The sequence below is a fragment of the Puma concolor genome, chromosome C2, assembly GCF_028749965.1.
Source record: "Puma concolor isolate L17-30 chromosome C2, mPumCon1.1.hap2, whole genome shotgun sequence".
NCBI lineage: Eukaryota > Metazoa > Chordata > Mammalia > Carnivora > Felidae > Puma > Puma concolor.
Window position 1 is genome coordinate 94,970,589 of NC_141675.1, and position 72,089 is coordinate 95,042,677.

A 72,089-nucleotide genomic window follows, 5' to 3' on the forward strand; every position below is an offset into this window, starting at 1 on the left:
GTAAGAGACATGAAAGGTGGGAAACCAGAATGCAAATCTAAGGTTTCCAAAGAGCCCCTCTCTAGCTGTTGAACCCCAGGTAGGGACTCCTGATCATGCTGCAGGGGCTGTGCATGTCAGAATTACACTTTAGGGTATTATTGCTTGGAGACCCTGGAGCAAGGAGAGTAATCAATAGGAGACTAATCAGAGGAGACACGGGTTAGAGTGTGGGCCATGCTTCCAGATGAAGGTGATATGGGAACACACGTGATTGTTGGCAAAAAGAGCCCTTGGGGTGGGAAAAGCCAAAGGCACCTATTTTATTACTGCGGTAGGTACTATTGGGCGACAAATTCCAACTGCTAGAAGAGAACCTGTCTCCGTTTCATCTCTAGATGGAGGAGGAAGAACACTTAGATGGGCTGAGGCCAGCTGAACGCAGTTACATAATTAGTAAGTGGTAGAGATGGGGTTTGAATTTAGGCCTGTTTGGCTGCAAAGCCCATGTGCTGTATACCTCCTTAGAAATGCCTCTATTTACCTCTGCTGCCCTTCCTGAGGGCAGTGGTGATGACTTTCAGTTTTTAGCCAGTATACTTCACAATCCTTATAAACACCGTAGCTCTTCTTCTTAGAGTAGCCTTGGAGTAGGGAAGTTGTAGCAAATGTTAGGATATACAGTAGGAGACAAGACCCAAGAATCTAGTCTTCAGATTTTTTGAAATAAAAATCGTGTGACACGTGGTCTAACAAGAGAATTTTGTACTGCTTCATGCTGTGTGATAAGACTGGGAGACAGATAGGAGGTGAAATATATAAACTTCAGGGACTTTGGAGGTTTAGGGAACAGGAGAGAATGTTTGAAATACAAATGGTCTTGGAAAATTCTGGATGAAAGTTTCTGTTGCTTGTGGAAACCCACATAGTGAGTATACCATTTCTAACTGGTCCTACAGGGGCAACCACGTGTATATTTAGAATGGGTAGCACATTTTTGCCCTAACATTCAATGGTAGGGAACTACCTCAAACAGTTGTGATAAGACAGTTGCTTTGGACTATATAAGGGAGGGAGCTGGCAGTTGGAAGAATTAGAGAGGCCCTTGAGGGATCAATTAGGGCAAAGAGGCATAAGGGAGACAGGAAACAACTCATTGGTAAGAAAAGAAAGTCATAAAGAGAAAAAAACCAGTGAACTACACATAAAAAAAATTAAATTTCTCTTTCCTCCGTTAATATGAGACAGTCTTTGTGAATGGCGGGTGCTTGCTTGAAATTTAGTTCTTGAATGTGCAGTGTTCTCTCCCTTAGCTCTGTACCTTAAACTCAAGGCTATTTCTACCCATGGTGCAGATTCCATCCTTGTCTTACTACAGAGCCTTTATTCTCCTTGAAGGTCTGGTTCATGTATCTTCTCATTGAAGCCTTTATTGGTTTGCCCCTTCCAATTCCCGCCACAGCAGAGTGGATCAGCATTTTAGCAACAAATATTCACTGTGCATCTAAGCAAAATGGGGCTCTGTGCTAGGCACTGGTGATAAAACAGCAAACAAAACAGGCCCAGTTTCTGCTCTTGTGAAGCTTTCCCTACTTGGTGCCACTGCTGAGCCTTTGTTTTCTTAAGTCCATGCTACTAATTATTTATAATATTTATACATTGTTTTGAAATTACTTATTTATGTGTTTCTGTCCCCTATTAGACTGTGAGTCCTTGAGGGCAAGCACTATGTCTTAATTAAGTTCTTATCCTCAGTACCTACCGGAGTGCCTGGAATATCATAGTAACTAAACATGCATATGTATAATGAATGAATGCTCCTCATATTTTTCCCTTTTATACATTTACAGACTTTGAGCATGTTCTCATTCATCTTTCATCTTCCAACACTTCCATTTTCATAAAGAAGAGCCTCCCATGGGAATTATTTAGTTCCTTCTACAGACTTTTTTGAGATCTAATAACTTTCTTGAAGAAATCAACCAAAGCTGGGGCAGATTGATGGTGGTAGGTGGCATTAAGATGGGTTCATTTTACACGGCCACTGCCTGAAACTTGAGATTTACAAAATATGCATTATTGGAAATTGTTTAATTTTTCATCATAGGATTCCTTTATCTAACAGATTCTCCCAGTACATTTGAAATAGGATTCAGTTTACAGAACATTGATTTACAAATAGCTTTATCAGCAATATATCTATTGTTTGAAATATGCCACAGCAATATATGGGAGCAGGATGAATAAGTTAATTAAGACCAGGGAACATAAAACTTTAATCAATAGACATAACAAATAAAATGTACTTCAAACTAGTATTATAGCTGGGTAAGTGATAGGGAGAGGGACAGATGAAAATGGATGGGCATGTGTGGTGAGGTGGTGGGAGGAAGGGGTACACAAAGGAGAAAGAAAATACGAAGAAAGATAACAGGGAATGATAGAAGAAATCAGAGAGTAGGAGTAGAGAGGTCAGCAAGAGAGATGAGGGGCAGAGAGAGGTGTGGGACTCTCCATTGATATAGAGGCAAACAAAACTGAGGCAGAAGAAAAAGGCAGAGGGAAAGGGAGAGGCAAAAGGAGAGAGCATGGGGCTAAGGGTGTGTCCCATTTGTTAGGCAAAGCCCTACACTTCCACTGCCATCTTGGAACTAATATGGGGCTAGGTGGAATTAACTACTCACTCATTCGTTCATTTGGTGAGCCTTTATGGAACATGAACCAAATGCTGCACTGTTCTATGTGTGGGGATACAGTGGTTAACAGAAGGATAAGATCCCTACTCTCTCAGAGTTAAAATTTAGGTTTAGTGATTGATGGATATTGCTGTCTAGTTCCTCTGATTTTTCAGCTACAGCAGTAGGAAGTGGGTCTGCATTCATACTATGGTGCATTGTTACTGACCAACGGTCACACTGTAGGTCTGCTCTGGAGTTAGGCCCTTTGAAACCCTCAGTATCCATGACTCTCTTCTCTTGGGCTAGGACACTTAGCTGTAGTTGCACCATGGACCCAGTCTAGCTGTCTGCTGGGCTGGGTGGACCCAATCTAGCTGTCTTACCTGAGGCTTGAGGTGCTATTCCAAGCTCATGTGGTTATGGGAAGAACTCATTTCATTGCACCTGTACAATTCATATGGCTTGTTCTTCAAGGGCAGTAGGACAGAGAATCTTAAGGGCTCACCTGATTAGATTAGGTCAACTCAGGAGGATCTCCCTTTTAATTAACTTAAAGTTAACTGATTAGGAACTTTAATCACATTTACAAAAGTCTTTGCCATATTCTCTTTGTTGGAAGCAAGGTACAGTGATGTCTACACTCAAAGAAAGGGGATTACAAGTGGAGGCCAGGAATCATGGGGGCCGTCTAAGTAATCTGCCTACTATAGGTGGGGAGAAAATTTCTATTTGATAAATATTGCTGTGGGCTGGCATCAGTGCTTTTTCAAGTTGACAAAGGTTTGCAGCTCTTTTCCATTAGCCATCCTGATAGATTCTTTGGTGATGTCCCAATTCACTTCCCTGCCCCTTCATCATAGGGGTTCTTTCACCTGAGGTTTTCCTGACACATCTGAATGCACTTGTATTCCAGCTGTAGCTTACAATGCTACTCTGTTCCCTGACCTCTAGCTGTCCACCTGTCCAACCTCTCTTGTCTGAGGTCCCTTGCCCCGGTAGGGGGCTCTCTTGTTCAGGATCTGTGAGAATTCCTTGCTGGCTCAGGAGTAGCGGACATCGGGCTCACAGAGCACACTCATACATGCATTTTCCTCACAAATACTGAGAGTGCTGGTTGCCTCCAGCTAAGAATCTTTGTTCTCATGTTATGAGAGACCAGCCGTAACTTCAGTTATCTTTTTGATTTAACAGCCATGGGTTATTCACCACAACTGTGCCCACCAAAATGCAGAGAGAACACATTAAACTCTCTGAGGGGTTCAGTTTAGGCTCTTTTCTCTTGGCCTGATGTGAGGAGGTGGCATCACCCCACCTGAGGTAGAAATTCTTGATAACATCACTCTTGAAAAATACTCTTCCCATTTCTAACTCTCTACCTTTTTATTTCCAGTTCTTTGTTCCATCTCAGGTTTGGAAGGGATTGTGGCATCAGTGACAGGACTCCAGAACCAAGAAAGGCAGAAAGTACCTTTGAGATACTTCTGAGGTTTGTGGGAATGAGAAATGTAGGATGGCTGGTCTGTTAGTAGCAAGGAAGGTTGTTTGGAGAGCAGACAACGCAAAGCCATCATACTTCAGAACAAGCAGTGGGAAGTCAGATGTGCGGAAGGACGCAGCTTTTGTCAGGCGGGGCTACAAATTTAAGAAAGCAGTCAAGAGCCAGGGAACCATGGGCAAAGGAGGGCCAGACAGGCAGCAGATGGCACAAAGATGACCTTGATTCCTAGCCAGTATCTGTTCCAACTAGATATTGCACACATGAAGTGATGGATGAATGTTAAAAATTGGTAAGAAACGTCAATAATTGTGCCTAAGTACTTGCATTGATTTATTTATTTTTTTACAAATAACCTTTTTAATTGAACTTAAGAACAAAAGTACTCTTAATTACTATAGGAAATACACAGATAAGCTTTCAAAGAGCTTATGGGGGTAAGCTTAATATATAAATAACCATAATAAAGATCAAATATACTTGTCAAGAACTCTCCATCCTGTTTGAGTAGGTTATTTAATACTTACTCTGAGGTTAAACGTATTAATCATAATGGAAATGTTCAAACCATGCAGGAAGACCACCAACCTACTCCACACAGGTAACTACTTTTTTTTCTTAATTACTAGGCTATTTTTAAGAGAAGTTTTAGGTTTACAGAAAAATTGAGCACAAAGTACAGAGTTTCCATAAACACCTTGTAACTGCCTTTTTGAAGTTTGATTTTTAGTTGTTGTGATGCTTATTATTATAACCTCAAATTATCACTAATACTTCCTTTTCTTGATTTATTAATGCTAGATTGTATTTGTTGATTCCCTGACGTGAAGGATGAGGTATTATATCACTTATTTTTTCTCCCAGTCTCTTTTCCCCTTTTTCTCCCCAGTTTTTATTACATTAGTATTTTTTCATTTGAATTTGCATTTTATTTTGTAATGACATTTTTTCTTGCTTTGACTATAGGTTTATTACAAAAATTAAGCCCCTAAATAGCATTTGCAGGGTTATGATTATGCATAGATTTTCTATTGTCACACCGGGTTTAGTGCCTGGCCACAGAGAAGGCACTATCAACCTGTGTCACTAAATCACCGATGCTCAAAAGAGAGTATCTTAAGCGTCAGGGTCCACTGGATAATTGTTTAATTTCTTTCTAACTCTCTTCATTTTCTCTAGGTTGTATTCAGCTACCACAGCTTCTTATGTCTTATGTCCCCCCTCTCTCTCTTTTTATCTCTTTTTAATTTGTTGGAACAGCTTCTAGCGTATTTTTTTTTCACATGGGGCATGTGAATTTTTGATTCCTAAATGTTAAAAAAAAAATGCCTTTATTTTGCCCCCACATGTGTTGATGGTTTGAATATGTATGGGATTCTGGGATTAAAAGTAATTTTTCTTATAGCTTTGAAGATATTATTTGATTGTGTTCTAGTAATCAGGCTTGTTGATGAGAAGGAATGTGATACTTTAACACACTCAGTGAGTTATTCTTTTTAAAGTGCCCAGAAAAGGGCCTGGCATGTAATATGTGTTATGTAAGTGGTTGATTAACAGAACACTGAAAATGCTGTCTGATCTTTCTTTTATAAGTGATTATTTACTCTCTGCAAACTTTTAGGATTTTTTTTTTCTTTATCCTTGGAATTCTGAAATTTCATTATTCTGTGTTGCTAATCCTACTTGGCACTTGGCAGAAATTTTTAATCTGAAGATTCTTGACTGTCTCAAGCTTTGGGAGATTTTGTTTCATTATATTTTATTTACTCACATCCGTTATCTCTGTTTTATACTTAGGGATTTTTTTTTTATTAAATGGCTGTTGTCCTCCATATCACTTTAACTTTTCCCACCATGTTTTCCCTTTCTTGATCCCTTTGTTTCATCTTTTGGATCAACATAGAGAAGTCATATCTCAGAGCATGATGATTAGATTTTTTAAGGTTCACGAGTGCTTCCTGTTATAACTGTTTCTTACCGAGTCAATTATTTGGTTTAGTCATTGTGGTGGAGCTTCATTCTCTCTAGGTTTCCCTCAAACGTCTAGTGGGTCCTGGTTACTCATTAAGAAACTTGAACAAGGGTTTGGTTAACTAGATTAATTAGGATATGTTCCTGATATAGTTACCTTTACAGTTGTGCTGGTGTCTGTAACCAGGACCTCCTCTCATGGGAGGGCAGTGAGTGGGTAGGTCATGGGCAGGCACGTTGAGGTGAAGCAGGCATGGGGTCTGTGGCTGCCACAGCAGCTGAAGCTAGAAGGGGCTTTCTCCAGAGAAAGACATTCTGGAGAGCTCTCTCTTCCTTCTCCTCCCATCCTCCTTTTCTTTTTTCTCCTTCTCCTCCTCCTCTTCCTCCTTTCCTTCAAGGTCTGATGTGGAGTACAGAAATGTGTGAAACCATTTTCCTTTTCTCTCTGCCCCAAATACCCACACATTGACTCTTTTACAGATAATTGCCCTTTTGTGTTGGGGAGTAGTTTGAAAACTTCATTCCAGCAGGCAGAGGTTCTGCCATTTGTGGTTTGTATACCTGGGAAAGGAGTTAGCACTCAGTTAATCTAAAAAGAGTTCTCCAGTTAGCTCATCTGATGCCCCCAGAGCCTATTCCTATCCTTTGTCATTTGTTGACGCCAAGTTGCTTGGTTTGTCTCCAGCTTTTCCTGGGTATAACGTCTCTTACCATCTCTTACCTCATCCCTTACCTCTGGTTATATTCTGGAATTTCTCAAACTTCCTGATACCCTCTCTGATTGCTCTCTTATGTGCTATCCCTGTTAGGATTTCATTCTTCAAACAATATCATTTTAGTTATTTCACTGGGAACTTGGGTTGGGAGAGGGGTGATATGGTATGCTCATGAAACCTTCTTGAGCTGGAGGTTTTCTCTGGAAAGTACTATAGTAATATGAAAATCACAGTGCTTGTCGTTGCCCATCACTTGACCACACCGATGGGACACAGGGCTCTTCTGACTCCTAAGGTTTGAGAGAGACCACAAATTGTGGTCAATTAGGAGGTTTCATTATTAGTAGCTCTGCCAACCCAAATATGCGTCAGGGGATAGCAAACATCATCACCACTCGCTGTTGCCAACAGCTTCCTCACCTCCTGGCAAGGGCATCCACCATCTCTTCTTCCCTTCGGGCTGTTGCCTGGGGAGGATTAGGAAACCACAAGGCTAAAGACCTTCATGCTCTAAGGTAGGTTGGCTCTTAAAGACCTGAGGAAAAACATTCTTTATCAGGCCTTTTGAAAATGTCCTCCTTTCTCATGACTTAGAGTAACACGCATCTCTGCCTCAAGTATTCAGCTAGTGGGTTATGGGCAACAGGGATGCTCTTAAGATTCTGGGAAATTTCAACACAGCAAACACTATTTCCAGTCTCTCTGAAAACCTTTTGATTACCAACTTGTGCTTGGAGCCATCCCTGAAAAAAAATCCAATTTGGTATATTTTATGGATTTTATTATAGTGCTATTTATTCTCCACCCCAGATAGCTAAAGCCAGTGTTAAATAATGCAGGCTTTGTAGCTCTGAAGCTCTGATACAGACTGGGTCTGTGTGCTCTGCTTTCAGAGAATCGGAGGGAGGGGGAGGGAAAGGCAGCTGTAGGCGCCAACTCACAGCCCCCTGCTGTGCTGCAGGGAACATGGCCCTCATGGGCGCTGGAAAAAGCTGGCCTGGGCATTGGGACACCTGGGGCTTCTGACTCAGCTCTGGGGCTGTAATTAGCCTGTGTTCCTGGGCAAGTCGCTGAATACCTCTGGACCTCAGTTTCCTCCTTCATAAAATGTTTGGAGTTTACCACCATGTCCTTCAGGCAACCTCATGCTGGATGATCTCTAAGGTTTATTTTGAACGTTCAGAGTTTTTTCCAACAACATAATATGCATTTCTGTGAGCAAAAAAGCACATGAAAACAGAATGCAGAGTTAGTCTTTTTAGGAGGCAATATTTCCCTTGTCATTGGCTTATTCTGCCTAAGAAGGAGGGAGATGACCATCCAGGGTAAATGAGGTATTGTCATTGCAGCTAAAGACTCTAGTGACTGCTGTGAGAATCTAGAATCATGCATCCCTTCAGAGAGATTCTGCAGGAGACTGTGTGTTTATAATAGGTGAGATAATGTTCAGTTCTGGGTGCCTGATTTAAAGGGTTGGCAGATAAAGAGAAGTACCTGTAGAACAATGGAAACCAGGAAGACTTGGGGGTGCTGGAGAGGTGGGGAGAGTTTATGAAGAGACCGGAGTCAGAAAAAAACACTAAAAGGTGTATGTAGCAACACACATAGTTCTTAAAAGCCTCACATTTGATGAAAAAACAAGAAACAGAATGAGATATTACACAGTTCTGTTCACATATGATGTCAGGACATATGCAAACATAATTTTAAGGGAGTTTAATAAAAAGAATAAACTAAAGGACTTGGGATGATTTAGCTTGTAAAACAAAATGTTCGAGAGAAATGTGGTGTACATTTGTAGCTATTTCAAGACTCCTGTGGAAGAGGGAAGATTTGTTCTGGGTAGCTCTTGAGGGCAGATATGGGACCATTTGTTCAGTAGTCAGGGGAGTAGGTTTTGGTTCAATACCAAGAACCTTTTGTGTGCCAGTGCAAGCTTACTAAGTAAGCCAGCTGGATCTATTTGACTTATGTGGAAGTGACCCTGTATTGGGCATATTTGGTTATACAATGTGTAGGGCCCTTTTCATGGCTCATATTTTACCTTCTAGGACATGAGAACAATATCCATTAACTCCGTGGTAAATAGAAGAGAAGTGGTTTGAAGATACACGTGGTGTTCAAGGTTGGAGAGGTAGCTAGTTAATAACCAGAACATCCCCAGGGTGGCTTTGGCTTGGTGGATTTGCCGGTGTCTGATACTAGGATAGAAGTATCTGATGGAACTATCAGAACAGCTGTTTTTCAACATTAATGTGCATACAAATCATGTGGGAAACTTGTTTTTAAAAAGGCAACATTCCCAGGTGTTGAAATATGGGAGGTTTGAGCTAGGCTTAGAAGTTGCTGTATTTGAAGCAAGTACCCAGGTGACTCATATGCAGATAAGCTTTGAGAAACTTGTGTCAGGCCAGATGCTGTTCTGTACGCAGGGTCAGGTTTTGGATGAGGGTTTGAATTCCTGACCTGTAGGCACCTTTTAACCTAGAGCTTCTGAGATTCTCTGCCAACAGTTTGTAAAGGCTGCCATCTCTTTTAATATGAGCATCTGACCAGGACACCAGAAAAATGACTGGTGAATGTCATTATACCTGAAGATAAAAATGTTGATTTAGAAACAGATGTAAATATTTAGTACAGAGTTCTTGCTTTGGCTGCTAATGATTCTTTGATAAGTTTTAGAGTTTTATTAACAAAATATACACCAGTGATCCTGAGTACTAATTGCATTTGTTCACATATGGAGCTGGTTGATTAGGTTGGCTCTAGGAATAAAATTAATTTTCTGAAATCCCACATTTTTTTTTTTTTGTTTGCTCATTAGTAGCTTTTCCCTAATCTTTGTGCCCAGGAACCCAACGACAAGTCTTGTGAACAGGAGACAATCAGGGGTGAACAGGCTTCCCAAACCTGGGTGCACATCAGGATCACCTGGAACTATTTTCAAAACAGTGGTTCTCAATGGATTTGAAATTTTGATGATTGAGTGCCAGCACCCTCAGAGATTCAGATTGAATTGAACTGTGGCATGGCCTCATTGGTAGGATTTCTAAAAAAAACTCTCCAGGTAGTGCTATCATGAAGGCAGATTTGGTTTTAAACATACTGACTTTGGAGCCTCAACCAAGAAATTTTTATTTGGTGTGTCTGGGGTGGAGTCCAGGGATATGCATTTGAAAAACTCCCCAGTTGTTTCTGATGCTTACACTTATTTGCAAATTACTGGTATAAATGAAAACCGCTTAGATTTGGAATGACACAGATTTGCTGTTAATTTCTGTTTTACTGCTTATTAGTAGGTAATTTACTACCTTTGCTAAGTCCATTAACCTTTCTAGGCTGTTTCGACACCTGTAAGAGGGGGATAACAGACACTAACTTCATAGCCCCACAGTGGAATGTAGTCGTTCCTCACCTCACTCTGGAGGCTGCTGGAGTTTGGATTCCAGCTCCTCCACTGGACACCGGTGCATCACTGAGCAGATTCTCTGATCCTGGGTTTCTCAAACTTTAATGTGCACATGTGGGGAGTGTTCAGACGCAGATCTGAGGAGCCTGGGATTCTGCATCTCTAACCACTTTCTAGGTCATATGTATGCTGCAGGCGGGGTGGACACTGCAGGACAGTGCACAGTGAAAATGGGGGTCCTTTGTTAAAAAAGTAGGTAGAGGGCCACCTGGGTGGCTCAGTTGGTTAAGCATCTGACTCTTGATTTCAGCTCAGGTCATGATCTCAAGGGTGTGAAATCAAGTCCTGTGTTGGTTTGTGTGCTGACATCGTGGAGCCTGCTTGGGATTCTCTCTCTTCTTCTCTCTCTACCCCTCCCCTGCTCATGTGTGTGTTCTCTCTATCTCAAAATAAATAAATAAAACTTTAAGAGAAATTGTAAAAAGCAGGAAGAAAGTTCTTAAAGGTACTGAAATGTAAAGTTTTTTCCTTGCTTCCGTGGGCTCACTTTCATGGTGTACGTTATTTAATGTAGTACTAAGTAAAGAAAAACTAGCGTTTTAAATTCTTAGCATGAAATTCATGATTTATCTTTAAATTATACAGTGTCACTTTTAAATGCAAATATAAAAGCATTTAACTTGTATGTGGAATCACCAAAATTACACAATTCATATTTCGTTGCTTACGAGTCCATACGCATTTCATCCTTACTGGAATTCTGCTGCACAAACCTAACTCAGCTGTTGTTATTTTACTTTGCGAGGCATTCACGATCTAGAACATTTTCTACCTTCCAGTTATTGATGAGTAAGAAAGAAAAAGGAAGAAGAAAAAGGAATTATGGTTGCCCTATCTCCTATCTTGTCTTTTCCTTCTATCTCTGTATTTTCAGCGTAACCGGCTGGCTAACACAGGGACGTGATGGGAGTAAGAGAAGATATGAAAGGGTTTCTTGGTAGTTTGTGTTTCTTAGAGTGCTATTTCTTTCTTTCTGTGTTCAAAGCAAATTCTGATATGAAAGGAAAGTCTGGTTTCTTGGTGCTGCCAGCATTCTCACTTGCTGACTCATGGACTTAACATGCTTATGTTGTACTTGCTTTGACTCTTGTTGAACTCCCTCACATCATGGGCCTACTGGAATTCAGTGCTTCTGGGCATCACAAGTGCCATTTGCAAAGGGGGTGTCAAGCAAAGGTTAGAAAAATCCATATCCCATTCAGTTCCATTTACAAAACACAAGTTGAAAGATAAAATTAAGAATCTTAACATAGCAGAGCATTAAACCAAGTATGGCCATCCTGAATGAAGGGTCCTATGTGGAGCCTGCATGGTAGCCTACTCATGAACTTTGGCTACAGGGATCTAGTCTCCATACTACTATCCTCTATGTGTTACTATAAGAGGATAGGCAAGTAGGATCTCCGTGGCTGGCAGATACGGCATATGGTAGGGCTCACCAAAGAATTCTTTGACTTTCTTGTTTCCTCACTTCTCCCTTCTGAAGAAATAGCAGTTCAGCAGACCTTCAAAAAACCTTTGGGATGATCAAATGAGGCAGAATCACTGTAGGAGATAGTGAAAATGATCATTTGCTGTCGGCATACTCCTCTTCTGGTGAAAGAATGAATGATCCTTGGCTGGGTTGGGCTTGGCTTGGTCTCCAGCTGTAGGAAGATACATGTGACTTGCCATGGCCAGTTGTGGCAGCAGGCCTAGGAAGGCTAGTCTAAGGGTTCCAGGGAAGGGAGAGGAGGCCAGTTTCCCAGTCACTGGTGGGAGGAATGCAGCACTTGCCTGTATTTGTCCCTTGTTTTCCTGCTGCTTTTGTTCTCTGAGCTAATTCCTGTTTGAAGAGCTGATATTTAATTCAACAGCCCCCCATGGAGCCTTGTGCCTGTGATAGAAGTTTCTAAAAATCTCTCAGTCAACAAAATGATAACAGCTGGTCTTTAAAACTCTGGGAGCTCTAGACCAGGGAGGTGCTGGGGGAGGGAGAACCAAGGGAACTAGGGTTTGGGGCTGGGGAATGCACTATTTGTTAAAGATAATGAGGCAAAAATGTGACAGAGGTTTTTATTACAAATAATAGACAGAAGTCTTCAAACAACAGCAGAGAGTCATTAAAAAAAGAAACAGAGTTAAATAATTGTCTAATTAGCAGGCACCAAGAAGGCAAAATTTATTCCATTAGAACTTCTTAAGGGAGAGTCAATAAATTCACAGCTGGGTGTTCACTTTCTCAGGAATGCCGAGAATGTGGATTTTCCTGGTGTCAAATTGTTCTTCCGTCCCTTTGCCAAGCTTCCTTTCTGATTAATTCAAGGTGAGTCTTGCCTCAGCTGCTTAGGCTCAGTTGCTTTACCGAACCGTGTTGTTAAGTTCTGGCCCAAATAGTGAGCCTTTAAGGAGTCAGGAACCACAGGGACCACTACTATTAACAGAGCTATCGGCTAACATTCATACAACCAAGCATGTTGACATACATGATTTCATTGAATTCTTGTAGCCATTCAGTAAGGGAGACTGAGCCTGTGTAAGTGAATGTTTGAGTATGGATGGTGTGTTAGCTTGGGCAGCCATAACAAACTACCATAGACTGTATCACTTAAACAACAGAATTTTGGGGCGCCTGGGTGGCGCAGTCGGTTGAGCGTCCGACTTCAGCCAGGTCACGATCTCGCGGTCCGTGAGTTCGAGCCCCGCGTCAGGCTCTGGGCTGATGGCTCAGAGCCTGGAGCCTGTTTCCGATTCTGTGTCTCCCTCTCTCTCTGCCCCTCCCCCGTTCATGCTCTGTCTCTCTCTGTCCCCAAAAAAATAAATAAACGTTGAAAAAAAAAATTAAAAAAAAAACAAAACAAAACAGAATTTTATGTTCTCATAGTTCTGGAGGCTAGAAGTCAGAAATCAGGGTGCCGGCATAGTGGGGGGAGGCTTGTCTTCCTGGCTTGCAGATGGCTGCTTTCTGTCTGTGTGATGGAGAAAGAGGGAGGGAGGGAGTCAAGGACAGGGGGTAAGAGAGACAGGACAGTGAGAGGGAGGGGACTCAGGGGGAGGGAGAGGGAAAGGTAGAGAGAGATATCTTTCTTTTCCTTTTCTTATAAGGCCACCAATCTTATCCGATTAGGACCCCATCCATGTGACCTCATTTAACCTTAATTACCTCCTAAAGGCCTTACTGCCAGATACAGTCACAGTGATGGTTAGGGCTTCAACATAAGGATTTGGGGGAGACATAATTCAGTCCATACCAGATGGCAGCCACCTGGTGAGAACACAAACCATCTGCAGCTACACAGCTCACGGTCTGCATTAAAATAACCTTATTGCAAGAATCTCTTGCTCAGGAATGTAATGTTACAAATAATTATTATTTGGTTAAGGAACTTCCTGAAAATCCATTTATCTGAGTAAAAGATTATTCAACTAATCTCTCATTAGAGTAGATAACCCCCTGTATCAGGACGATACATTACTTTAGCAGACTCATCAAACCACTGTTTATTTTTTAAAAAAAATGTTTATTTGTTTTGAGAGGGAGAGCACAAGCAGGGAGGGGGAGAGAGAGAGAGAGGGAGAAAGAGCATCCCAAGCAGGCTCCATGCTGTCAGTACAGAGCCCAATCCCAGGAACCATGAGATCATGACCTGAGTGGAAATCAAGAATTGGATGCTTAACTGACTGAGCCACCCAGGTTCCCACCACTGTTTACTCTGTAAGACTGTCTTGGAACCCTCTCCTTGCTGTTTCAACTAATCCTAAACTATGTCAGGAAGTTGGCCCAATGACATCAGTCCCTTGCATTGAAATACCTGCCTTAAACCAGAACCCCAAATCTCATAAATATCCTTCCTAGAAGGTAAATCTCTGTCAAGAGTGTATTCTTCCTTCCTGCAGTAAGCAATGAACTTCAACTTTGCTTTATCAACAAGTTGATTAGGTGGTTTTATCAGGAAGTCAGCAGTCAACATTTGTTTGCACCTTGGCTGCCTTCAGCACTTCCTAACTGTATGAGCTTGGTGCCCTCATCCATTTTCTTGATGTGTTCTTCCCCCAAACTAGGCTGCCTGAGAGAAGTAAAATATTATAAACTTTTGACTTACAATGGAATTATTTATATGATTTCTTCCATTTCTAAAATGTTAGCAATAGTGGCTAACAGACATGCGAAAAGATGCTCAGCATCATTCATCATTAGGGAAATACAGATCAAAACCATGATGAGATACCATCTCACACCTGTCACAATGGCTAAAATGACTGGTGCAGCCACACTGGAAACCAGTATGGAGGTTCCTAAAATAATTAAAAATAGAACTACCCTGTGACCTAGCAATTGTACTAATAGGTATTTATACAAAAGATACAAAAATGCTGATTCGAAAGGGCACATATACCCCAATGCTTATAGCATTGGCTGAATTATGGAAAGAGCCCAAATTTCCATCTGCTGATGAATGGATAAAGCATATGTAGTATATATGTATATGTAGGTGCATACACACACATATGCATACATACATACATACATACATGCACACAATGGGATATTACTTGGTGCTCAAAAAGAATGAAATGTTGCCATTTCCAACAATGTGGATGGAGCTAGAATTATTATGCTAAGTGAAATAACTCAATTAGAGAAAGAAAAGTATCATATGATTTCACTCATGTGGAATTTCAGAAACAAAGCAGATGACCATAGGGGAAGGGAAGGGAAAATAAAAACAGAGAGGGAGGCAAACCATAAGAGACTCTTAACTATAAAGAACAAACTGAGGGTTCCTAGAGGGGAGGTGGATGAGGGGATGGACTAAATGGGTGACAGGCATTAAGGAGGGCACTTGCTGGGATGAGCACTGGGTGTTATATGTAAGTATTGAATTACGAAATTCTACTTCTGAAACCAATACTACACTATATGTAACTAACATGAATTTAAATTAAAAAAATAAATAAAATGTCATCAACTGTAAAATATAAACTTAAACACATTGGGGGACAAAAAAAGGAACACTGCTATACTAAGTATACACATTGGTTTTAATATGCATACCAATTTCAGAAATGATAAAATGTAGGAAAAACTGTTTTAAAGATTAAATTTATAGTTTTCTTCTAAAGCCCTCAGAGAGCTTTGGTGGGAAGGATGGAGGGTTTTCCTGAGGTACTTTTAAACCCATCACTACAGCTGAGTAGTTTCTGATTCCCTTTTGGGGGCAGGCCAGCCCAGCTTGGGGAAAAAGGCAGTGAGCCTAAAATCATGTCCCATATGTTTGAGTTCCTCATGGATTTTGGTCATGGTCCCTATGTTTGCAGACACTTGGAATGTGTTTGCTGCAGGCTGGAACTGGCGTTTGTTTAAGGGAGGCCTGGGAGAGGGGTCCCTCCTCTCACAGAGCTGGCATTAAGCTTGGCTGTGCTGACAGAAAGTATTGATTCAGCCATCATTTCCTCTCTTACAGAGGACCTTTGCTCTGTCTCCACTCATTGGTCTCCTTTATTCCTTAGTCTTACCTCATGGCATATTCATGGTCACTGCAGATAATTTGGGCTGTTAAGGCACATCTTATATAGTACTTCCCAAAGAGACATCCACAGAGCAGGACCAGTATGTAAACGATGAGATAAGGATAGAAATTGAGAACATTTAGACATATTATAGTAATTTGACATTACTGTGAAACCCAAGCAGATGATCAGTGACATCATCTTACTGAATATCAGGGTCTAGAAACCAGTTCAGGTGTGTTACACCCATAGTGAGTTGTATTCGCTTCAAGATAACATACTGATCATGTGCAGTAGGACCACATACTGGCTTGTAGAGGGCTGAACATCAAAAACAAACAAAAACAAGAAAAAACGACCCAGAGCCACATATCCCATATGTGGCCTATAACCACAGATATATTGAGATATACTATTATAAAAACTAGTTATTTTTATCTGGAAGCTATACTTGGGATTTCAGCACCTGCCAGTATGTATGTAAGATCTTGGAACACTGACCTAGACACCAAGAGTTCCCAGCTCAGCTGGTTGAGAATGGTTTAAGTTTAAAAAAAATTTTTTAACGTTTATTTATTTTTGAGACAGAGACAGAGCATGAATGGGGAGGGTCAGAGAGAGGGAGACACAGATTCTGAAACAGGCTCCAAGCTCTGAGCTGTTAGCACAGCGGGGCTCGAACTCACGGACCGCGAGATCATGACCTGAGCCGAAGTCGGCTGCTCAACCGACTGAGCCACCCAAGCGCCCCAAGAATGGTTAAAGTTTATAATTCACTTGTCATTATTCTGCATACAAAATATGATGCTATATTAAAAACTTTCTAGATGTGGACATATATGGATTGCCTATTCCTCACCTTCATGAAAATATAATTTGAAGCAAGTTTTAAATAAACTGTAGATCTTAGACATAGATCAGCATATTCTCTCTAGCTGTGGTATTGATCAGAACATGACCTTTGACTGTGGCCTCACTGGCCTCACTACCAGAGAGAGTAAGAGGCCTTTCTGGGCTGTCAGGGTTGGTGTTTTTTTGGAGTTAACAAAATAAGCTTTTTTTTTTTTTTTTTTTTTTTTTTTGCCATAGGCTTTCCTTTAGCTGTTTTTCTTTATCAAAGCAGAGGGGTAAGATGCCCTTTTAGCAGTCATTGTTTTTACAGGTCAATTTTCTATTTTGTCCTTCTTCCACTAAAGAGAAACAAACTGTAACAATGTCTCCTTAGTTAAAATAAAGCTACACTTGATTTAAACTGAGCATTCCTATCAGAGTTCTTTCCTTTCTTTGTCTCCAGTAATCCTTTAGCATTCTTTAAGTTTCTAACAATACCTGACAAAGTCGTTTGTTATGTAATATCTATAAATTTTGCTGACAGAGTAACTTAAATAGTTTCAAGTAGACTCAAAATGCTCTTAAAATTTTTTTATAGTGTAATTTCCTTACTTGCCATATCTGTTTTTCCTTCCTTCCCTCCCTTTTATCATATTTACTTGGGAAATTTCTCCTGATCCTTCCAAGACACTCCTTAGGTTGTATAGTGTAATTAAGAACTCGGATTTATCAAGTTCCCACATTTACTAGCTGAGTGACATGTGTAAATTACTGTACTTAGCTTCCCTGTGTCTCCATTTACTTAACAATAAAAAGGAAAGATAATAGTACCTACCTAATGGGGATTATTATAAGGGTTAAGTGGGATAATTCTTCTAAACTAATAGATATTAGGGGCCCAATAAATATTAGCTATTCTTACTCTTAGGAAACCTTTCTAATGGGTAAACTTGGCATTGTTTCCTTCCCTCTAAAACTGAGCTCATTGATCCTCCTGGGCAACCACATTGCTCTATTCTTCCTTTTAATGTTCTGCCATGTGTCTGTCTCTCCCACTAGACTTTGAATTTACCCAAAGCAGATTTGTGTTTTCATCTTTGATTCTACAGTATCTTATCACATATCAATGAATATTTGTTGAACTGAATTCAAATGAGCTGCTCTCTTCCATCTTTCCAGCACGTTGGCATTTTCAAATGCAAGGCCAGTGGGAATGCTTATTTAAAGACAGATTCCTTGGTCTTCATAGAATCAAAATTTAGGATTACTGAGAATCTTCATCTTTAACAAGCATCTCAGGATTCTTAAGCTCAGTAAACCACTGACCTTCATCTTTTCAGTGTGTCCATGTTGGGCAACTTCTGTATGTCTTAGACCTGTGTCCTAGACTCTGCCCGTAGACTCTGTAGTCATATGCTTCCTCTTAGTCATCATTAATTTACATTGCCTCTGGCTAATTTCAATCCTCATCATCTGTTGGCCACAATCTTGCAGTAGCATTATTTGGCAGACAGACCCTTCGGTCCCCATGATTCTTGCTTCTAAGCATCCATCTTGTTTGTGGACAGGACTTGGGACTTCCTCTAACCAGTAGAATACAGAATCATGATAGGATGTATGTGATTACATTACATAGATGAGTCTCTCTCCTCTGCTGGCTGTGTTGGGAAACCACATGTGTCAAAGAATTGTAGGCAGCCTCAGGGGCTGAAAATGGCCTCTGGGCAACAGCCATCAAGAAACTGAAGCCCTCAACTCTATAATCACAAAGAACTGAATTCTGCCAACAACATGGGTGAGCTTGGAAGCATATTCTCCTTCGCCCATCAAGCCTCAGATAATATCATATCCCTGACAACACCTTGCTTATAGGTTAATTAGACCCTATGTAGAGGACCCATCTGAGTCTGGACTCCTGACCCAGAAAAACTGAAATAATAAATGAGTGTCCATGCAAGCTGTTAGGCTGTGGTAATTTGTTTCATGACCATAGAAAGCTACCACACATTTTAATGAGTGTTCTTAATTTCTTCTCTCTTATTTCCCTTCCATTTCCTATCCATCCCAAAGACTTTCCTTCCTACCACGTATAGAGATTCTGAATAACCAACTCATATTATTTCCTATCCCAAAATTTTTCATAAACTCCTCAATCCCTACAGAAGAAATTACAGACTCTTCAGGGACTGGACTGTACTCTCCTTGTTCTCACCTCAAATGGCCTTTCCAGTTTTGTTTCCCACCAGATATCTCTGTGTCTTGTATCCCAGAGATAATTTATATGTACCTTACACCTTCACATTTGAGGCCTTTGCTCAGATTCATCCCTCAACCTGCAAAGTCTTATCTTTTATTCTTTCCTGTCAGTGTTTTTATACTATATCCATCTTAAATCCTTCCCTCTTCCTTCCATGCAGGATGAGTTGTCCTTCTGTGGGGCTTCTGTAAACATTCCTTGTACCTCAGGCTAGCATTTGTTTCCTTCTGTCATATTTTCTAATTAGTCATTTGTGAGGCAAATTTATAAGCTCTTTGGGAACAGGGACACTGTTGCCTTCATCCCTTCTGGAGAATAGCATTCTGCATTTTCTCGGACCTCAGTGTAGACTTCCTGTGTATTCTTTGGCTGATATTTGCTTAATTTACTAATCCAAGTTCTACGAAGATATTTTCAAATATTTTAAAAGCCCAAAAGTCCTTTAAAACTGAGGAAGGGAGTAAAGAGGTATTAGGCCCAGATCTAAGAAAAGCACTGTTATGAACCTAACACTAGAATTACAGTCAATTGTGATTCTCAAAAGCTCAGATTGTTGATAGGTCCAGAAAGAACCAGGGTCTCCACTCTACCATGATGGTATACATACCACATAAATGAGTTCTCGAAGGCTTTTGAACTCCAAGTCAAAAGTGAAGCTAGACCTATGTGGTTGAGTTTCCCTTTTCTCCTGTGTTTGAGAATAAAGCATTAAGAGGGATGTTAAGGAAGTAGTCATAGCATCTAGTATCATAATAGACAAAATATCAACCTAGGTTTTCATTGGTATTATTAGGGAGTATGATGGTTAATTTTATGTGTCAAGTTGACACATAAAATTGTGCCCAGATATTTGGTTAAACACTATTGTGGTTATATCTGTGAGGATGTTTCTGGATAAAATTAATATTTCCATTGGTAGACTAAGTAAAGGAGATTGTCTTTCCCAGTGTAGCCTCATCCAATCTGTTGAAGGTCTGAATAGAACACAAGGCTGACTGAAAAGAATTTGCTCTTTCTGCCTGTCTTTGAGCTAGGACAGTGATCTGCCTTCAAATTCAGATTTGGATTGGAACTATACCATCGACTCTCCTAAGTTTCCAGCTTGCTGACGTAATTGTGTGAGCCAATTCCTTATAATAAGTCTCTTCTCTTGGGGTAGTAAGTTGTATACTAGTAACTAGTAACCTGTAACCATCTATATCTATATCATCTCCTATAGGTTCTGTTTCTCTGGAGAACCCTGTAGAGAGGGAACATGGTTTACAGGCTATAGAAACTATTATTTTGATGAATCAAATCAGTTAATCAGTTCTTTTTTAACATCTGTTAGATTCAAAGCAATGAATTGTACTAAGTACTATATAGGAGGACTGTGAATATAAAGGAGTTTTCAGCCTTACAGTAAGTTTTTAAACTTGCTCTTAAACTATCATAAGGCAGGGATTTTAAGAGCCATGAGAGAGGTTTCAGTGGAAGGGAAGGCCACTTTGGCCAGCCAGTTAGAGGATGGCTTATAATACAGGCAGCACTAACTTGGGCTCAGTTTTCTGTTAATGTTACTCAATTTTCCAACTACTGTCCCTGTCTTATTTATATGGAAACGGCCTTCAACTCCTCAGGTTAGTGTAAACATGCATAGGACATGTTAAAGTCATGAAGGCACTATTTTAAAAAAAATATTTATTTATTTTTGAGAGAGAGAGAGAGAGTGAGGGATGGGCAGAGAGAGGTAGGAACAGAGGATCTGAAGAGGCCTACGCACTGACAGCAGCGGGCCTGATGTGGGGCTCAAACTCAGGAACCATGAGATCATGACCTGAGCCAAAGTTGGATGCTCAACTGACTGAGCCACCCAGGTTGCCCCATGAAGGCACTATTCTTAATGAAGCTTTAATAGTCATTCAATCAAATAACAGCATCAAAATAAATAGAGCAAAAACTATCAAGGGGAAATAGACCAAAACACATTAGTACAAGTAGACTTTAATAACTTTTCCCCAGTCCATTGACAAATTAAGTAGACAAGTAATTAAAGATGTAGAAGATCTAGAAAACATAATTAACAAGGTAGACCTAATATAAGTACATCAATCTATAGTGTACCATTTTCTGAAAACAGAAAGTACCTTCTTAACAAGTGCTGTGGAACATTTACAGAAGTCGCCTGTGTTAGGTCCTAAAGAAGGATTCCAAAAACTTTCAAAACCACAGACAACATTCACAGAATCCAATATAATAACATGAAAGATTAATTACTAAACTAGGAAACAAGATATTTCTACCACTTGTACACCGAAGCCTCTTTCTTAAGTTGTTCTTAGGTTAAAAGTAAAATCAAGACTGGAATCAGAAAATATCTAGAAAATGAAGAATATAAAGACATTACATATCAGAACATGAGGAGTATAACTAAAACTAAGCTTACCAAAAAAGGTGTGGTTTTAAATATTCATAGTGATAAAGTGGAAAGAACAAAAAGACAAACATTAGCCATCTGTGAAACTACAGAAAGAACGAAATTAGTAAATACTCCTAAGTAAAACAGAAGGAATTAAGAAATAAATTCAGAAATTCAAAAAGTCAAAAGCAAAATGATTGACTAATAAATTTAAGAACTGTCTTATAAGTAAACCCATTAAAATAAACAATCAACTAGTTTAATAAAGATATGCAGTAAAGAAAATACCATTTGCTGACGTTTCTGTAAGTATAAGAGAAAGTCATGCACAGAGTGATGCTGCAGGCTCAGTTTCTAGGCTCTGTTTGCTGATATGGGTCCTTGTTTTGACTTGTAGCTCCTGGTAGCATCTTTCTGGATAGGCATGTGCTGGTTGCTCCTATTTCCCCTTGGGAAAGAAGACATTGGCTGCCCATGCATTACAGGGATTTGATTGTGGATCTCAGCCTCTCGAGGCATCGTGAGCCATCTCTCCTTTCCTCCCTGCCTTTTCTGCTTCTCTGTTCCTCTGATATGAGTGCCACAGAATGAGAAGGCCCTGGAATGGAGATCATGCTGCCTGAGTTCTGATCTGCTACTGTACATTTCTGCTCTTAAAGTGGGTATTCTCAGATCAAAATCTCAAGCAATTGGAACCCAGTTTCCTCTTCTGCAAAATGAAAGAGATTGGATCGATAATTTTTGAAATCGCTTACAGAGATAATGTTTTTAGGTTCAATATCTTTTGATACTCAGTGTCTTATTCTGACTTCAATGGTTACCCGTTCCTCCGTTGCCCTGCAATCTCTTCTTTCTCCAACCTAGAGTGGTGTCGGGCAACCAGCCAGAGGACACCATGCCCTCAGATTTCTTTGACTTGGGTAAAATTGTTTTTAAAAATTTTTTCAGTGAATTTTTTCCCATGAAAATTTGTATGAAAATTTTTTCATTGGTTTGTTGTGCCTGTTGACAGTGAGTTCAATAGGAACTGAGCTAAACTCTAGGTGCTTCTTTTACAAGCCATGAAATGTATTATCATTTCCCTTTATTGAATCCTGCTTCATTCTGCCCATTTTCATGTGAGTTCAGGGTGCCACAATTGACCAGAATGGCCAACCATTCCAGATTGTTTTTCTTCCATACGTAAAGGGGAAGGTATTATATATTATGTATTTGGGACCTTTTCAGAGTTAGTCCACAGACAGTAGAGCTACTATCAAAAACTTAGAAACAAAAACACAACCTTCTATTCCCGTGAAAAGGTTGGAGGAGGGGCAAGTTCTGCAGACACTGACCTACAAAGGAAGGAGGTCTCGAAAAACAAATAACCCAGTGAAGAAATGGGCAGAAAACATGAATAGACACTTCTCTAAAGAAGACATCCGGATGGCCAACAGGCACATGAAAAGATGCTCAACGTCGCTCCTCATCAGGGAAATACAAATCAAAACCACACTCAGATATCACCTCACGCCAGTCAGCGTGGCCAAAATGAACAAAATCAGGAGACTATAGATGTGGAGAAACGGGAACCCTCTTGCACTGTTGGTGGGAATGCAAACTGGTGCAGCCACTCTGGAAAACAGTGTGCAGGTTCCTCAAAAAATTAAAAATAGACCTACCCTATGACCCAGCAATAGCACTGCTAGGAATTTACCCCAGGGATACAGGAGTACTGATGCATAGGGGCACTTGGACCCCAATGTTTATAGCAGCACTCTCAACAATAGCCAAATTGTGTAAAAAGCCTAAATGTCCATCAACTGATGAATGGATAAAGAAATTGTGGTTTATATACACAATGGAGTACTATGTGGCAATGAGAAAGAATGAAATATGGCCCTTTGTAGCAACGTGGATGGAACTGGAGAGTGTGATGCTAAGTGAAATAAGCCATACAGAGAAAGACAGATACCTTATGTTTTCACTCTTATGTGGATCCTGAGAAACTTAACAGAAACCCATGGGGGAGGGGAAGGAAAAAAAAAAAGAGAGATGGTAGAGTGGGAGAGAGCCAAAGCAAAGAGATGCTTAAAAACTGAGAACAAACTGAGGGTTGATGGGGGGTGGGAGGGAGAGGGGGTGGGTGATGGGTATTGAGGAGGGCACCTTTTGGGATGAGCACTGGGTGTTGTATGGAAACCAATTTGACAATAAACTTCATATATTGGAAAAACAAAACAAAACAAAAACAAAAACAAAAAACAAAGGAAGGAGGTCTTTATGAGAACAGACTTTGCAGCATGTTTAACAGCTCTTCCTCCCAGATTAGGTCTGCTTACTAAGATACTTACCAGTCTTCCTGTGCTAAGGAGCCTGCATCTGTGTTGTTATTATTATTATTATTATTATTATTATTACTCTCTACTGAACACGGAGTGCCTGGTCTCCAAGAATACCAGCTCCTTTCTGCAAGGCATCACCTTTTGTGAGCCCTTAATACATGAAAAGAAAGCGGACAAAGAAGGGGAACTCAGTTTGCATTTGGAGAGTGAGATAGGAATAGAGGATAGAAGAGAGTTGACTTAAATTAAAAAAATTATAAAATTCATTTAGACTTGCATGCTGAAGTGTTTCTTTGCTGCTCTTTCTGATTAGAGAGAGTGTCAGGGAATAAGTGATGAGCCAGCAGGCTTTGGGGTGAGGATATGGCTTGCTCAGTGGTGGGACTGCATTTTCCGCTTTCTTTTACCATCTATGTGAGCTCAGTAACATAACTACTTAGCGTGAGTAGGAGGAGATGGGGAAGGAGACTCTTCTAAATCAGTAGTGTCTGTGAGATTGTTGGTATCGATTTTTCCTCCTGAATGACACAATTTAAGTGACCCTTGACAGGAATTTTCTTCTTGATGACAATTGACTTCTGATTGCCTAGACATCTCACAGCCACTAGCAGGAGAGACAGGGAACACTCAGAGTGCTCACCTGCAAGGGGAAGCTCAGAGTTTCTCCAATTCCTCTCAGGCTTTCCTCACTATGATGCCCCTAAACTGCTCCCATGAGGGCCCAGGTGGCAGCAAAAGAGAATTATGACAAAGGAGACAGGCCTGTCTGTTGTGGACTCTTGCTCTGATGAGCTTGGCAATTCTGATAATTCCCGACACATCTATATTAGTTTATCATCATCATCATCATCATCATCCTTTAGGGTGGGCTTGCAAAATTTCAAAGATATACAGATAGAAAGCAAAAATATTTTCAATCACCAGGGTAGTTTGCTTGCAGGTCACTAAACATAAGAATGGCTGGTGAATCTTTTTTCATTCTGTCCATTTTCATCCAAGTTCAGAGCTATCATGTTTAATGAATAAACTTGGGAATTACTGATTCACATGTCCAGGTGTTATGCAAAGTGGAATTTATATGCAGCTTGCTGGACTCATGACTAACTGGGGAGAAGGAAACAGTCAAAAGACTTATTTTCCTGACACTCTCTGGTTAGAATATAAAAGCAGGGATTGAACCATCAGGAATATTGGAGACCCCCTTTGCTTTACTTTTTTGGACAGGACAATGAAAACAGTTATGTATAATGCCTACTCTACTTCCGGTGAGAACCTGAGGCAGCCTAAATTAAAACATGTAAAATAAGAGAGGTAAATCATAGATAAATAAAGAGAGCTCAGGAATCTAGATGAAGGACAAAAGGTGTTGTACTAGAATGCAGTTAATGCAATTGAACACCCACCTTGGCTCTGATGGAAAGCCAATAATAATAGCAGTAGTAATAAGGATAACAGTAATTGTTGCCATTTTTTTGTACCAAGGGGTTTTTAGACATTATTCTAATCTTTACAACAACTTCATGAACAGCAGTGATAACAACCCAGAGGCTCAGAAAAGACAAGTGATTTGACAAGAGCTACAGATAGAGTAAGTAATGGAGGCAAGATTCAAATTCAGAACTTTACAAGTTCAAAGCACATATTTTATGGTATAAACTGTCTTTGCAGGACACTAGTTGCTGTGTGGGTCACAGGACGAGTTACTGAGATCCGAGATGCCTGGCAGCTCTAGTAAAGGCACAGTGTTGGGAAGAAATACCTAATCTTAGAGCCATTCACTAGTGAGTTGTTTTGGAATGTTGATTGCACATGTGTAAGAGGAGGCTTTCTGGGGTTCTTACTGCTTCACTTTCTGGGAAGAGAGTCCAACTCTGAAGGCCTTTGAGAAATTATCTTCCAGGGTCCATATTTCCATTGTAGGGAATACAAAAGAACCACTAAAAGTACAGTGGTTAAAAAAGAACCACTAGAAGTACAGTGTGGGTTTCACCAACTCTACAGGGGATGCTTTAGTTGCTCTATGGTGAGATAGGAAGAAAGGCTCACAGCTTGACCTCCACATGATGGTCTGAACAAGAGGAAGCTAAGCCTGGCCTGGTTACCTGATACCACCATCTAGATGGCATAGCTAGCTAAAACCCTACATACCAGAAACTAGGATTATGGTTAATTGGGAGTTGGGGGCTCTTGGTGGCAATGCTTTTTTTTTGTGACAAAAATATACATAAATGGTAAGTATGTTTGCAGCCATAAGAGTCTCTGTTCTGTAATAACCGTGTTAATGTTCTCATAAAAAGATATGGGGCAAGAGCAAAGTGACAGAAAGGCTGATTAGCATTTTATGACAGAATTAAGCTGCATGACAAATAACTCACTGGTTTTACAGCCCAGAAAAATCTACTTTCAAATGCCGGAGGTGCTAGGATGTTTTTGTTCATTTATTTGTTTTTTATATTTAACCGTCAAGGTGTCCTGTGAGCAATTTGTAGAAAAACAATGCAATTGTGTTAGTAGTAAATATGACGATTAGTGCTAATACTTATTAATAATCCATTTGCTCCAAAATTTCTGTAGAAGTTACTATCTTCAGCTATAGGATTTTTCAACATACAATGATTTAGAAGTGGATGAAGATGTTCAGACCACTACTCATCAGTGTCCTGATTCATATGATGGGTTTTACAAAATTGAACACTTCTTCCATATGTTCTCCCCAACTTTGGGGAAATCTCATTGAAGCTGCTATTTTGTGAGTATTAAAGGGAAAACAACTTATGCTTTGCTCAAGATACCAGATTCTAGATTAAGAACTCCTTCTACACTGGCAGTTTCATTACAGGTAAGGAATGGCAAGGAGTATAAAAAGGAAGACACCTTGCTTAATTCAGCAAAGTAAATGTGTATTAAATAAAAGATTAGGTTTTGTTTCTCAGTAGCTGGTTTTCTCATCTGCAGATAAAGGAATCACCCTAGGTTTCCTTAATTGCTGGTTGTAGATGAGGATATTAGTTCTCATTTACTTCACTGAGAGCATAATATTAATATATCTAAATTATCAACATTAAAAAAGAGTAAAAAACTTGCTCATAATTTTACCCTCCTAATAGAACACTGGTGATATACTACATCATGTATTTGAATACAAAGGGTGCAAAAATTCATCTCCTCTTTGTAATCATCCAACACGTTAGGTAATTGTTGGGGGTCTGCCTTGTGTCTAGCACCATGCCTGGTAGCTAGGGATGCAAGAAGACAATCTAGTGCCTGCTCTCCAAGAATTTCAGTCCATTTGGGAAGACGAAATGATTGAATGAAACAATTAGTGAGCAATGCAGAGTTATATAATAAAGTGATATAAGATGTGGATAAAAATTATGCAGTTACTGTGGTCTTGATTGCATATGTAATTTATATATATATATATATGTATATATATATATATATATATATATAAAACACTTTATCCATTCTAATTGGTAACAAACACCTACTGGATTGAGAGTCGGGATGGTAGTTCTGGTTGCCACTTTCTGTGACTGAATAATCAGTGAAATGAAAGAATCAAAAGTGGAATACAATTGTAATCATAGTAAATTTGATTAGTTGCTAATATTTATTAATAATCCATTTGCTCAAAAATTTCTGTAAAAATTACCATATTCAGCTATAGATTTTTTCAACATAAAATGGTTTAGAAGTGGAAGAAGAAGTTCAGACTAAGAATAAAAGACCATTAATAAGCCACTTAACATATCTTTTTTTTCTAGATAAAATGAGGAAGATAGGGAGGTCGAGATGACCTCCAAAGACCCTTCTTGTTTGGTATTTTATAGCTCATGACTCTGGCTATTGTCACTGGGATGATTTCAGTTCTGCGATGATTTCAGTTCTTTCCAGAGAGCCTGGGAAACAGAGACACTTGGAGAGTGCTTCTCTGAGGTAACATGGTCCATTAATCTTTCATCATAAGTGGGCTATGGGGCTCCAGACCTAAGAGGTTTAAGATCCTAGCCTGGATAATGATGGGGCTGGAATGGCCCTTGACTGCAGAGTGTGGAACCAAGATAGATCTGGCAGCACCAATTCCAGGGCAACATTGGAATGAGGAGTCTAGGAGTCTGATCAACCCAAGTATCAGTTTATAACCAAACAAAGTACCAGTTGGCAGAGATAGAAACTTAATGAGGGGAAACTGGATAGCAATCAGGTAGTGAAACAGAGCAGAGAGTCAGAAGCAGACTCTGAAGAGGTTTTCTGATCCCAGGAACGTAACTATAGGATGAGGAGGAAGCTTTCAATTTTAAGAACAGATGGAAGAGACTGTCCCATAGGCTGGAAGTGTGGTAGCCATCTTCATATGGTGCTTCACATGGACCTGTTTTTTTCTTGCAAGCATGGGACAGACACATTGATTCATGTTTCTTGTCTTATCCCTTCCATGGGCAAAAGCGGGCCTCTGAAATGGTGGTTGTTTGTGGCGGAGGGTGCAGCTCATAGCTTGGGTGTGAAGATTTCTCAGTTCCTACTCCAAGTGTCTTTCTTACCTCATCCAGTCTCCATACTACACTAGCATAGTGATTTTTCTGTAGTATATTGTCTCTGACCTTGCCACTTTTCTGCATGAGAACCTTAATAGCTATCTCTGGCAAAACTTAACATTTTAAGGTCTTCTACAATATGGCTTCAGTTTACTTTTTCAACTGTATTGGCCACTTCTACCATGTAAGTATACAATATATATTCTGGCCAAATTATGGCCCTTAGTGTTTCTCAAATATATATTGTCTTTTTCCACTACTGAGCCTTCATTTATGCCAACCCTCTTTCCTGGAGTGCCTTTCCCCATTCAAAATCTTACCTATGATTCAATCCAATTTCAGTTTTCTCTCGTAAATCTCTTCAGAATGCTTCAATCACATATAGCCTTTCTATCCTTTAAATTTATACAGTCAGTTCTCCTTCCCCTCACTTTGGAATTTATTATTTCTACCTTATATTTCTCTTATTTCTACATTTGCCTTTACTGTCGGATTGTGGCCTTATTTGGGGAGGAATCATGTGTCTTCAGCATCCTATATGACACCTGATACATGGTAAGTTCTTCTATGTCTGTTGAGGTTCTGATCCAGGCTGGGGGCAAGTGGATATACATTAAGAAAAAGGAAAGATAATAATATGAAAGCAAGAAGTACATAAATTTAGACTTCTCTTTTTGGGGGCATTATTCATTTTTGCAACATTATATCCAGCCTTTCCCCCTCCCCGCCATACGTACTTTTGCTATAAAACATAAAACAGTGTAGGAAAAACTGAATTTGTTTTTTTCACAATCACTAAACATATGCAAATAAATACAAGCCTATCTTGAATTGTTAATCCTTCAGTTGGAAGAACTCATTTAAACTGCCCAAGCAATTGTGTCCAAACCCATGTGCCTGTTTCAAGCAAATTGCTGGAATGCAAGGGTTTCAGAAGAATAAAAATGCAGCTCATTCCTTTTTCCTTCTCTTCCTCCTCCAGGGAGCACACCTCCCAATTATTTTCCAGCATAAATAAGCTGACTTTCTTAAAATTAACTTTGTAATGCTTACTTTAGAAACTTCTTTCATTCATCTTTGTGACTCTACTTTTTGGCCCCCATGTTGTGCTCCCAAATGCTATAAGCCACTTGAGTAATTTTCTCCACAGTCTTCCTCTTCAGACTTCCTGGGTTCAAATCTCACTTCTGCCAAAGTACTGGCCCTGTGACCCTCCACTACCTTGTCTCTCTCTCGCTGCTGCCTTTCCTCATCTCTAAAATGGGAATGATGATAATCAGGTTGTGGTCAAAAGAGTACATGAATAGTACGTGCTGTGTAATAAATATTAGCTGCATTAACTCTTACTTATTGTTAAGCTTAGAGCTGACCTAGTCCTCTAGAGCTGTTTAAACTCTAGTGCCATGTGGCTGTTTCTTGGTCCAGTTGTCATCCATGGTGATTTCTAGACTGTCTTTCCCACTTGTCCTACATGGAGCCACTTCTTTTCCATCTTGTATCTGTGCAAGTTTTTTTCTCCCTCTTTTTATTCCCAGAGGTACCACTATCCTCTTATTTGTATGGAGACTTCATTAGGCTCTGACAGGTACCTCCCTTCATTGTCTTAGATTGAGAATAGTAATGGCTAATATCTCATGCTGCACTTTGGGTAAAGGCTAAGAGGAAAATTTCCACTATAAATGGCACTCTGCTATTGGTTAGAGGCATAATGAAACTTTTTACTTTTCCCTGTAGCATTCAGGGAGACGAGGCAGGGCCTTGGTGGAGGAGCATTTTGATTTGAAAGAGCAAATCTAACAACAGCAGAGAGACTGAGGGAAGTGCTGTTAGGCTGCCTTCCAAACACACCATACTGTTGATTCTAACAGTAAAGGGGCTCTCTTTCTAATCACTTGGTTTATATTTCTCAGCCCTCTTGACAGAGGCAGTGGAGATGAAGGCCGCTATTACAGATGCGGCTTGTGTGCTGGAGTTAGCCAACTCCTGAGATTAAAAGTAAATTAGGAAAAAATGTATGTGATTTGTGCTTCTTGGGAAGCTTTTCACTTTTGTCAAGGGGTAAAAATAGCAAAGTTGATGCATGCTCTTTTCCTTTGATCAGTCCTAGTCAGGACTGAAACCAAACTGGATTGGAAACTCTTTGTACCTTTTGACCCAAGACAGAGCTGGGCCCACAGTGGGCACTGAGTATTAGTTGACTCTGAGTTGCCTGCCTACCCATTAGCTGTTCAACTCCTCCTATTCAGAACAACTTTCATCCTCTTATTTATTAATAGTTCCTAAGCTGCTACAAATGCAGTGTGTATGTAGCATCCTAGGTTTAATCGGTTTTTTAAAGATAAATGATCATCTGTTTTTTTTCTGGAATGCAGTCCCTTTTCTTATGTAATCAAACAAAACAAAACAACAATGGCCCTTTTTGTTGGAATAGTACATTGAGATTTCATATTTATATTTATCGCCAACATTCATTCTTACCTATCACTCCCTCGTCCCTTTCAGCCTGTTTTTCTTTCCCAATGACTTTCTGTGCTTTGGAATAATTCTTCCTAAGATGAGGATGTTTTAGTTTATATACAGTTTCCATTTTTTTAAGTTTAGTCTTTTCTTTATGTATTTAAATCCTTAGGGCTTTGTTTTCCATTTCTAAGTTTTCATCATGTGCACTGTTTTCCCATCCAGTATTATCAGCCTTGCTGGCTAATGTCTTCCCATTCCTGGTTCATGCAACTAACTGTGAGCACAGTGGTAGACTCTGAGAAAGCCCCTGGCAAATACTTAGTAATTTGTTAAGTAATAAGCTGAAGGCATGATTAGATCGTTTCCTCTGGGGAGACAGGGAAAATTTTCAGATACAAACTGAGAAGGGGGCATTCCATGGATGGTCAAATCTGCCTTCATCTGTTAAAATTCATAATGTTACTCATTCTGGCTCTTTTGCCAAAGCCATGGCACCTGCTCTGATTTCTGGGATTAGGAAGGGTGAAGAATGAGTGAAGCTAGGTGGAAAGAAAGGGGGTTTGAGGACGAGTGAAGGGATGGTCATAAAAAGATGAGGGTTAGGGGCGCCTGGGTGGCGCAGTGGGTTAAGCGTCCGACTTCAGCCAGGTCACGATCTCACGGTCCGTGAGTTCGAGCCCCGCGTCAGGCTCTGGGCTGATGGCTCAGAGCCTGGAGCCTGTTTCCGATTCTGTGTCTCCCTCTCTCTCTGCCCCTCCCCCGTTCATGCTCTGTCTCTGTCTGTCCCATAAATAAATAAAAACGTTGAAAAAAAAATTAAAAAAAAAAAAAGATGAGGGTTAGAACTAGGGTCAGCCCTTTCCAACTAAAAGAGACTTCAAATTAATAACATCTGCTCATTCACACTGGCCTCATCAACCTGGCAGAGTAGAAGAGGAGTTGGTTTTGGAGTGAAACTGCTTGGGTTGGTATTTCAGTCTAGGAACCTGTTAGCTGTATGATCTGGAAAGTAATTTAGACTTATCTTTCTCCCTCCTTTCCTCCTTCTCCTCATCTTTCTTTCTTTCTCTCTTCATTTCCTTCTTTTTGGTAGGAGTTGTTGGAACCTACTTCACTTGCAAGCACACTTTTTCTGAGCTACTGTATATATGTATTTTCCTACCTTCAGACAATCAAACTTTATTCGCATTTTGCATATGAGGTAGCTGTGATCAAGGAAAGTTAACTATTTGGCTAAAGTCCCCAATCAAATAAGTGGTGGAAGATGGTTTTATTTTATTTTGTTTTGTTTTGTTTTGTTTTTTTAAAGTAAACCTAATACATCCTGTGTGGGGCTTGAACTCATGACCCTGACATCCAGAGTCACATGCTCTACCAACTGAGCCAGCCAGCTGCCCCAAAATGATTCTTTAAACCCAGTGCAATACTTGTATACCATACCATATGGCTTGTATTAATCAGAGAATAGGTTGGGTTATATTGCAATAACAAACAACCCCTAATCTCAGTGGCTTACATCACTGAGGGTTTTCTATTTTTCACCCATGCTGCCTTACTCAAGCAGTGGGATTGGGTTTGTTTTGTGAGCCTTTTTTTTTTTTTTTTAATGTTTATTTATTTTTGAGAGAGAGAGAGAGAGAGAGGGAGAGAGAGAGAGAGGGAGAGGCAGAGTATGAGTGGGGGAAGGCAGAAAGAGAGAGAAACACAGAATCTGAAGCAGGCTCTGAGCTGTCAGCACAGAGCCCAATATGGGGCTCAAACTCATGAACTGTGGGATCATGACCTGACCTGAAGTTGGATGCAGAACCAACTGAGCCACTCAGGCTTCCCTGTTTTTGAATCTTTATTTCTTGACCCATGCTGGTTGAGACACATCTGTCTGGATCATTACTAATTTTATTGCATAAGGAAAAGAAGTTGTGGAAAGTCAAATGCTTGCTCTTTAAGTTTCTCCCAGAAAATATCACACTTCTGCGCTTTTAATGGCCAAAGCAACATACATGACCAAGCCTGACATCAACTGGGTTGGGAAAGTATAATCCTTGTCAGAGATGAGCAACATATTTTGGGGAATAATATAATCTCCCAATTTGCTTTTGAAAGTATGGTCTATAAACCAATTGATCAATATCACCTGGGAGGTTATGCAAAATTCATGTTCTTAGACTTTGCCTGAAACCTAATAATCAGAATCTGCCTTTTAACAAAATTTCCAGGTAATTCATTGCCATTAGTCTAGCATAGTGCACAAATGTTAGTATTTTCTTAAAATATTTTAAGTTTTTTATTTTTATTTTTTATTAAAAGTTATTTTTTATTTATTTTTTTAAAATGTTTTCTCATTTTTTGAGAGAGAGACAGAGCGCGATTGGGGGAGGGGCAGAGAGAGAGGGAGACCCAGAATCTGAAGCAGGCTCCAGGCTCTGAGCTGTCAGCACAGAGCCCGATGCGGGGCTCAAACTCACAGACTGTGAGATCATTACCTGAGCTGAAGTCAGATGCTTAACTGACTGAGCCACCCAGGCACCCCTAAAAAAATTTTTTTTTAAATGTTTATGTTTTGAGAGAGAGAGAGACAGACAGACAGAGACAGAGCATGAGCATGGGAAGGGCAGAGAGAGAGGGAAACACAGAATCCAAAGCAGGCTCCAGGCTCTGAGGTGTCAGAACAGAGCCTGATGCGGGGCTTAAACCCACAAACTGCGAGATCATGACCTGAGCTAAAGTCGGACACTTAACCAACTGAGCCATCCAGGCACCCCTAAAAGGTTTTTTTAAAGAAATGTTGTATATATTTATGTTATATGTATTTTCTAAATTTATGAGATATTTTCAACCAGTAAAAGTACAAAGACTGATGTAATGGAATCCGTGGACACACCATCTACTTTGTCTAATTTTAACATTTTGTATTTTTGCTTCATATATTTAAAAAAAGCATAACAAGTTCAGTTTTAGTACAACGTGTATATTTCCCTATTCCCATTTCTTCTCTCTTTTCCTGAACCTTTCATGGCCATTTTTTGCAAATTTTTCTACTTCATGTTTATGGGAAATCAAATAGCTATGTCCTGGGTTAGGAAATTATAGGGAACGCATTGCAAAGCAGAAAACTGCTTTCTGGCCTTGCTGAAACAGCAGCCACACTTCACTTATCTAGTTAATGTATATCTAGGGTGCACTCACTTCGCTTATCTAGTTAATGTATATCTAGGGGTTAGGTCCTGCCTATACTCATAAATTCCTTAGACCATGTTATCGCATGGAATATTTTACCCTGTCTTAACTTGTTTTTCTGCACATTTTCAGTATGTTCTTACTGGCACGTAGCCCACTGACGTATTGCACATTGTTTCCCTAAATGCATGCTCAGTAAATACGGGAGCTTGAGCACAGCTCAGGTGATTTCCCTTAGCCTCCCTGTCTCCTCTCTTGACTTGCATGGAGTCTTGAGTAATCCTTTCTGCTGTCCTCGGCTTTGCTGGACAAAGCTGAACCCACACATGTTCATGAATCTGTAAGAATTTATATTTTTAACCTTTATACTAGTAATATCATAGGGTAAATATCTGACTGCAGCTTGCCTTTGTTGCTCAACATTGTTTCTGAAATTTATCTTTATGAACATAGTTATAATTCATTCATTCACTCATATTTGTTCATGTTACTGATTGCATAGCATTCCATTTACCTTAGTTTAGAGTAAGGTGATGTTTCTGACGATATACATTTGCTGCTTATAGTTTTTTTATCATTACAAATTTTTGCTATAAGTATTTCTGAATATAAATTCTTATATACTTTTGTAACCATTTCTCTAGGACATTCACCTAGGAGTAGTGTTGTAAGGTTGAAGATACATGTATGTTTAACTATATTGGATTTTACCATATACCTTTCCAAAGTGGTTGTACCAATCTTTATTTCTACCAGCTATGTAACTGAGACTCTTTAAGGTGATAGCTTTGAAATGGGACAATATTATTGTCTTAACTTTCAATTCCTTAAGTACAAGTAAGGTTGAACATCTATTTTGTATATTATTATGTCTTTTGGTTGGGCTTTCTATGCATTATCTGTTCACAAAAAGAACATGTTACTGGGTCATTTTAAATTGTAATCTACCAATCTTTTTTTTAAAAAATTTTTTTAAATGTTTATTTATTTTTGAGAGACAGAGTGTGAGCGGGGAAGGGGCAGAGAGTGAGAAAAAGACACAGAATCTGAAGAGGCTCCAGGCTCTGAGCTGTCAGTACAGAGCCCGACATGGGGCTCGAACTCACTAGCCGTGAGATCATGACCTGCGCCGAAGTCAGATGCTTAACCGAATGACCCACCCAGGTGCCCCTACCAATCTTTTAACTAACAATTGTAACACGTTTATTGTGATTAATACAATAATTGATTTCATTTCTCCATCTTATATTATGCTTTTTCTTGACTGTGCTTGTCCTGTTTTTTCCCTTTTTTTTACTGCCTTATATTGTTATTTTTATCCATTTTCCCTTTTATACTGTTTGAAATTCATGCCTTCTGCTTTCAGTTTTTAAAGGTCATGCTTAACATTTTAAATGCATGTTTGGCTTAACAAAGTCTCTATTCTTTTCCCACCAACAAAGAATCTTGGAATATAATTGTCCTTTTTCTTTTTGAACATTTATTGTTCAGTTTTAAGATTTGTCTGATTTTATATTCACCAATTATATTATTATTGGTTTTATAATTAATGCTTATTTAGATTAACTGCATTAAAAATTTATTTGGTCATTATTCTTTCACGTAGTTCAGCCCTTCCTTGTGGGTTGAGAATCTTTACTAGAGTACATTATTGCTTCTTTGAGCAAGTATTTGTTGGTGGAAAGCTTTCTGACTTAATGTGGTCTTTATTTCAGTCTGAATCGTGGTCTAGATTGATGAAGAATTCAAGGTTGGCATTATTTTCTTTCAATACTTCAATGATATTATTCCTTTGCCTTTCTGTTTCTACTGTTGCCATTGAGGAACGTATTGTTGGTCTAATTGTTCTTTTGTAGATGACCTGAATTTCTCTCCTTTAACATCTCCTCTTTAACATCTCCTCTTTGCTGTTGTGGAGCTTCACAATGGATATCTAGGCATGAATTTATTTTTACTTATTCTGCTCATAAATAATTTTATATCCTGAAGTATGTCTTTCTTCAATACTCGGAAATCCTCTTCTGTTCTCTTTTCAGCTAATGTTTCCCATTTCTCTCTGTTTTCTCTTTTGGGAACTGCCTTTAGATGTATGTTGGGCCTTCTCATTTTGTCATCCATATTCCTAACACTGGTTTATATTTTTTATCTCTTTGGTTCTCCAAATGTAATTCTCAGTAATTCCCTCACAGATACTTTCATGGTCATTATTCTTTCTTCAGGTGTATCTAATCTGTTTAACCTGTTAACTGAGTTTAAATTAACCATTTAAAATATTTATTTTGTAATTTACCTGACAATTCTATCATTTGAAGATCTTACGAGTCTAATTCTACTATATGTTTTAGATGCTGACTCTTGTTTACTGAGGAGATTTTCTTTACTTATTTTATTATTTTGTAGTTTGTATTGTTACAAGTTTTTTATTATAAGTTAATTCAGCAGTGCATTTTCTTTTTTCTTTTTAAAGATTTTATTTTTAAGACATCTGTACACCCAACACGAGGCTTGAACTTACAACCCTGGGATCAAGAATCACATGCTTCACCAACTGAGCCAGGCAGGTACCCCTCACCAGTGTGTTTTCTATTTGAATCCTATTTGGCCTGGGTGGAAGCCATGTCCCTTTCGTTTGTTTTTCCTTCCAGGTGCTCCAGGGGCATTAATAGCTCAGAAACCATTTTATGGTTCCTGGAGTATGAGAGTGGTAAATTTACACTCAATACACTCACAGAGACACCTAACTGGTTATAAGTTATTAGGGTAAACTTTAATTTATTTCTAACAGTGCCCAGGCCACAACAGAAAAAGCTTTTTTGGTATTTCTCTGTGCTAGTAGATAGGTTTTTTAAGTTCACCCTTTTACTGAATTTACAGCCCATTGAGGTTTCTATTGAGGTTTTATGTGAAGTGACTTAATTCCAACTCTGTGCCTTACTTTATCTCCTGGTGCTATCCGGGCATAAAATCCAAGGGACTGGTTTACAGAAAGCAGGAATCCTCACCACCTCCCAGACTGCTGCTACAGCAGCAGCTCGCATACTTCTGTGCATTCAGATCCCTCTTCGCTTGTAGTCCTTGGAATTGTCACTTGGTTTGTTACATGCCCAGCTCTTTAACAGATGTTTATATTATTTTAGCCCATATTTTCTGTGTGGTTTTTGGTCAGGAGATTTGTTTGATTTTCTGGTTCCCCAAACAGAACTCCCACTTAACTTCTTTAAGGTACTCTAGTTTATTTTTAAAAAGTCAATACATACTTTGCAGCTTTTCTTAAGGATTGGATATAATATATGCAAAATATCTCTCAGTGTCTGGCAGTGTCTTGCACATAGTAGATATTTGACAAAATGGTTGTTACTATTTTTATTATTCTTAACACATGAATAAAACATGAAAAAATAAGCCATGAAAATATGTTGTGGATTATTTATTATGATTAAGAAAGCACTTCTGGGAATATTCCATGGAGTAATAACTTGGATTGGTGCCCAACTCTTGATTAGCTTTTTTAAAAAAAATTTGTTGAGGGGCGCCTGGGTGGCGCAGTCGGTTGAGCGTCCGACTTCAGCCAGATCACGATCTCGCGGTCCGTGAGTTCGAGCCCCGCGTCAGGCTCTGGGCTGATGGCTCAGAGCCTGGAGCCTGTTTCCGATTCTGTGTCTCCCTCTCTCTCTGCCCCTCCCCCGTTCATGCTCGGTCTCTCTCTGTCCCAAAAATAAATAAATGTTGAAAAAAAAAAAAGAGAAAAAAAAAATTTGTTGAAGGCCTACTGTGGGGTTAGGACTCTTATATTTTATAGGTTTCTCAGTTCTTAGCATGGGATACATTGGCACCTTTAAACCATGTTCTGCTTTTCTTGAGAAATTTTTAAAGTTTACATTGAATTACAAAGCCATTATTAAGAATACCACAGGGATTAACTTTATAATCTATCATTGTTTCTTCATTTAGCTATCTGGCTGTGGTGTCATCTCCTACCCGCTTTGTACTTTCTTTTGCCAATTCAGTAAAACACATTGTGTATTTGTGTGTACCATGTACATATTGTTTAGGGCAATGTGAGGGATACAGATGTAGCTTAGGAACATGTTTTCATGATATCTTAGAGTCCGTTTGGAAAGATAAGGTATCTAAAATTATAAATAAGAATAATAACTAAAAGTCTATGTACCAGGATCAGCTAGGGGGGTTCCAAGAAGTAGAAAATGTGAGCCTAGGTTTGTTAATAGGGATGAATCATTCTGGTAGGAGAGGAAGAGCGAGATTATTCAGGCCATGGAAACAGTATGAGTGGAGGCAAGAGGGAAGCAGCTTGGTGTCAGGAAAAGGAACTCAGTACCCGGTGATAGAATATTTTGATTGAAGTTCTGGCAGCGTGACCTTTTATGTCCTAATCTGGCTCTAATATTATCCTCTTTGAGGAATTTTGGGGAGGGACATTCTCAAGGCATTGGGTAATATATCAGTTAGTATAAATGAGAGAAACCCAATTAAATTTTTTTTAATGTATTTATTTTTGAGAGAGCATGAGTGGGTGAAGGGCAGAGAGAGAGAGGGGGACAGAGGATCCAAAGCGGGCTTTGCGCTAATAGCAGTGAGTCTGATGTGGGGCTTGAACTCACACATGTGAGATCTTGACACTTAACTGATTGAGCCACCCAGGTGTCCTGAGAGAAAACCCAATTTAAACTAGCTTAAATTAAAAAAAAAAAAAAAAAAGAAACATGTTGGTTTACTTAACTGAAAAGATGGAGGGTCTCCCTTCGTATGTGGTTTGATCCAGAGGCTCATAAAGTGCCATCTAGATTTGGTTGTCCTTTATTCCTCAGCTCTCTTTCCCTTAATAGTTGGCTTCAATATCAGGTTCCATATGATAGCTGTTAGGGGAACCGGGTTTCCATCTCATGAGGTTCCAATCTAGTGGAATTCAGTAGATCCAACCAAATATCATTGCACCTCATTAGTCTTGTTTGGATTATTATCCCAAGGGCATATAATAAAATGCCTAGAAATAAACCAAGTAGGTGAAAACCTGTACTCCAAAAGCTATAAAATACTGATGAAAGAAATTGAAGATTGACACAAATGGAAAGATGTTTCATGATCATAGATTGGAAGAACTGATATTGTTAAAATGTTTATATTACCCAAAGCAGTCTGTGGATTCAGTACAGTCCCTATCAAAATACCAACAACATTTTTCACAAGACTGGAACAAATGCTACTAAAATTTGTTTGGAGACATAAAAGACCCTGAATATCCAAAGCAATCTTGAGAAAGAAGAACAAGCCCGGAGATAACACAATTCCAGACTTTAAGATACGCTACAAAGCTGTAGTAATCAAAACAACATGATACTGGCACAAAATAGACACAGATTAATGGAACAGAGTAGAGAACTCAGAAATAAACCCTTGCATATATGGGCAGTAAATCTATGGCAGAGGAGGCAAGAACATGCAATAAGGAAAAGACAGTCATTTCAAATGCTGCTAGGAAAACTGGACAGCTACATGCAAAAGAAAGAAACCAGACCACTTTCTTATACTGTATGCAAAAGCAAACTCAAAATGGATTAAAGACCTAAATGTGTGACTTGAAATCATAAAACTCCTAGAAGAAAACATAGACAGTATGCTATAGAAACGTTTTTCTAGAAACATTTTCCTATTCTAGGAATAGACATATCTATATCCATATCTATTCCTCTCAGGAGAGGGGAATAAAAGCAAAATCAAACTACTGGGACTACATCAAAATAAAAAGCTTTTGCACAGCAAAGGAAACCATCAACAAAACCACAAGACAATCTACTGGATGGAAGAAGGTGTTTGCAAATGATGTATTTGGTAAATGGTTAATATCTAAAATCTGTAAAGATTTTATAAGACAACACCAAAAAAAAAAAAAACCCAAAACAAAACAACCCAAATAATTTGAGTAAGAAATGGGCAGAGGACCTCAACAGACATTTTCCCAAAAACATGCAAATATCTGCCAGACACATGAAAAGATGCCCAACATTATTACTCATCAGATAAATGCAAATCAAAACTACAATGAGATATTTACACGTGTCAGAATGGCTGAGATAAAAAAAAAAAAAGACAAGAGGTAACAAATGTTAGTGAGGATGTAGAGAAAAAGAAGTCTTTGTGCACTGTTGCACATGAAAACTGGTGTAGCCACTGTGGAAGACACTATGAGGTTCTTCAAAAAATTAAAATAGAAATACCATATGATCCAGTAATTCCACTATTGGGTATTTACCCAAAGAAAATGAAAACACTAATTCAAAAAGATATATGCACCCCTGGTTTTATTGCAGCAGTATTTACAATAGCCAATGTATGGAAACAACCCAAGTGTCCATTGATACATGAGTGGATAAAGAAGATGTGGTGTGTGTGTGTGTATATGTGTATATATATATATATATATACATATATATATATACATATATATATGTATATATATATATATACATACATACATACACACACACACACACACACACATATACAGTGGAATATCACTCAGCCATAGAAAAGGATGAGATCATGCCATTTACAATAACATGGGTGGACCTAGAGAGTATAATGCTAAGTGAAATAAATTACAGAAAACCAAATACCATATGGTTTCATTCATGTATGCAATTTAAGAAACAAAAGAACAAAGAGGAAGAGACAAATAAAGGACATGTGATACTCATTAGGCCAGATCTGAATCAGAACACTTGGAATGGAGTTCTACTTGAAGCATATGGATTGAGAGAAAAAGAGGGACTAGTTGCTCAGTTGAAATGTTGTCTCTGATTATTTTTAAAGGGGTAGATGGATCCTGGCAGTCAAAATAATGCAGAGAGCGGAAGGGGTTAATATATGGACAAATATTACAGATAAATCCTTATCACATCTTGGGCAACAGTCCCAGTCTCTGTGAGACTCAGTGTTCCTCTTTGTAATGGTCCTTATAAGAAGGCTTGCTTCGAGAACTCAGAGAGCTGGTGAATGGGAAAATATATTTGTAAATTATAAATTACTGTAAAAATATAAGTTGTCTATGTGTTACATGGATAGGAATAGGCAGAAGAAAATGAGGCGGTATGGGTGGACTTTGGATATGCTAAATTAATGTTTTTAGATGTGGCCCCTAGGAATCACTAAAGTCATTGTCATTGCAAAAGACAATGCTGTGTTCATATCATATGGTTGATCATCTTGTTCTCCAGAAATTCTTGTGCTCTGTCTTCTCTCTTCCTCTATTCAGATTTTTTTCTCCCTCATGAATGTAGACTAAGCAAACATTAGGGTTCTAGATTATCTTTAGTAATTTCCTGGGTCTCTCATATCACCTTGGAATGAATGAAAGATAGGAAGAGAATGGAAAGATTTCTAGTTCCTAGATTTCCAAATTAATTATTCTCTTTTATTTCTTGTTGAAGTTGAAAATGCTGACAGTATGTCCTGTATTGTTTTACAAATAAAGGTGTTTATCCTTTGCTCTACCCTGTTTTCCCAACCTCATTGCTCCTTTATATTCTCTGGATTATAAAGTATTGCTAGATATCCAGGGAGCTGAAACTGCATTATCTGGTTGGCAATCCGTAATAGACAGGAAATCAGGTTATTCCTTTGAAAGGATTTCATAGGAAACAAGCCTGTGAGCCAGCTCTTTCAGACTCTGAACTCAGATAAATTGGATAGATTTTCTTTTCTGTCTCCAAACATAAGACAAAATTTGGGATGATTTCATTGGAACAATAGCTATTCTCCTTAGGCAGTTTATATTTTGTATGACTATCCAGCTCTGCCTATGACTCTTAAGATCCTTTTTTCCGATAACCTACAGTGTACTTCTTGCATTTTGTATCCTGTGTCCTCTGTTAGTTGCAACCATCCCTCCTCTCTCATGCAGATAGGCTCTTTATGTCAGTGAGAAGAGAAGAAGTTATGTGTTTTCTGCTCAAGAGTTAAGAGAAAGTAAATGGATGGCTGTGGGCTGGCTCTTGAGTAGTGGATTGGTTTGAATTGCTGGATGAGTTTGTAGTCTGATTCTGGGTCTCTGGTTTGGAAAACAAACATAACAATTTAATTCTTCACATTTAAAACAGTGCACAATTTTATTTTTTAAATTTCAAGCTTTTATTTCAGTCTTGTTTTTCATAGGGCTAAATACTTGGTCATAGTGGTGATATCAAATATTGCTAGTATCCACTTACACAATACTCATTGGCTCTGTGAAGACTGAGTATGGCCTCTGACTCATGGCTGAAGTAGCCAGATGGAACACTAAGAAAGGGAACGTTGCTGATCTGTGGGTCTTAACATGAAGGTAAAAATCAAATGCAGAGTTGCCTCACTGTTGAGGTGGTGGTTTAAGTCACGTGGGCTGAAATGGGATGCCTGGGTGGCTCAGCTGATTAAGCCTCCATCTCTTGATTTCAGCTCTAGGTCATGATCTCACGGTTCATGAGATCGAGCCCTGTGTCAGCCTCTGTGCTGACAATGTGGAGCCTGCTTGAAATTCTCTCTCTCTCTCTCTCTCTCTCTCTCTCTCTCTCTCTCTCTCACACACACACACACACACACACACACACACACACACACACTCTCTCTCTCTCTCTCTCTCTAAATAAATAAATAAACTTAAAAAAATTAAATCATATGAGCTGATAAATTGAAGCAAGAATAATTTTTGCAAGTTTTTAATCGTAAACCCTCCATTTGCCTATATCTAGGAAGCTGACTATTTGCTCATACCCACCAGGTTTTCACTCTGGAACTCTGAAAGCCTCTTTTTGGGCTTGGAAGCCACTAAAAAGAATGAGGAACCTAGGGACTCTCTTGCCCATCTACCACCTAGGCCAGAGGCTGAGAAACTATACTTTGAGTTTAAATCCTGGCTCTGCCACTTACTTACTGGATAACATTGAACTAATTACTTAACCTCTCTCTTAGTTTATTCACTTATAAAATGGGGATTATAGTAGTATTGTACCTGTGTTACAAATTGTTAGGGTTAAATAAGTACATTCAGAATTAAATAAGTACATGTAGAATGCTTGTAAACTAGCACACAGGAAGACCTCAATTGTTTAGTATTAATTGATGTTATTATTATTGGTTCAGAATCAGAAAATATCCTGTGACATCAGATGGGAGAAGCATTTTTCCTTCCAAGTTCTCAGTTATGTTACATGAAGTCTTTTCTGTTTATTTTCTCAAAATAACCTCTTTTACCTGACATGCTTTAATTCAGCATGTGGATGTAAACACACATACGTGTGTGCATGTATGCATACACTTATGCATGTGTATGCTAGTTTTGACAGGGAAATTTTGATTGCAAGAAGAAGGAGAACCTCACCTGAGCTAGCCTAAGAAAAGGGAAATTTGAGTTTGATCACAGCAGGCATTCAAGGGTAGGAAACAGAGGCCACAAGAACACAATCTAGAATGTTATACCATATCATTGAAGCTACCCCCTTTGTTTCTTTTCTAACTGGATTCTTTCTGTCTCCTGTCCCATGATTTTAAGACTCCATAGATATATTAAAAATTTCTTGTGCATGGGTTTATTCTGGGTTGTTTTTACTGGGTCAGTTAGCTGTGTCTAGGGGAAAGGCAAACAGGCTATAGAAATTTAAGTAGGGGAAGGTTCTCTCTTGGGTGAGTTTCCAAATAAGTAGGACGTTATTGGAACTATTGGTGTAACTGGTAATCAGCCAAGCTCCACTGTGAGGTACCAACTTTATAGAATTGTTAGGATTGTATGAATACATAGATACAAAATACTTAGAACACAGCACATAATAAGAGCTCAGGGCTGCTTACTTTCTTTGTGTCTTGGCAAGTTACTCCCTTCCTTCAGTTCTCAGTCCCATTATCTATAAATGACAGTCTTAGCCTAGGTCCTAGATACTGCTGTGGAGCATGGTTCTACCTAAAGATCAGTTGATGCTTTAAGTGATAAGTGATGTCTGTGTTTCTTCCTCATCTTATACAACTTCCCAGAGTAGGTTCCATTGCTGGGCTTCTCATTAAATTTCTTTCTTTTACTGGTGTGAATAATTAATTGCCACTATCATTTAGACTCCTAGCAACAAAGTTCTGTCCCACATCTCCTGTGGTGCAGCATGTACTTCCTGGGCAGATGAAGAAATAACAGTATGTGAGAAATCTGTTAGCAATTAGCACGGCCAACTGGACTTTCTCAGGAGGATACACAGCATCCCCCTCCAAGAACAAGGACTCTGCTCCTCCACACCAAAGAGAACCATCTGATGTGCTCAATATTTAATAAATGAACAGAAGCTCTAATGAGGTGGAGACGTTATACATGGACAGTTTTCTCCTGAGGGATTAGTGGGGCAAGCTTCCTCCTGAGATCACATCAACTGTGCTGTTATGATTTAACCAGAGGCCTTGCCTCCTCCAGCAGGGGAGAGTTCACAGCTCATTTTTCACCTGTCTGGCATAGCCTAAGATGTGCTCACTCCTCTAGTCTCAGTTCTAGAGTCTGGCTTGAAAGATGCGGTAGGAACCCTTCACCCTTCCCTGTGGTTGTTAACTTCTCCGTGTGAACTTGATAATTCTCTCTCAGTGGGGAGTTCTCCCTCCATGGTGGTAAATTCCATGTGGGTCAGTGAACACAGGACAATTAGGTTATTAAAAAACTTCTGGGGCGCCTGGGTGGCGCAGTCGGTTGGGCGTCCGACTTCAGCCAGGTCGCGATCTCGTGGTCCGTGAGTTCGAGCCCCGCGTCGGGCTCTGGGCTGATGGCTCAGAGCCTGGAGCCTGTTTCCGATTCTGTGTCTCCCTCTCTCTCTGCCCCTCGCCCGTTCATGCTCTGTCTCTCTCTGTCCCAAAAATAAATAAACATTGGAAAAAGAAAAAAAAAAAAACTTCAAAAGTCTAGTTGTGGGCTGGATATGGGAACAACACAGGACCGTGGATAAACTGGTGAAGTTTCTGAGACTAGAACTTGGATGGCTGTGACTATTCAAATGCTGTGGGTCAGCTTTGGTGCATGCACATCACTCGGTCTCTTTTCCTACAGGGAATGTTGTGAGCTCTAGGCACACATTTCCTGCCACTTAACCGTCTGTGTGTAGGTCCCCTGGAAAGCAGGTAAACATGCTGACTCAGAACACTGAGCCTTGGGTGACGCTGAGGAGGGTCACATGGCTCTTCTGGTTCTTTCTCTTGGTTTTGTTCCATGTTATCCTTCTGTTCTCCTGCCCTGTCCAATTCTTCCCACTGCTCTGGTTTCTTTTCTCCTGCTTTTTACCTTTTGCCAATCATCAAAATCTCAGGACATGCCACTGTTGTGGTGGTGATTGCCAATATGGGAAACCATGGACTATTTTATTGAGGTTTATGTTAAAGAGTTGATTCCCTTGACATCAGGAATGGTGGATATGAGAAAAAGACTGTTTTCTAAGCAAGTTTTAGCATCACCTTGCTATGACTGACAGCTTCTGTCCAAGTTTTGATGATTTTATATGAACTACTTCACACCAGTAATAGGAGTGGTAATGAGGAATCCTTATGTATGTGCAGTGGTGGGGGAAGGAGGGTAGTTTGTGAAGAACTGGGGTAGAAGGGGTAGTGGGGAGTAAAGGTTGCTTATAAGCCTAGGAATTACTTAAGATAATAAACCTCTGTTATTGAAAGTTTGGGATTGAAAAGGGAATAATAAAATAGTAATCAAAAATGTGCTAAAATGAATTTGATGCAAATGAGATGCAGAGAGTGCCCTGGATGTGTTGGAAGAGGATGTCAGATAATTGGAAAGCGTACATTCTGGCCTACGCATGGCCAGTGCCAATCTCTTCAAGAATTCTCTGGAGCCTCTTACTGCAAAACCATTTTAAGCTGAACAGGGACTTTTTTTTTTTTCTTCCTGTCAGTTAGAGAGTTGTGAATTTTTATCTATTTTAGTGTTTGTTCTATTGGGAAATGGACAAGTTCTGGAGAGGAATCAGGAACAAGTGTTGGCAGGCACTCCATACTCTTCCTGAGTTCAGCCAAGTCACCTTCATCTAGCAACTGCCTGGCATGAGAGAAGACATGGTGGAGGGGAAGGGACATAGGTCTAGGAAAGACCAGATTTAAGGCACCCAGTTTACACTGACCCCTGATCTTTGTTCTGTGTGTGAGGGTTCTTCCTAGGTTGGGCCTGAGGAAGAAGAACAGCTAATTAGATTGGTCAGATTTCTAAGCTGCCTTTAGCAATAGGCAGGGTTCAAGTCATGTAGCCATGTATGGTGTTCTCCCCTATATGACCTCCTGCCACTAAGCTGATTACTAAATTGAGTTTGAGCCTTTCCTGGGAGCATCTATCTCTCTCTGTCTCTATACACATGCCACTGAGACAAGATCATCCTTGTGTCCAGGGAAAAGATAGTAAGCACTTAGCTTTCGGGTATAGGGACAAGGACTTCTTCTGCAGTGATGCAGTTCTCAGCCCTCAAGGTCCAGCCCTGTTTTGTCCAGAGGGCCTTGCATTGCAGCACCAGTTCCTGGCCACCACTATGCTTCCCCTCTGTCTGCTGTTTCTTAGGTTCCTTTGAGCTTTCCCAAGGGCTGGTGGGTACAGGTGCCTGGCAAAGTAGGATTTAACATAACCCTCTCATTCTTTCTGAAGGCCTGGCAAAATCAGTCCTGCTCTTATCAGCAAAGGACAGAAATTTTGCCAAATTTACTCTCTCCAAAAGGATTAAGTTATTCTAATCTAAAACCAGAGAAAATGGAATGTGATTGAGTTTTAGATATGATAATGTGGTCTGCTAATGTTTATCTAGGCAAAGATAATAAGCCAGGATATAAAGCTGTGGGAACAAATGTGTGAGGGGTCAAAAAAGAAAAAAAAAAGGATTTCAGACTCAGAGGAAGGCTTTTGGTGCTTACTGGAATGGTTGTAGACCAAGGAGAAGGAAATCCTGGTTTAGGGAGATTTGATGGGCAGAGTCCAGGGAAGCCAGCTGTCAAGTCATAATTATAAATCAAACAGTTAAATGGAAAGTGGGTTTTACCTTAGAAGAGAGAATGTTCTTTTCTGGTAACCAAAGGACCTGGGTCCTAGAGAAGAGGCTAGAGGAAAGAAGGAATATGAAAGGAAAACTGGAAAAGGAGATCTGTTTGGGTGTCTGAATCTTTCATAAACCAAGCTCTCTTCCCACTAAGAATAAAGTACTCTGGGTACTTTAATCTGTAGGGTGTGATTTGTTAATATGCACAGGCTGGGAGGGCACATTTTCCAGAGTAATGGTGCAGTTTGCCAGGATGAAGGGTAGTGATCCCAGGAGCACAGTGTTTGGAAAAGAACAGCTTATACCCTGGGTGAAACCAGAAAGTAACTCAAAATGTAGCCACTGAGTGGTGAAAAGAATCTCAAATCATTTATGGGTTCAAATCTTGACTATGCCAATAATTAAAAAGCACCTTGGAAGAGTTTCATTTCCCTCTCTTGGCATTAGTTCCTTGACTGCAAATGAGGAGCTGGTTATATGACTGTGAAGCTCTCTTTAGCTCTTTCTGTGCTCCTGTAATTTGTTTGGGAACTGGTCTCAGCTGTGCTTTGTCATAGGGATCTTGCATCTTCACTAAGCACACCACAGGCTCTCCATTTCTATTGTCAACTCAGCAGCAGCCCTGCTCCCTTCCGAACACTCAGCAACAACCCCTATCTCCCAACCGTGATCACATGATTCTGATTCTTTGGAACTATATTTCCCAGATTCCCTTTTCAGCAGGTTCTGTGCTAGATTTGACTGATGGGAGAGCTACTTTTATAAGATTTAGAAGCCAAAGAGAAAGAAAGGCCATGAGTTACTGAGGTAGCTGTGAGCAGCATATGGGCTATGTCAGTGGTTTCTTGGCATTCCCCTGAGAATCAACTTCTTTGGTGTTACAGGCAGCTGAGATCATTGGTAGCTACTTCCCTGTGATTCTTGCGCTTGTAGATCTTCTGAAAGCTAGCACCAGCCTCCCGGACCTTTGAACCTCCAGCCCTTAACAACAATTTTGTGAACCTCTAATACTCCATATTAAATCTCTTCCTGCTTTTGTAGTATCTGATTTCCTGATTGTTACAGTTAGGGTTCTACACAGAAACAGAACCAGTAAGATGTGTATATGCATAGAAAGAGAATAAGAAATTGGCTCATGTGATTGTGGAGGCTGGTGAATCCAAAATCCATAGTGTGGACTGGTAGGCTGGAGACTAGCAGCAGCAATGGTAGAGTTCCAGTCTGAGAGCCAGCAGCCTGAAGACCCAGAATGGGAGATGGTGCAGACGAAGTTCAAAGACAGTCTGCTGGAGAATCAACTTTTGCTTGGGGAGGCTGGTCTCTTAGTTTTATTCAGGCTTTCAACTGACTTGATGAGGCCTGCTTACTTTATAGAGAGCTACCTCCTTATTCATAGTTTCCCAATTAAAATTTTAATCTTATCCTAAAATTCCCTCCAATTTCAACACATAAAATTAACCATCACACTGATGAAATCCTGTTTGATAAGGCTGTAGGATCCAAGAAACAGAACCTGAAATATGAAATGTGGTATTGGTTATCCGATTTAGTTAGACCTGAAATGAGAAATGATCAGGGAAAATTGGAATGCTGGTAGTCTATGGTGTTTGGTGGTAAAAACTTAGTTTTCATTTATACTTTAGCATAAATAATGCTTCAGGTGACAAAATGTCTGTTGTGATAGAGTGTTATGAAGGAAATAATTAGTTGTACGGCTATGGGGGATGGATGGTTCTCAGTGCATAGGAGAGCTTAATGAAGATATGGGATCCTTAGAATAATTGCACATTTGGATGGATTCATTTGAATATTTGGACTTCGAACTCCAAATCATCCTGAACCTCCCTTGTCAGAAGAAGCACTTCCTTCTTCCATCTCTCTGGTGGTTTGTCTCCTCATTCTTAAAGGTCCTGGAATAAAATAACCTAAGATAGGAGAAGCTTACCCCCGACTATCTCATTTCCAGTAGACCCAAACTAATATTGGAACTCAGCAGCCTCTGGGGATAAGACACAATCTAAACTTGGAGGAAATTGCATATTCACCAAAAGAAGATTTTATCAGTAGATTCTTTAAACTTTATACCAAGGAGTAAATATTGTGGTGTTGGATTAGGCTGAATTTATCAAAATAGATTTGAAATTTTATCTCAAACAACTGAAATTGACTTTAACAGTTGCTCACTTGGTGGACTTAAGTGTGGACTCAATTGTGGCTTGTGGTAGATGCAGTTGAGATGCTAGATTTTCCTGACTAAAATGTAGAAGAATAAATCTAAAGGCTTAACAACAGAAATGTTGGATTAGGTTTATACATGACCCCCTTGCTCCTTCATCAGGAGGGCCTAGATAACATTCTCTTAACTGAAGTGTGGGTAAAGGCATTAGTATTTTTTAAAAACTCATTAGTGGTTGTCTTCCATAGGCTGAGAATGGTGCTGGGAAATGTCATGATTACAATGAACTCCCTTAAATAAATAGGGATTTAGATCCTGGAATGTCAGGGAGCAAATGATAACGTTTCAACACCAAAGACATGGGGTGAGTGGTTATGGTAATGAACAACAGTGCCAGAGCACTAGTAATCATAATGATTTTATACAGAGAGATTTGGAGGAATAGGTAGTTAATCTTTAGGACTAAAATGGATTAGAAGTCTACTAGAGTCTTACTTGATCTGAATAACTGAAAAACTGTACATCTAGTGAATAGAGAAACCTGACTTGTTTCACAAAAATGGTGATTAAATTCCTTTCACACAATTTCTATGCTGGAGATAGTTGCAGAGCTAATGATGCTTGAATGAAAGGAGGAAGTCTCCCTTTGAGGAAGAACCCTACAGGACTGCCACAAGTATATACATTTGTTAGTCCTCCTGGCCTTCCCCAAAACGTTGTGCAGCCAATTTCTAGGAATTCTGTGCTCTTGGAAAGTGAAAAAAAAAAAAAACAACATATTTTTTTTTTGTAATTCCTAGACTTTAGTTCTGAATTGATACTATCTACAGGGCTCCAGTGTACTACTGTGATCTCCCAGTTGGAGTAAGGATTTATAAAATCAGTTGGTACATGGATTTTTGGCTTTAGTCACTCTCTCAGTGAGTGCAGTGCATCCACAACCCCACCCTGTGGTTAGTTTCTCCAGTTCCTGAATGCATAGTTAGAAATGACATACTTAGCCCCCTGGAAGATCCTTCTTTGGCTACCTAACTTGTAGGGTTAGGACAATTATTGTAGGAAAGGCCAGACAGAAGCCCATGGGACTGTATCTCCCATACAAATAGTAAACCAAAAGCTATATTCCCTTGGGAAATTAGAGAGTTAGTGCTACCATAAAAGCATTGCAAGATGCTAAAGTGTGATTCTCATGTCATCACCACTTAACATGTGTATTTGTTCTACACAGAACACAACTAGATCTTGAAGAAGGACAATGGATTCTGTTAAACCTAATCAAATAGTAACCCCAGTTTCAGCTACTTTTTTTAGATATAGTCTCTTTCCAAGAGCAGATATCTGCATGTAAAACTATTCTATTTATGGCTTTGGCTCTGTTGTCCTTTTTGGTATTCATATCCATCTTGTTTTTCGTATCTTGTGTGCTCATCGATCCATCCATTGTTTTTCTTTAGCAAAAGACCATTAGATGCTGTGATTTCCCTGACAGGGACAGGAGTATGCCTACTTTTGTGTACCTCATGCCTATGTCAATTCTCAGACTCTCTTATATGGAGTCTGCAGGAACCTTGATCATCTCAGTAACCCATAGGCCATCATATTAATCTTCTACATTGATGACATCCTACCAATCGCTGAGGTGAGTAGAAAATATACTAAGTGTCCTCACCAGCATATGGGCGGTGGAAATATTAGGGTTCATCACTTTAGAGCAGTGTTATAGGAGCTCAGTGATCTGCGATGTTGAGCTGATCAATGTGTTAGACAAGTGGCTGCATTTTAGATCCCCAGTCACTAATAAGAAAATGCAATATTAGTTGACCTCTATGAATACCATGTTTCAGTGTGATGCTTTGACTCTTACTAAATAACTCATAAGACTGCCAGTTTTGAGTGGAGCCCAGCAAGAGAAGGCTGTGCAGCATGCACATACAGACCATAGTGTTAAGGTGCCCTGCAACTTGAGTCTTAGAAAATCAGATCCTGTGGAGTGTCTGTGACAGATAGAAATGTTTTCTGGAATTCCAGGAAAATGCTGAATAGAAAATCACAGGGATGCCTGGGTGGCTCAGTTGGTTAAGGATCTGACTCTTGGTTTCAGCTTAGGTCATGATCTTGAGGTTTGTGAATCTGAGCCCCAAGTCAGGCTCTGTACTGACAGTGTGGAGCCTACTTGAGATTGTCTCTCTCACTCTCTCTCTGCCCCTGTCTCTTTCAAAATAAATTAATTGAATTAAAAAAAAATAAAATCACAGTGCAGGGGAAGCTGGGTGGCTCAGTTGGTTTAGCGTCCAGCTTTGCTCAGGTCATGATATCACATTTTGTGAGTTTGAGCCCCACATCAGGCTCTGTGCTGGCAGCTTGGAGCGTGGAGCCTGCTTTGAATTGTGTGTGTGTGTCTCTCTCTCTCTGCTCCTCCCTGCTCATGCTCTCTCTCTCTCTCTCTCTCTCTCTCTCAAAATTAAATAAACACTAAAAAATAAATTAATTAGAAAAATCACAATGCAGACCCCTAGAGTTATGAAATACAATCATACCCTGTTGAAAACAACTCTGTTCTTTTACCAGGCCAGGATCTTTGACCACTGGACAGTATGTGACCATGCAACCTGAATTACACATCATATCCTGAATGTTATCTGATTAACCAAGCCATTAAGTTTGGCATGTGTAGCAGCATTCCATAATTAAGTAGAAATGGTATATCTGAGATTGGATTTGAGTAAGTCCCAGAGGTAGGAGTAAGTTGCTTGAGCAAGTGGTTTGAACTCCAGTGGGATCTACTTTTTCCATATTGCTGCCTCTTCATCTCACACATTATGGACTCAAGGAAAGCTTCTTATGATTATTTGACTAGAGAAGGAAAAAAACTGGGGTCTCTGATTTTTGGTGATTCTTTCTGATTTTCTGGTAACAGAGAGGAATGGACTGCTGCTGCATTGCAGGGGTGGCCTGAGAGGACAGTGGGAAGGGAAACCGACCTATGGGAAGAACTTTGATAGATAGTGAGAGGTATAAGTCTGTACTGGGCAGTGGCAAAAATTTTGGCTGGTAGGATCAAGAGTAGAGACTTGGGGATAGGGACCTCTGAGGAAGAGGGCCTTTTGGAGGGCATAGGATTAAGAGTTACCTTAAGGATAACCCGTAAGGATTAAGTTGTTACCATGTCATTGCTCACCAAAGGGCAACTGCTGTGGGGAAGACTCTCAGTAATCACAGGGACTAGATGATCTGTTCTGTGATGGCTGTCAGCTTCTTTCCCCAGTTACTTCACAACTTGCTCATCAACAAAGTGGCCATGTTAGCATGGGTAGACATTATTTATTAGCTCAACAACATGGATTTTTCCTCACCAAAGCTGATCTGGCTGCTATTGCCGAGTGCCCAAAATGTCAGCATGTCAATGGCAGAGACCAAAGCAGAGCTCCCAATATGGCAACATTCTCCAGGAGGACCAGCCAGCCACCTGGTGGCAAGTTGATTACATTGGACTCCTTCCATCACTGAGGGGGCAGCAATTTTTGTCTCCCTGGAATAGATGCATAATATGGACGTTGGTCTGATGTCCATTGCTGCCAGCACCACCATCTGTAGACATATTGAATGCATTATTTCACTGTCCTGGTATCACACACAATATTTTTATTCTGACCAAGGACTTTTATTTTGTAGCCAAAATAATAAATAAAAAGAAAGTGAGGGGAAGAGTCACACCCCTGGGATTCACAAGTCTTATCTTGTCCCTCATTCACTCAGAAGCAAAAGCAGTAAATACTCCAAACTAGAAATGCACATATTATACCATTTATCCCACTACCAGAATATAGGTCTAGAAGAACAGTTATTGCTTCCCAGCTCCACACGTTTGGACTCTGCTGATTTAGTAGTCTTAGTTCACACATCTCTTCACTAGAGGATACAACATTGGTTCTTTCTGAAAGTTGAGATAATAGTCTGACCATTTAGGGACTGTCTCTACCACTGAACAAAGAGACAAAGAAGGGAGTTATTGTATCACTGGTGGTTGATTGTGGGTATGAAGGAGAAATGGGAATACATAAGTGGAATAAAGCAGAGTGTGTCTCGAGCTAAGAGGATTTACTTGTGTACAGTCCATATTCACTGGTTAAGTTAATGTAACTCTATAGTAACCCAATATGGGCACCTTTAGAATGAAATTTGGATCGTTGCAGCAGATAAATAGGTATGACATGCTTAGATGCTGACTTATTATAAAGGGAACATGGAATGGATGGTAGAAGAAGAAAGTTTAACTATGACCTTATGTCCAGTTGTAAAAATGAGGACTGTGATAACTATGTACTTTTTGTTTTTGCTTTGATACCAGTTTTTTCTTTGTATCTTTTCTCTTTTCCGTGGTTTTATATAAGATGTGTTAGTTGTGATTAATTTTATTTTACTATCTGTTTAGTTGTGATTAATTTTATTTTAGTATCTGTTAAAGAAGTTCTGTGACTAAAGGAGACGAGGAATTAACACTGCCCTGAGATGGATATAGTTGTTTTTTTTTTTTTTTTCCCAGGAGAGGATGAGTGTATCTACATTGGTAAGAGAGGTAGATGCATCATTTTAGGGAGACATGTGAAGTCGTTTCTAACATTGGTTGGAAAATAAATATGGTCAAAAGGATTTTATGGATTTCAGTTGAGAAAAGGGGTAGATTGTCTTGGATAATTTGTTACCGAATCAGCATCAACTTTCCCCTTACACAATCACAGGAAAGCCTGAGAACTGCATTTCCCAGCCTCTCTTACTGGCCTAATCCCAGGTTATATTCTGTCGAGAAGCGCTCCTATGGAATTCAGAAGAGGTAGAGGAGGAGAAGCCATTACTCTTTGGCAGCAGCTGTGGGCAGACACATAATCACAACGGTTGTGGACATAGTGTTTAGCCAATGCTCTGGGCATCCTCCTGGGAGTCACACACATTGTGCTGCAGGCAGCTGTGGCCACTGGCAACAGCTTCCTTATGATTCATGCACTCTTGGGTTTTCCAGAATATGACAATGGCCTCCTTGACCTGTACTCTCTCAGCCCTAACAAAAATTGTGCCTTCTTCTAATTCATTTATGAAACCCCCTCTTGCTTTTAATATCTTGAGGCAAGGCTATCTCCAAGAGTTATTACTAAATGAAACCATTTTTGACATGTCTAAAATTAACCTCTTCAAAATGTTGAAAATTAGGAATAGTTTTCCTCATTGGAGCAGTTTCTTTCTTGAGGGCCAGGGCCCCTGGGAGGTCTTGGTTTAATGCTAGGAATTTTGAATCCTTAAGTGTACCAGCTACTATATTTAGAATAAATTAAAAGTAGGTTGGTTGTGCAATCATATTCTTTTTCTCTTAACACCTCCCCCCAACATACATCAACACACAAAGTTTTCCATTTTGTATATTGGGTAATAACAAAAATTTATTTTAAAGCATTATTGACATTATTATAATTTTTCTCATTGATTTTTTTTCAGTTAGTGAATATAAAAATTATGCCTGTTCTGAAGTACAGATCTTTAAAATATTTTGACTTCAAAAACATTTCCCCATACTAAAATGATTGATTTCTACTGCCCTCAAGTACAAAATATCTGTGTGGTTTCCCTCCCATCCTTGAGTGTGGTGAAGGAAGAGCACAGCACTTATAGACAGAAAGCATGAGGTTGTGTTATGTTTCTTGCTTCTTGAGGACTGTGAAATCTTGGATAAGTCACTTTTTCTCTTTGAGGCTCAGTGACCTCTTATACACAGAAGGAATGAAAATAGTTGTTAGAAGTAGCCACATGAAATAAAATATTTAAAAATCATGTAATGCGGGGCGCCTGGGTGGCGCAGTCGGTTAAGCGTCCGACTTCAGCCAGGTCACGATCTCGCGGTCCGTGAGTTCGAGCCCCGCGTCGGGCTCTGGGTTGATGGCTCGGAGCCTGGAGCCTGTTTACGATTCTGTGTCTCCCTCTCTCTCTGCCCCTCCCCCGTTCATGCTCTGTCTCTCTCTGTCCCAAAAATAAAAAATAAAAAACGTTGAAAAAAAAAATTTAAAAAAAAAAAAAAATCATGTAATGCAAGTGTGTTATGCCATGGTCAACTAGTCCTGGAGAAGTTCTGAGCTGTTTAAACACATATGATAAGCATGTATCGGATTCTTCTCTCATTAACCCAGGTTTACTTCAGCCTGCATTATAGACAAAAATAATCAGGGTAGTGTGAGCAAAGATTGTTTATACCTTATGGTTTGTTTATTTTGCAGTAAGATTTTTTTTTTTTTGCTTACTGCTTATTCTTTCCTTGTTGTATTAAAGTTATTTTGTTTTATATTCTAAGCTAGCACAAAGGGAAAACTTATCATGAGAGTATAGAGAACTTATTATGGATCCCAAGGGCAGGGAAGCAGACTTTAATTAGGGCATTGAATGAGGAATGGAATATTTGTCTCCTTCCAAAAGTCTCTTTGTTTTTCTGGGACCTGCTTCTCTGATCTACATGGAGGAATATGATTCATTCACAGCTCCTCAGTTTACATGCTACTTTTCTAGCAACTGACCTGGAAAAAAACTAGGTATTCTTAGTCCTAATAACAAATTTTGAATTGAGAAAATCTGATTGAATCTTCTTGGGTCAAATGCCCATCTCTGGTCAAAAAATGTAGCCAAAATGACAGGCTCATGGATTAAAAAAAAGCTGCTGGAAACCTACCCCAGTGGGTGAACATCAGTAAATGTAGCCAGTGTGAGCCAGAGCACGACCCCAGAGGATCTGTATAAGTACCTGAAAAATCACTCATGGATAGAGATCACAGAATACCCCCTGAAATGCCAGGTCCTCATAATTTATGTGATGAGCTCTGTATTACTCACTTGCACATCCATTCACATATTTATGTATTTACTGAGAGCTGGCTAAGTGTCAGCACTCTGCTAGACATTGGGAGACTGTCCTGGGATAAGTAAAAAAAACTATCTCACAGCGTTTGTAGCTTCATTGTTGTTTATTAAATTCCAAGCCTACTAGTAATCCTAGGTCTGAGGCATTTTAATTCCCATTTTATAGATAAAGATGTAGAGATGCCAGCTTTCCTGGCACAGAGTCAGGGCCCTTTCTGTTCCACCATAGATGACAGGTTATTTTGTGTACCAACTTTTGATAGACCAATTGTAAATCATTTTTGTCACTGCATTGTATCATAGATTGTCCCAAGCAGTTCTTTTCAGAATTATTTTCGTTACTGAATATGTTTGAAACTAATTAAAGTATACTTTTAAAAAGTATTCCATAATTGCACTGGGCCTTCTCCCAAGTTATTTTAAGTTAGTGGGGTCACTATTAATTCAACCAACTATATTAATAAATGCATGAACATTTCTTGTACATCTATCACATCCAATGAGCTCTAAGCTAAAAATCAGATTTTAATATTTTATAGATGGGATAGGATTTTAGCTCCTAATTACTCATTTGCCATGTTCTCTTGTACTGGGAGAAAGAAGTTTATATTATGTTGTAGTGTTCAGTTGTCAAGAGAAAGGAGGAAAGTAATAATGGCAGACTATGATGCTGCATGTAAGCTGAGTCCATATGTATTGTTCCAGACACGATTACTTGTTAACTCTTTGTGCATTCTCTCATTTAATCCTCACAAACCCCAGTGAGGGATTATTATCCCAATTTAATGAATGGGGAAACTATGGTTCAGAAAGATCGAGACAGTTGATCAAGATCAAAGAGTCACAACTTGTAGCAGTTTTTTTCCATTACAAAGCTCCCGCTCTCTCCACCACCCGGTCGTGATTCTAAGATCTGCAGAGATGAAATTCCAGAAGTCCAGCCGAGAATTTATGAAAAGCTTCTCTCTAGTCAAGAATTTCTCCAGTCCTATATCAGACTATTTCTATTATGCAGACTCCTTTATTTGAGGATTTTCCAGAATTAGTTAGATAGTAGAGTGTTGGGACTCTTTTAGAACCCAACTTGAATTAGCTGAAGCAAAAACGGTTCTCTGGAAGGACAAAATGAAGGAATGTTCAATATCCAAGGCAGTGCTGAGTACCTGTCTAATGCTACTTGTGAATCTATGCTGGCATTAAGAAAAAAAAATGATGAGACAGATAAGGCTTCTTTACAAAGTTGCTTATGTTGACACTCCTCGTCTCAACTGTCTGCATCAGTCATGGATTTACTTCTTTACAACATCACAGCCAAAGAAGAAAGGGGGTTGAGAGTGAGATGGGACTTCTCTCTCTAAGCTCTGGCTTTTAAAATATTTCAGAAGACCTTTGGTGGGCCCAGTTTGGGTCTCGAGTCTTCTCCTTGGCTTAAGCACTGTAGTGGGTGTAGAGAGGGGAGAAGAGGTGAGGGCCACTGTCTTATCCTGTCTATAGCGGGTGGGGGCTCTACAATCCGAGGGGAAATGGGTGCTGGGAAGAATGCGCAAGTGTTCCCTATGAGAGCTGAGAAGAGAAAGCTGCGACAGTCTTCCAGGTTACAAGGACATATCTTTGGGTCAGGGAGAATTTGATCAGCAGGAAGTATCTGTGAGGGCCATCTCTGCAGTGTGATGTGCGCACGTCCGGTACCTACTCCCCACTCTAGTGAGCACCTTACAGATTTTTTTTGTAGGGTCAGAGACAAGAACTTCAGTGTTCATTTGAATTTGTGCTTCCCTGATTTTGGCTCTAGCCCTCCCCCCTCCACTCTGTATTCTCTCTCCAAAGGCCTCCAAATGTTCTTAAATTATTTTTTTAAAACCTACAATTAAAACAAATCTGTTTATCTCCGAAGCTTGTTGGTTCATTATGGATTCAGAGAATAGTTTTCTGATTTATTTCCTCTGTTTGGGATTCTTCTGCCCTGCTAGTGGAATTTGAATCTAATCTTTGTGATCAATTATAATTAATTAGGCAGTATTCTTCCTCAGTAATGGTGACTATAGAACGGTTATGGCGATCTGTGTGTTTCTCTCACTCCAAGCTGTAAGTAGAGATCTGTTTGCTAGATTGCTGTTAATTAATCGTTTAGTTTGTCAAAACAACACAATAGGCTTAAAAATACATATTGATAGTACTGCTGCTGACTGCTACTTGTGAATCTCAGCTGGCACCAAGAAAAAAATTGACGAGAACGATAAGACTTCCTTACAAAGTTGCTGATGTTGGTGTGTAAATCTGTGTCACTTGCTGGAAATGTGTATGGTTCTGAGACTGTATATTTATTTTTAGGACGTACGTGCACGGGAGTCTAACTGATAACTCATGAGGACAAATATACCATCTGTAATTTATTTCACATGGATGTAAACTGGCAAGTTGCAATACAGCTGTTCTTCAGAGCTCCAGATGATATTCATAGATAATACACAAGACTTCATTTTAATCAACAGTATCGATCTCCTCCCCAATCAGACTTGGAGCCCCAGTACACCGTACCTTACTATATTTTTTCCCAGTCACATTCAGCTCTGGGAGCAGAGGTGCAAGGAAAGAACCCAAGTATTGGCAGAAGCCAGGAGAGGTGAGGAAGAAGCTCTGGGCCCAGGCAGGTCTTGAGCTGGATATCGGACAACAGGGTCATAGCTTTCAGGGGGTTCCTACAACATCTCTACTAAAGAGGAACAATAGCTGTTTCTGGTGTCAGGCAAGGGAGTGGGCCCAATTCCCCTTGCCTACTTTGGGCCGGTGTTCTCTAAGTAGCAGAGAGGGGGGTTTCATAGGCTGTTTTTCAAAGCAGTACAAGTCTAGGGTGGACAGAGAAGGAGTGCAGGGCTAAACAGCTTTGGTACCTACACCTGGTGATGGATACAACTCACATCATTTGACTTGGGGCCTCACAGGATGGAAGGCTACTGGGTAGTGGGGGAGAACTGGGATCACTAGCTTGAGTGAATTGGACCAATCGGTTTGTTAGATGTAGAATGGATAGGTTTACAGAGAATCTGAGAGGACACCTCAGTATATATCAAAGCATGACGTTGGGAGAAGCAAATATCTTCCCCACCCTATTCCAGGATACTGGCCCCATGCCCCTGGAGGTTAAAGTTGTTTTGTGTTTTGATTATTTGTGTTTTATCTTGTTTCACTTTAAATTTTGCTGGGTATTTCAGTCTTAGCTTTATCTCTAATTGCATGTGATAAACACTGTCTCTAGTTCCAGGAATTTCATTCACTACTGGGGGAGTATGGAGTCATGGCTAAGAGCCTGGAGTCTCTGGCCAAATCACCTTGGCATAAATCAAATTGCTTTGGCTTTGAACCTTGCTCATTGAATAAACTTGGACAGAGCAGTTAATACTCCATACTTATTTTCTTCTACTTAAAATACACTTTTAATAATAATGCCTACTTCATAGTGTTGTTCTGTGGATTTAAAACGATTCATGTTGAGGATTTAGACAAATTTCTAGTGTGAAGCCAGTACGATGTGCATATACTAGAGAAGCAATACATTGGAGTGATTGAGAGGGTGGACTCTAGTAGCCAGGCTCCATGGATTCATGAAATCATAGCTCTGCTACCTACCTGCTGTGTGGCCTTGGGTGTGTCACCTAATTTGTGTCATCTGAAAATGACAGCTGCATCCCAGTGTTGTTGTGAGAATTAAATGCAAGAGTATATGTAAAACACTTACAGGAATACTGCCTCAAATATAGGAAACTTAATATATGTTACCTGTTGTGACGGTTATTAAGTAAATTTGGGAAGAATTTCTTGATTCCGGGGATTGTGTGGGAGGTGGCATGACAGTGGTGAAGAACATTCGTTCTGGAGATGACTGTTTTCGACCTCAGTTCTGTCATCTGGAAAATGGCAATAAGAGTAGAACTAAACTCAACAGGGGACAATGTGTGGAGTGTGACTAGACCTAGTTGGAAAAAAAAAGCTAGCTAGGTTAATCCATTGCTCTTCCAATTACTGTGGAGGCTGACACCTGCCTCTCCTACCCACAAGGCAGTTCTTAAGTTCTCAAATAGCTCGGGAGCCTTCAATATCCCAGAGTACTCCTGAGCTCCCACATTCCAGAGCACAGCCGTCTCTTCACTTCCCTCAGCAAGGGTCTTCTTGGGCCCACCTCTGGAGCCCTTTATGCTCTTGCTTGCATATGGCTTTTGGCAGTGTAATCTGGGTTGTTTTTTTGTTTTGTTTTTTGGTTTTTTTAGTTGGAAAAATATCTCAACTGCTCAAAACAATTTAGGGATGTAGAAGACGTATAGGGTTTTGCTAAACAGAATCAAAATCACAATAGCTACTGAGCACTTACCATATAACAAGTACTGTGGATATATCCTTTTTAAAATAACCACTTTATTGAGATATAATTTACATACCATAAAAGTTACACTTTTTAAGGTCTGCAATTCGGGGAATTTTAGTATATTCACAGAATTGTGCAACTGCCCCCATATCTCATTTTGGAACATTTCATCACCACAAAATAAACCCTGTAGCCTTAATTTCCATTTCCCCCTCCCCCAAGCCCCTGGAAACCACTAATCTGTTTTCTGTCTGGTTGGATTTGTCTACTCTGAACATTTGGTATAAATGGAATCATATAATACATGGCCTTTGTAGGTGGCTCCCCTTCCCCCCCATTTAGTATAGTGTTGTCAAGATTCATTCATATTATAGCATGGCAGTACTTCATTTACTCTGTTCATTTTTACTTTGGACTAATATTCCATTATATATATAAAGCACATTTTGTTTATCCATTCAGCTGGTAGACATTTAGGTTCTTTCTACTTTTGGCCACTGTGTATAATACTGCCACAACTATTCATGTACAAGTTTTGTGCAGATATGTTCTCATTGCTTTTGGATATATACCTAGGAATGGAATTGCCAAGTTGTATGGTAACTCCATATATGTGATCTTTTGAGGGACCCCAGCATGTACCCCTTTACCTACATCATCTGAGTTGATTCTGACAGTGCTGCTGTGAGGTGGTTGTCGATGGACTCAGTATACACACTAGAAAGCTGAGGCAGAGACTATTTAAGTACCTTGCCCACATTTACACAGCATCGCTGTGTGCTACTTGTGTCTCCGGAGAACTGTTAAGGATTCTGAGAAATTTGGTCACTGTATCAGCTGTAAAGACAATTTGAGGGGAAGGATTTTCAAAGACAAATGGTATTGGTAGTGGCTGAGGACATATAGTAACCTTATCTCACGTAAACTTGGGATTTTTGAAGGGAATTAAACTTGAAGGGAGGGGGTTGTGTAAAGTATCCTGGGGTGATGTCTACCAAATTAGGCTATTATTTGGAAAATGACCAAATAATAAATAAATGGCTCAAAACATATATGGCTCAGTGTCAGCTTTGGGTTGAGAAATTTAGTATAGAATCTAGGTACCGATATGTTGACAGTTAAAATAGGTTGGAAATATCCTCTCCCAGTTTGTGTTTGTCTTTTAGTTTTCTTTATGGTGTATGATGAAAAAAATATTTTACTTCATTTTTAGAGCAATTTTCGGTTCACAGTAAATTTTAAGGGGAAAGTACAGAGAGTTCCTTTATACCTCCTTTCCTGCACAGCCTCCTGCCTCCACTTTCTCTCTCTCTCTCCTTTTTTTTTTTTTTTTGTTTATTCATTTTTGAGAGACAGAGCACGAGCAGGGGAGGGGCAGAGAGAGAGGGAGACATAGAATCCAAAACAGGCTCTAGGTTTTGAGCTGTCAGCACAGAGCCTGATGCAGGGCTTGAATTTGTGAACTGCGAGATCATGACCTGAGCCAAAGTTGGATGCTTAACTGAATGAGCCACCCAGACGCCCCCTGCACCACTTTCTATACCCTGCCCCAGAATGGTACATTAGCTACAATTGATGATCCTACATTGGATACATCATTGTCACCCAAAGACTATCCTTTATATTAGAGTTCACTCTTGATGTTGTGCATTCTGTGTATGAGTTTAGATAAATTTATAATGATGTGCACTCATCATTGGATCATACAGAATATTTTCACTGCTCTAAAATCCTCGATGCTCTGCCTATTAAAGTTAGAAATTTTGGTGTAGTCAGATTTGTACGTCTTTCCTCAGGGGCACAGACTCTGGAGCCAGGTTTCCTGGATTCAGATTGTAGCACTGCCACTTGCTGGTTGTGTAACTTTGGCCCAGTCATTTAATGTCCTAGTCCTTCAGTTTCCTCATCTATGAAATAGGGATAATCATAGTGTCTACTCAATTGGATATTGGGAGGACTAGATGGGGTAATACATGTAAATGCTGATGGTGGTGCCTGGCATATAGGAAATGCTCTTTGAGGGCAGGATTTTATTACTACATGCTTTGTGGTTTGTACTTTTATTGTCTTGTTTAAGAAACCCTTCTTTACCCTGAGTCATAAAATTTCTCTCTCTTTGATGGTTCCTTATATGCTGTTTAGTTTGTCCTTAGTGAAGTTTTCAAGTCTTACTAGTTGTTTTCTTGCTTATGTTTTTAAGCTTTCACTTCTAAGCACATAATAAATGTAAGTAATTTATATTCTGTCCCTGAATTATATCTAAAGTGTTTGTTGGTAGGTCTGTGGACAGACTCTTGCTTATTTCTACTGGTGTTTAGTTAAGGAGCCTTTTTATCCGTGTGTGTGTGTGTGTGTGTGTGTGTGTGTGTGTGTGTGTGTGTGTGTTTTAATTGTGAGCTTATTATTTGTCTTGGAACTTTTACTGCAAGAATTCTTTCAGGCTTGGGTTGAAAGTACATTTCCTCTGAAGAGGATTATAGTTCATTCACCCAAGGATTGGGGGCATTCACCAACCTGGGATCACTTTAAGTCAAATTTTTCTGAGTAAAGTTTTTCAGATAACATGATTATGAGGGCCGGCTTGTTGTTACAAATGTTCAGGTAATGTGAATTCTTCATATCTATCCAGTGCCAGAATTGAGAGTGGTGGACCTCCTTTTGTATGGCAGCATTAGTTTCTCATTTACCATCTCTCTGAGGGGGAGGCTTTTGGAGCCTCAGGGTTTTATCCCGCGTTCTCCATACCCACTACTCATGTAGCTGATGATGGGGAAGCTTTGCGGAAGCTTAGCGTCTTTAGGGCACAAGGGAAGGCTTTAAGGAAAAATCTTGTTCTGGTGCTTCCTTATTCTCTAGGATTCTTGATTTCATTTCAGTTTTGGGCTTTGTGGATTCTTTTTGTGTCACTTTAGCAGAATGTTTAAAAATGCATTTCTCTCTGGTTCTTGTCCGGTGTTTTAGTTGCTTTTATTAAGAATAGTTATTCAGAGTATTTACTTATGCCAGAAATGGGTTATCTTCATCCTTTCTCTGTTCCTCACTCTCCTTCCTTTTCTTCTGTTCCCCTCCCTTCTTCCTCTCCTCCCCTCTCTTCTTCCTGCCCTCTCCCCTTCCCTCTGTAGCTTGCCTGTAATGGTTCAGCAAAACCAGCCTTATCCTAGAAAGAGGAGGTATAAAAATCAAGGCCTTTTATATGGGTGATGGGCTTAATTATCCTAGCACCGATTTTCCTGCAGATGTTTTATTTATTGAATTATGTGTAAATAATGCTCTAACTCCTCTTAGCAAAGTACAGTGCTTTATTCATTATTATATCTACAGTGAACTAGAGAATTATCATAAAGCAATCCACTCAAACTTTCCTTCTGGGTGCGTATAAAAATAAATCACATTTACGGGAATATAAACTGTATAAGTTAACCCTGTCTGTATCCTTAAGCCTTTGACTGTATTCCGTTCCGTTCCTGTGGGCCAGGCTTTCATCTCTCTAATCTTTGGACATTCCAAAGTTTCTTAGGGAATTCTGAAGTCTTTTTCTTTAGAATTATTGTAAACCTTTTCTTTAAAAGTCTTAACCTGTTTTATTCTCAGATCTCTAAATTGACTCCTATCTGGGGATCCGCTTTCTTTCTTTCTTTTTTCCCCCCACCTCTGGGGGTCAGAAGTGAGCATAAAGGCTAGTTGAGTCTGAACTGCAGTGGTTGAATTGCAGTCTTTGCAGTCCCCATGCTATAGGTTTCTCCCAGAAAGACTATCTCGGTGGAGTTGATTTTATCACCCAGACAGAATGGACTGATCTGGCTTTCAGAAACCTTTCAGATAAATTTAGCCTGGAGCTAGGATTGGAAGATCATATGTCACTTATTTGCCAAACATTTATGAAACACACACTGTGTTCCAGGGATTATGGTGCTATGTATGAGGGATTGGAAATATAGTTATCAATAAGACATATTCCTTGTATCAGTATATCAGATCATCACATTGTATACCTTAAACTTGCACGATGTTATATGTCAGTTATATCTTAGTAGTGTTAGAAAAAAGTTAGAAAGATTCCCTGATCTCGGAGAGTTATAATTTAAGAGGGATAACATGTAGAACTCCCTAATACTATGTATTCTAAGAGAAGTACCATCTCACCATCTTTGTCTCCAACTCTCCCGCCCCCTTCCCAAAAAACCTCTGGAGACTTGGTTGGTTCAATGAATATGCAATATTTATAAGGTTGTGATCCCAATAGTGTAACTCTGGTCCCAGAGTAGTTTTGTGTTTAAAAAACCAGGACCTAGAGCTACATTTTGATATTTATTCAATATCATTCTTAAATAGTAAGGATTCTTGGCAATGTCTGCTAAAATGGTTTGTTTATGTTATTTTCTAATCCCCCAACCTTGGAGTGTCTTACTCTTTAATACTCCAGAGACTCCATCTCCCCCATCCTGATAATGCCACCACGTTTATTCAGTCCCCCTCTCCTCCTTTGTGCACACAACTGTCCTGGTAATTATAATTATTCTCCTGATTGCTTTTCTTATGATAACCTTCCTGAGCAGCTTTGGATTTCTATTCAGAGGACGGGGCTTGGAGAAAAGTCTAAGTGGCAAAGGGGGAAGTTTTGAATAGGAACAAGTTAATTTCTTTATCCTATCATATTTACTTGTATAAAATAAGTCCTCTTCTCAAGTACATGAGTTATGACCTGGTCTTTGTCTTGAGGGGTAATAGTGTATTGTGGCCCATATACAGAAATGTGAATACTTGAAAATGCCAGTTTTCAAGGAGCCCGTGACTAAGTCATCACATTTTGAAAGTAGAGTCATCTTATTGGCCAGTAAGACAGTAGGGAAGGAAGTGTCAACTGTTACTAGGGTGGAGGGGTGGAATATATGGAAGAATGGTCTGGTAGGATTAAGGAAGACAAGGTCTAGAGGGGCATGACTGATAAATTATAAAGTGGATATAGAGAGCCTAGAAAGAGAGACACATGATCAAGGAATTTTCTGCCTGTGGAAATCACAGGGTTATGGACTCCAAGTTTCTTTTTACTTCCAGTGCACATTGCTGTTTTCTAACACAAGGCTCATGTCCCCTTAAGTGCATCTCTGTCCCTGACCCTGACAGACTAGCATGAAGCAGATAAATTTCAGCATTCTTTTCACATAATGGAGATCTGAGGGGACAGAACATTTTACTATATAAATGTACTTGGAAGTAAACTGACATGGTATCTTATGTTTTGGGTAGTGGTGGGCTATAAACTTCTAACCTTTCCTATATTTAATCACAAGATTCTATGTTTTAGTCTTTTCTTCAGGGTCCCTCCATTGGATCCTACCAGATACATGAAATTACCTGAGTATGTGGGGAACCCTTCCTCGTGAAGTTGTAAGGGTTTCTCACAGTTCTCAGGGAAGACTTGTGCAGGCTATTGTCGCTGTTGACATTGATTATAGACTAGAGGATTCACGTCAGCCCTGTTAGTACTGTTGTTTCAGCCCCTAAAAGTGTGCAGGAAATATATTGCTTCCATGTTCTGTGGTTCTCTTAGTCTGTCGAAGCTACAGCAAAAATATCAGAGACTGGGTGGCTTATCAACAACAAACATTTATTTCTCACAGTTTTGGAGGCTGCTAAGTCCAGGATCATGGCACTGGCAGATTTTGTGTCTAGTAAGAATCTGCTTCCCCAACGAAGGCCATCTTCTCACTGCATCCTCACATGGCAGAAGAGCAGGCTAGCTCTCTGGGTTCTTCTTTATGAGGGTACTAATCTCAACCGTGAGGGCTCTGCCCTTGTGACCTAATCAACTACCAAAGGCCCCACCTCTCTTTATCATCATCTTGAGGGTTAGGATTTCAACATACAGATTTTGGGGGAGACACAAACATTCAGACCGTAGCAGTGGTCATTAGCCAAATGATGGTGACTTCTCTGTCAGCCCCAGAATTTGAGGATATTGCATGTCAGTCCAGAATTGGATGCTCTATGATAGGTACTTAGCTGTGATCATGTAAGAGTTTTTAAAAATGTTTTGAAAAAGTAGGATATGGTTTTAGGAAAATTAGCCATATGTAAAAATATAGAAAATCATCATTTGTATCTGACCCCATGTACCTTACACTAAAATAAATATGAGATGGATTACTTATTTGTGTAGGTAATCAAAAAAGAAACTTGAAACAAGTAGAGGAAATATTTATTGAATTTCTAGGATAGAAAACATTTTTTAACCTTATTAATTATTGAAAATTATCACAAAGGAAAAATTAATAGATTTAACTAGATAAAAATTTTAAAGTGTGTGTACACCAAAGAATATAATATAGAGAATGAAAAAGCTCACTAAAAACGTCAATAAATATGATAGAAAAAGTTAGCATTCAAATATATAAAGAACCCATAAAAGGATAAGAGAAATATTAGAACTCAAAAAGTGAAAGAGTTAAAAAAAAGTATGTGAACAAACAAGTCGTGAGGGAGGAAGTAAAACTGTCTATTAAGAAATTGGAAAAAAAGTGTTCACCATTATTAATTACCAGAAAATTACACTTTAGAACAATTATGAAATACTACACTTTGTCCAACAAAATAGAGATTTAACAACAGTAATATAGAATACTGACAGGAACATATTATAACAGAAGGCATTTGATATTACATATTAATTTAATAATTGGTAAAAACTTCTGTAGTATTATCAATGAGTTTCATTGATTCAATTAATAACATAATTAATTGACTTATATATTTGGGTTCCTCCAAGTTGGGAGCATAAATATTTATAGTTGTTAGATCTTGATGGATAGACCCCCTTAATTATGATATAATGCCCTTCTTCATCTCTTGTTATAGTCTTTGTTTTAAAACCTAGTTTGTCTGATAGAAATATGGGTACTCTGGCTTCTTTTGATGTCTTTTAGCATGATAGATGGCTTTCCATCCCTTCACTTTCAATCTACAGGTGTCATTAGGTCTAAAAGTGAGTCTCTTGTAGGCAGCATATAGATGAATCTTTTTTTTTTTAATTAATTCTGATACCCTGTGTCTTTTGATTGGAGCATTTAGTCCATTTAAATTCAGAGTGATTGAGAGATAGGAATTTAGTGCCATTGTGTCACCTGTAGAGTTGGTGTTTCTGGTGATGTTCTCTGGTCCTTTTTGTTGCTTTGGCTTTTTTTTTTTTTTTTTTTTTTTTTTTTTTTTTTTTTTTTGCAGGGCTGGTTTAATGGTCACAAACTCCCTTAATTTTTGTTTGTCTGGGAAACCCTTTATCTTTCCTTCTATTCTGAATGACATCTTTGCTCAATAAAGAATTCTTGGCTGCATATTTTTCCCATTCAGCACATTGAATATTTTCTGCCACTCCCTTCTGGCCTGCCAAGTTTCAGTGGACAGGTCTGCTGTTAGATTATATGTCTACCCTTGTAGGTTAAGGACCTTTTGTCCCTAGCTGCTTTCAGAATTCTCTTTTTATCTTTGTATTTTGAAAGTTTCACTACGATGTTATGGTGTTGACCTGTTTTCATTGATCTTGAGGGGAGTTCTCTGTGCCTCTTGGATTTAAATGCCTGTTTCACTTCCCAGGTTAGGGAAGTTCTCAGCTATAATTTGTTCAAATAAACCTTCTGCCCCCTTTTCTTGCTCTTCTTCTTCTGGGACTCCTATGATATGGATATTGTTTTGCTGTATGTTTTTGCTGTGGTGCCTAAGTCTACCTTTGTGATCTAATAGTTTTCTTTCCCTCTTCTTTTCAGCCTCATTATTTTCCATACTATTTTCTTCTTTTTTAAAAAAATGTTTATTTACTTAGAGAGAGAGAGAGCAGGAGAGGAGCATAGAGAGAAGGAGAGAGAGAGAATCCCAAGCAGGTGCCTTGCTGTCAGCACAGAGCCTGACACGGGGCTCAAACTCACAGACCGTGAGATCATGACTTGACCCCAAATCAACAATCAGACACTTAACCCACTGAGCCAGCCAGGCACCCCATAATTTTTTCTTTTATATCACCTATTCTTTCCTCTGCTTCTTCAGTCCTTGTTGTGACTATATCCAGTAAGTTTTGCATCTCAGTGATAGTATTTTTTATCTCAGCCTGACTAGTTTTTAGGTCTTTGATGTCTGCAGCAAAGATTTCCCTGATGTCTTCTATGTTTTTTTTTGAATCCAGCTAATAGTCTTATGACTGTTGTTCTAAATTCTTGTTTGGATATATTGCTTATATCTGTTTTGAGCAAGTCCCTTGCTATGATTTCTTGACCTTTCTTATGGAGAGAATTCCTCCATCTTGTCGTTTTGGCTAAGTTTCTGTCTTTTCATATTTTGAAAGCTTGTTATATTTCCTGTACCTGAGAGTAATGTTGTATTAAAAAGGGATCATACACTGTCCAGGGCCTGGTACTTCAGGAAGTGTTGCTGGTGTATGTTGTATGCCCTCTGCTGTTTTGGCTGCTTTTTCCTACTGGTAAGTCTCCTACAGAGCTTCTCTGTTCTTGCAGTGGGGAATGTTTGGATCTTTAACTAGGTGTGCTTTGATTTGTTTGTTAAAATAAGCCCAGAAAAAAAGCCTGCTCCAAAAAAGCCCAAAAAACAAAAAAAGAAAAGGAGAAGGAATTAAAAAAAATAAAGAAAGAAAATAAGCCTGATTCCAAAGAAAAACCAAGGGAAAAGAAAGAAAAAAAATAAAAAGAAAAGAAAAAAGAAGCCGCTCCAAAAGAAAATGAGAAAGGAAATGAAAAAACAAACAAAAAACGATAAACTTGATTCCAAAGGAAAAAAAGAAAAAAAGAATAAGCTTGTCCTATTTCCACCAGAACTGCAGGTTGACGCTTTGAAGCTCTCTGTTTTCAGTACACTTGGTACACGCAGGTGCTGCCTGTGATGGTCTTGTGGAGGAGAGGCCTGCTGCGCTGGCTCAGAGTCAGTAAGTGAGCAGTTGCCAAGCACAGGCTGGGTGGGGTTTGGTGTAAGCAGGTCCCGCCTCCACTGGGGCCCATTGTATTATTCTCTGAAGCTTCACCATGTTGGTGTTGAGGGGGAAAATGGTATCACCCCACTCTCCAGTCCCTGAACAGGGGAATCTCATACCCTCCCTGTTCAGGAAGCCCTCACAGAATAGCTAGGGGAGTCCACGTACCCTGTGCCACAGCTTTGGCTCATGCTATACCCTCTTCCATTTATTTATTTATTTATTTATTTATTTATTTATTTATTTATTTATTTATGAGAGATCACGTGTGAGTGAGGGAGAGGGGCAGAGGGAGAAAGAGAAAGAGAATCTTAAACAGGTTCCATGCTCAGCACAGATCCCATGACTGTGAAATCTTGACCTGAGCTGAAATCAAGTCGGACACTTAACCACCTGAGCCACCCAGGCACTCCCAACTCTCTTCTCTTCCGAAAGTACTGCATGAAGGGGAGTTCTCTCCTAGTGCGACCCAACACCACGCTATGCACTCTGGGGCCAGCACCCTTTCTCCCAGGAGTTGCATGCCACAGCTTTACCCAGAGAAAGTCACGCACTTCCAAACCTCAGATTTTGAGCTTCACATGCTGTTTGCAAAAAACAGTTGCCACGCTCAGTACCTTTTGTTCCCCAGTCTGTGGTTCTGGAGAGGTTTCTCTTCTTGTGTGAACCTGATGCTGCACTCACTCAACCCCTCTCTCTTTCACTCCCTTTTGTCTTCTTGGAAAAGGTTCCCTCCCCTTGGCAGCACTGCAGTTTTTCTCCACCCCAGTTCACTTCTAAGTACCTGGCACCTGCCATGCTGTCTCCCTCCAACTGTGGAGATCCTTCTGCCAGTCCTCAGGTTGATTTTCAGGTTGTTCTTAATGATGTGACCTTAATACAGCTGTGTTTGAGGGACAGGGAAAGCCCAGGGTTCCCCTACTTCTCCATCATCTTAACTCCTCCCCCTAGTTGTTAAAAACTTCTGAAAAATAATTTGGAAATATGTACCAAGAGCCTTTTAAAAATTGTTATCTCTCATTCCAGCAATTGAATTTTATGCATTTTATTCTATAGAAATAGTAAATTTTAAAAGCAACTATTAAGCTTCTAGGAAGGTAGAGTAGATATACTTTTTCCTACTCATCCAACTAAGTACAACATGAAAGCAGTAACCTGACGCTAGTACGTCTCCCAGCCAGGATCATATCAGCAGAGGCTTAGTAGGGAGACCTAACTCCCAACCCTGCCCAGATGAAATGAAGAGCCCATTTACCTGAATGTCAGTGAAAGCTGAATGGATACCTGGACTCCTAACCCCACCTTGAAGTAAAAAGGTATGATCTACCCCTTCCCCTGCCAGAACAGTGCCCAGAAAAACTAAGTAAAAGAAGTTTTAAATAAGATGCAGAGTCTTATAATATCCAGAATGTTTAGGTTTTAATAGAAGAATCACTTATCATACCAAGAACTAGAAAATATCTGAACTGAGAAAATGACAGAGATGTTAGAATTACCTGACAAAGATTTTAAAGTCACCATCATAAAAATGTTTCAAGAAACAATTATGAACATATTTGAAACAAATGAAAAAATAAAAAGTGTCAGCAAAGAAATAGAAGATATTAAGAGGAGCTAAATGAAAAATTAGAACTGAAAAATACAGTAACTGAAATAAAAATCTGAATGGATGGGCTCAATAGACGAATGGGGGACACAGGAAAGAAACAGTGAATTTGATAATAGAACAATAGAAATTAATCTAAATGACAGTGTGAAAACGGCTTAAAAAAATGAACAGAGCCTCAGACCTGCAAGACCAAAACAAAAGTATAACATTTGCCTCATTGGGAGTCCTGAAAAGAAAAGAGAGGATGGGGCTGAAAAAGCACTTAAGGAAATAATGGCCCAAATCCCACAATTTGGTGAAAGACATAATTTATAGACTCAAGAAGCTGAGTAGATCTCAAATAGAATAAATCTAAAGAAATCCATGGATTTCTAAAGAAATCTAAAGAAAGACACATCATAATAAAAAACTGTGTAAACTGAAACAAAGGAAAAATCTTGAAAAACAAAGGAAAAATCTAAAGAAATCCATGGATTTCTAAAGAAATCTAAAGAAAGACACATCATAATAAAAAACTGTGTAAACTGAAACAAAGGAAAAATCTTGAAAATAGTAAGAGAATAATGACAGCTTACCTGTGGGGAAATAACAATTTGAAAGGCAGCATATTTCTTACCAGAAACATGAAGGCCAGAAGGAAGTAGCACAACATTTTTCTAGGGCTGGAAGAAAAGACTTGTGAACCCAGGATTCTATATTCAGTGAATGTATTCTTCAGGAATGAAGGGGAAATCAATACATTCTCAAATGAAGGACCTCTAATAGAATTCATCACCAGAAGACCTACCTAACCATTATGGCTAAGGGAAGTTCTCACTCTAAACAGAAAAGAAATACTAAAAGAAGGTGTCTTGGAATATCAGAAGTGAAGAAAAAACAATGGAAAGAGCAAAAAAGAAGGGTAAATACAGTAGATTTTCCTTCTCTTCTTGAATTTTCTGAGTTATATTTGGTAGTTGAAGCAAAAATTATAACACTATCTGATGTGGTTCTTTTTCCTTTTTTCTTTTCTTTCTTTCTTTCTTTCTTTCTTTCTTTCTTTCTTTCTTTCTTTCTTTCTTTCTTTCTTCTTTCTTTCTTCTTTCTTTCTAGAGATATAGAGAAATGCATGCATGTGTATGTAGGAGGGGCAGAGGGAGGAGAGAATCTTAAGTAGGCTCCATGCTTAGCACAGAGCCGGATGTAGAGCTTGATCCCATGACTGTGAGATCATGACCTGAGCTGAAATCAAGAGTTGGAAACACTTAATTGACTGAGCC